General features: G+C 44.4%; 3 protein-coding genes and 1 pseudogene across 4 annotated transcripts; 1 reads left to right on the forward strand and 3 right to left on the reverse strand.

The window, feature by feature from the left end:
• Nucleotides 1-3,904: 3,904 nt before the first annotated feature.
• On the forward strand, nt 3,905-7,681 carry LOC123183430 (uncharacterized; the record flags this gene model as incomplete). Its single annotated transcript, XM_044596241.1, is given in 4 exon segments — nt 3,905-4,204; nt 5,814-6,320; nt 6,929-7,090; nt 7,216-7,681. Coding segments are annotated over 4 exon segments (1,065 nt in total). The 3' UTR covers nt 7,312-7,681.
• A 780-nt stretch (nt 7,682-8,461) lies between these two features.
• LOC123161707 (uncharacterized) lies at nt 8,462-16,921 on the reverse strand. The gene is made up of 16 exons (XM_044579517.1): nt 16,693-16,921; nt 15,854-16,006; nt 15,642-15,753; nt 15,471-15,553; nt 15,279-15,342; nt 15,058-15,175; nt 14,629-14,783; nt 14,425-14,510; nt 13,471-13,606; nt 12,481-12,697; nt 12,227-12,361; nt 12,070-12,107; nt 11,873-11,923; nt 9,358-9,525; nt 9,154-9,266; nt 8,462-8,893 (listed from the first exon to the last, which is right to left on the reverse strand). Exons 2-16 carry the CDS (start codon nt 15,970-15,972, stop codon nt 8,770-8,772), a joined length of 1,719 nt encoding a protein of 572 aa, XP_044435452.1. The 5' UTR covers nt 15,973-16,006; nt 16,693-16,921; the 3' UTR covers nt 8,462-8,769.
• Nucleotides 16,922-30,573: 13,652 nt separating this feature from the next.
• Nucleotides 30,574-32,525, reverse strand: LOC123179733 (heat shock 70 kDa protein BIP5-like; annotated as a pseudogene).
• Nucleotides 32,526-55,963: 23,438 nt separating this feature from the next.
• LOC123179734 (uncharacterized) lies at nt 55,964-60,783 on the reverse strand. Of its 2 annotated transcripts, none has more exons than XM_044591606.1 (4): nt 60,438-60,783; nt 57,190-57,675; nt 56,580-56,741; nt 55,964-56,463 (listed from the first exon to the last, which is right to left on the reverse strand). In XM_044591606.1, the coding sequence occupies exons 1-4, from the start codon at nt 60,672-60,674 to the stop codon at nt 56,368-56,370; spliced, it is 981 nt and encodes a 326-aa protein (XP_044447541.1). In that variant the 5' UTR covers nt 60,675-60,783; the 3' UTR covers nt 55,964-56,367. The 2 variants fall into 2 exon arrangements, with proteins under 2 accessions (XP_044447541.1, XP_044447540.1); XM_044591605.1 differs by lacking the exon at nt 60,438-60,783 and adding an exon at nt 58,201-58,775.
• Between the last annotated feature and the right edge of the window lie 11,306 nt (nt 60,784-72,089).

Genomic DNA, 72,089 nt, shown 5'->3' on the forward strand with positions numbered 1-72,089 from the left:
CAAATTAAACTAGTATATCTGTTATGACTTCTTTCACACACAAAAAACGCACCAACCCACAATTATTCTTAATTTAATGCATATATAGTGACAATGCCCATGTTCTCACCCTATACAGAAAACTAACTAGCTACCAAAATCGACCATACACTATAGATAGTTCGGCTCATTCCCAACTAATCATACTCTATTTAATATTAAAAAAATATCTCTGGTCACTTCTACAATCGTGACATGAATGTTATTTTGGCCAACAAGATGATGATTAGGTGCCTTGGATGGAGTAACATATACATCCTCAAACAGTGCAACTTGATGGGTGGACGCATGACTTGGCGATAGATGATGCCTGTCTGATGACGTTCAGTTACTTTTATTATTTTGAGATTAGGAAGGAATTAGCTGCTAGCTCATGGTTTACTTTTGTTTTGTTCGTTTATACTATACCGGGAGGAAGGAATAAAGGAGCCATGCATCTACATCATGCACCTTAGGTAACATATATATCTGATTAGAGATGACATATGACAGTGATATCGATTAGTAAAAACAATTTAACGTGCCCGTTGATATCAGTGGCTACAGTCGAAAGAGTCATTTACTGGTAACAAGTTGTTCATTAAAACTATAGAAGTTGGTATTAAAAAAATATCATTGACGTCTCCGTCAATATGATGACGGCTCAATCGATTCTCGTGTAGTGTCTCTATCTCTGCTGGAATTGATTTAAGTCATTTCAGCCAGGGGCAATGCATTTTCCTTTTTGTCGTGTTTTTGTTGATATTTGCTCTGGTGTTGCACCAGACTAGTATGCATGAAATAATTTATGTTTATGTAGTATAGGTCAACTGCATGGTACTCAACCATGAATAGCAAAAGGAGATACCCCAGAGTAAGCAACAAGGGCCCAATAGTGCTAATTAATTAATTAAGCTATCATATTTTTGCGAAAATAATTAGGCTATCATTAACATGGCCAATGAAACAAAGAGTGCTAATATAAAATTAGTCGGCAAGGACTTAAGCAATAAATATTTGCCTGGGTGGATGCCATTATATATATAAGAGTATATTCTTTCCTTCTTTTTGTTTGACCACGATGTTGTCTGATTGGCTACAAGGCACATGGTTGATTTCGGAAGAAAACAACCGAGCGCTTCTTTCCATCTGCCATGCTAAGACGGATAACCAAGTGTGTGATCAAAATGGAGATGTGTTACCGCTAGCTGCGGGTGGGTCTAGACGAAGGAGGGAGGGATTCCAATGAATGTTGTGGGAGGATACCACAGATCAATCCGCCGTAGCTTGCAGAGAAATATAGGAATCAAGGTGATGTCCATAACGGTAACAAATAGGATGCAACGATGTGGGAAGGCGGTTTCGCTTAGGAGATAGATAGGGTTAAGGTTGGCCTAAGTGTAGGTTGGTGCCAAGGCTGCCCCTGGATGGATGATCACCCAAGACACGCAAATAAGATGAAATGAACGACAAAAATGAATGAGTAAAGGGTTTGGTGGCATATAAACAGGCAACCAATCGACCAACTAGCTAGGTGGAAGGTAACGGGTTGTAATTTGCGTGCTCAGGTTAAAAATAGTGTGTACGAGCACGTGGCCGCCACACCTCGGCGTGCCTTGGGCTTGTATCCGCCCCTGGATGGATGGTCATCTGAGGCACACGTAAATAAGTCGAAAGTGAACGACAAAAACGGATGAGTAAAGGGCTTGGCGGCGTATAAATAGCTAGGCAATCAGCTAGTTAGCTAGATGGAAGGGGGCGGGTTGTAATTTTCTTTAAATGTTGCTTCTATGAAATATATGGACAATACAGGGAAGGTGAAGATAATTTAGTTGACGGATTAATCGAGGATGAATTCCAATTAATGTGAGTGGATGGATATCGTGGGTGTATGCCATTACATAGGAGTGTATTCTTTTATTTCCTTTTATTTGACCATAATGAGGGTGTACATTGTGTGAACCAATGTATTCCGTCGGTCCAAAAACAACCTGAGTGCTTCTTATTCTTCTAGTGTCATGGTGTAAGAGGAATTACCAAGTGGGCGATTGAAATGGCGATGCGAGATGGCTAGTTGCGGGCCAGTGTACATGAAGGAGGAAGGAACAGCGATGATATGGAAAGAAGTAAGGCGATGTCTTTACCCGTGACGCGATATGATGTGGTGGTGGAGGGGGAGAGTGATCGAATAAGATGACTTTTAACGCGAGTTACTTATTTGTAATAACATATAGACAATACATTATAACAAAACGAAGTTAATTTAATTACGCGAGGACTAATCAGGATTGAAGTGAGCGAGAGGAATGCCCATGGCCATCGTCGCGGGTACATGCAACTTGGGTGAATTAGCAAGGAGGCAGCGTGGTGAAAGAAAACAAAGGATGCCCGGAAGTCAGCATATATAGGAGCCAGCCAGCCAGCTGCAGGTCGATGCTATGAGCCAAAGAAACAAATTGAACTTTGTTGGGAGTGTGTGATGTCGTCTTGTGCCTTCACCGTCATTGGGATTAAGTAATTAGATTTTGGTTTCGACGCAAGATACTAGCTAAGCTAGTTTATTAGCTAGTATATGAGGTTGGTGATTAGGACGGGTAGATGGCGATGGATGGATCCATCGTCACAAAGAGGAGGAGGAGGAAGAGGAAGTAGTAGAAGTAGAAGTAGAAGAAGAAGAAATGGAATGATTGGTGGAGTGGAGTGGATGGAAACTGGTTAGCGGCAGTAGTAGATCCATGCATGTGCATTATTCCCTGGTACGATAATATATGACGTTTTAGCGGTTACTAGAAAGAAACATAAGAGCGTTTAGATGATTCTTATGTACTAGTGTTCATTCGTTGGTCTGTTTCACTTGTGTTGAATGCAAAAGAAAGTAAAGGTAAAACAGACAAACAAATTCACCTGCAAAAGAAACAAAGAAACAAAGAAACAAAAAACGAAGGAAGGAACATGGGTGGGTGGCAGCGTAGGAATGGAGTAGGCTTTTTTTTTTTTTGCTGGCTGGTAGTACTAGTACTCCCTCTGGTGTTTTTTACTCTGCGTATTAGATTTGTTGTCTAAAGTCAAACTTTACTTAGTTTGATCAAATTTATATTAAAAAAATGTGAACATCTATAATACGTGATAAATATCTAACATGAAAATATAATCCAAGATGGATCTAATGATATTGGTTTGTTGTTATGTGAATGTTGATAATTTTTTTGTGTAAACTTGGTTAAGCTTTGGCGAGTTTGACTTGAGACAAACCTAGTGTACAGAGTAAAAAAGACCGAAGAGAGGATTAGTAAACACTGTAGCAGGCAGTGTACGGGCAGTGGGGAGAGAGAGAGAGAGTGTCCATCCATCCATCCATCCATGTGACTGGCTGTTCTGGCCTGGCTCACTGATTGAAGAAGAAGAAGTTTACATAGATAGATAGAGAGATAAGAGTAAGTGTGAGCATCCTAGTTGTTTACCAGCGGCAAGAGCCAGCCCAAGCCCAGCACCAGCAGCACCGCGTTGGCGTTGGCGTTGTGAACTTGTGATGTGATGGATGGAGACACCACCGTGGCTTTTCTTTTCTTTGTCCCTTTCTTCTTCCTCCTCCGCCCGCCCGCCGCTCTTTCTTCTTCCCCTGCTCCTGCCTATAAATCCCGCCTGCGGAGGCCTCCATCCTTTCCAATCTCTCCCAACCCCATTCCATTCCTTCATTCACCCTCCCCTCCACAACCTACTCATCTCATACATAGAGAAGAGGCAGAGAGATATAGAGTGGGGAAGAAAGTGAGCAGCTAGGTCCAGGTCCAGGTCCAGCCACCCTCCCCTCCCCGCCGGCCTACATAGACAACAACCCACCCATCCACAGATCCATCCGTCCTTCCTTTCTTCCTACACAAACAAGATGTTCGCCGACGCCGGCTTCAGCTTCTCCGCCTACTCTTCTTCGCCGCCGGGGCCGGCCTACTCCTACTCCTACTCATACTCTTCTTCCCCCACAGTCTTGTCCCACCCACACCCCGACCACTCCTCCTTCTCCTCTCCACCATCCTCCGCTGCTCCGGCGCAACCGCCGCCGCCACCTCTGCCTCTCCCTCTCCCTCTCCTGCACCAACAACATCAACATCAGCATCAGCATCAAGCCGCCGCCGCTGTTGCTACTGCATCCAACGACGACGACGACGACGCCATGTACCACCACCTCGTGAGTACCGTTCCCCTGCCATCTTGATCTTATTTGCATACATGCCACTGCACTGCACTGCACCAATCTCCTCTCCTCTCCTCTCCTCTCCTGCATCAGATCGGTTGTTTCTAGTACGGAGTACTATTCTGTTGCATCAACAAAAGAAAAGAAAAAAGGCTTTGCTTTTAGCACAGCAGTAACTTGTATTTTTTCTGTATTCTGATTCTGCTTCTTGGCTGCAATTCAATTTTGGACATCAATTAGAAGGTGGTCTCTCAAATTGGTTGCTGCACCACTTCCACTTGTAAGGCCGCCGCCGCCAATTCTTCTCTTCTCCACTCGGTTCCTCTCCGTGGAGACAAATTATAATGTCGCTTTCTTTCCTTCCGCCTTCTTGTTTACATCGACGGCCTGTTGGAGCAAAGACTATCAACTCTCCAGTATTATATGGACGAGCAATGAAATGAAAGGGCTAGACTGGAAACAACCTCCCTCCCTTTAGATTAGATCCATCTCCCATTTTAAATAGTACCCATCCACTAATTAACAAGGGAATGATAACATCTCCAATACTTACTGCCCACCTTTAGTTAACCACTCATTGGTTCCTCCATCCTTGTTTCCTTTACTTTACTTTTCTTGTTGCAGATATAATATCTATCTATGAATGTACAAAGTGCTACTCCTACTTTACTTCCTGTCATCAACATGCATCAATCACACTGTCACACACACAAGCTGCAAGCACATTTTTAGCTACTGATAGATAAAGATTGCTTACCATGTCTTGATATAACATAGTAATTACTACTAGTACAGTATTCATACGTCAACGTCCAGCAACACTGCCATACAAAAAGTAGCCATCCATCAAACACCTAATTTTTGCCTAATTTATCAGCACCATGTCATAAATCCTCATGACCCTAGCTCAATGCTTTTATTTTATGTAAAGAAATATCCCAGATAACACTTGCTCATGTTGGCTACAGCTTTGAATCTTCTTCTTCTCACACAAAGGCTTTAGCTGCCAGGTCACAAGGAGGGGCTCAGATATTTTTTAACTCGCTCACCTTTAGGCTTTAGCTGCCCTGCCAAATTGAAGAGAGGGATGGAATTAGGTTGGCCAAATTGGAGGAGATGCCACTGTCCTGTCCTGTCCTGTCCATGGGCGGCGGCATATGCTCTTCTCTGCTCTGCCCTGCTCTCATGTGGTGTGGTGGTAGCAATAGCAAAGCATGACAGGGACTTGGCGTCAGTTCACATGTGCACCCACACTAGAATACAACAGCAAATAGTACATGCATGCGGCCATAGATGCTACTCCCCACTCATCAAAACAATTCTCTACTGCTACCACTTGCCTTTTTATTTTCACTCTTCTTCCTTTTTTATTTCATTTTATTTACTGAATGAATGAATTGCCCTGCTGTTTAGTTCTCTTCTTCCGTTCCACTCTTCTTCCTTTTTATGTTTTTTACTGAATGACTGAATTGCCACTGTTGTTCAGTTCATTGTTATTTGCAGAAATTGAGTAGCTGCTTTGATTCATTCTGGGTGCCAGAAATTAAGTGTTTCTAGTAGGACTAAATATTTTGTTTCATGTATGGAAAAAAATAATCAACAGGGAGACATGGGGCAGCCATCCCTGATATCAGAGTATGACCTGGGAGCAGAAGGCGACCTGTTCAAGGCTCCGGAGCCCATAATCGAGGAGCCGCTGCTGGCCCTCGACCCGGTCGCCGCCGCCATCTCGATGATGTCCGGCGGGGACAACGCCATGGACGACAGCATCAAGGTCTCCGACATGGGGCTGAGCGAGGTGCTGTACGAGTGCGAGAAGGAGCTCATGGAGAAGTCGGCCATCGAGGAGACCATTTCCGAGCTGCTGGACGTCAAGATCCCCATGCTGCAGGTCGAGGACGTCCCCGGGGAGCTCAGGGCCTCCTCATCATCGACAGTTGCCGCCGGCACCGGCGAGTGCTCGCTCCAGAAGAGCGTCAGCTCCGGGTGCCTCAGCTCGGGCGACTGGATGAACGGGTCGGCGGTGAGGCCCAACTTCCTCGACTTCCAAGGGCTCGACTTCGAGGCCGCCTTCGGGCTCCGGCGAGCCTACAGCGAGGGTGACATTCAGGTATGATACTAGCATGATGATCATCTCCTTTCTCTCTCTCTCCCTGTTGCACCACACAAACACAACACTAGATGGAGATGGAAATGGAATTATTGCTGTGACAAGCACCACTGATCGACCTTTCACCTTTGTGTCTCCAAGTGAGCACAGCTGTCGACAAAAGACACGATGAGTGCACAAGACAAACCTAAAAGGCGTCGCTTTCTCATGGCATTGGACAAAAACTTGTCACTGTACATGTACTAAAATCAATGGTGTGATTTGCTCGACATGAAAAGGTTATACTATAGAAGATAAAAGCTAGTATGATATGAAGGAAGGAGAGGCATGTGATCTCAGAGGTTACTAATTCTGCCCAAAGCCACCTTTCCCTTAACGGCCTCCTCAATGCTTTAGCTGACAGTAGAGCGCATATATACCTACCCTGCACACTCACCACTAGCATAGCTACTTGCTGTGTGGTGTCTTTCGAGTTTCTTAGTTTTTTCGACACGCGAGATACTAGCAATGTGTTTTCTTCCTGGTCATGTGTTTAGGTAGGAATAAGTTCAATTTTTGTATGAGGATATGCAATTTGCAAGGCTAATATTTTTACCTTTTTTTGACAGAAGCTTGGTGCCAATACCCCTCGGCCTGGGATCGCGGCAAATGTGCAGGCATCTGGTGAGAGGCTTGTGACCATCAGCGACCTGAAAAGCGAGGAGAGGAAGCAGAAGCTCAACAGGTACAGGAAGAAGAAGATCCAGAGGAACTTTGGCAGAAAGATCAAGGTACGTACACAAACTAATCTCTCTTCCTTTTCTTCTTCTACTAGCTACGTAGTACACAGGAAATTCAGCAAGAACATGGAAGAAGATGAGATAGTGATGCATGTGTTTCGCTTCTGTTTTTGCAGTATGCTTGCAGGAAGGCTCTGGCTGACAGCCAGCCGAGGGTGCGAGGGAGGTTCGCCAAGATGGACGACGGCGACATGCTCAAGCCCAGGAAGTAGACGGGGCCATGCATGGAGGCCGCCGCGAAGCCGATGAGGAGGGAAGACAAAGGTTGTTGCAAGGAGGGAATTAAGCTGCTGCCAGTGGCTTTGTTGGCGTCTAGAAGCTTCTAGGGTCATGGCTACCGTGCCGCGCTGCGCCGCCCGTCGGAATTCATTTCAGTCGCTCCATCAAATCTGTTCCGTTCCTTCGGGTGACATTTTCTATCTTTTCTGCGTTCGTTTGTACTAGTAGTAGTGATAATAATATGATGGCCCTCCTCCCTGTGGTGTGGTGCAAGAGAGTGGAGAGCCAGGCTCCTCTTCTGTGTACAAAGGCTTGAACTTGAAGTTGGTGCTAAATAAATAAAACCCAGGCCCCTCTCTTGTCTCTTGCTTGCCTGCCGCCATGTAATAATGTTGTTGTTGCTATGAATAATCCTAGTAGTAGTACTCTTGTGACGATGATGGTTGGTGAAGTGCTTGCTTTCAACAAGAAGAGAGTTTTCTCTTGTGTCTTCAGCCAAAACAAACTGGCCTATCAGTCTCAAGGCCCCAACTTTCAACCCAAAACTATGTCCTTTTATGTCGACAGACAAGCTTTCTCAACTTTCTAACATCAGTTTTATGATTGTGGGACTATCATCGTGACGCGCCTATTTTATAACATCTACAGAAAATCAGCCAAAATACATAAAAGTTGGTCCAACAAACAATTAAACAGGCAAATTTGGGTGGGACAGGGCTATCATAATCCGTCGCTAATGAACTAGGGACAATCATGCTGGGAGAGTAATTCCTTTGTTGTATTTATTAATAAGGGGTGCATTTGTAACACAAACTCTTCTTCTCTCTTTCTTAATTAATATACAGGCAAATCTTTTACCTCCGTTTTAAAAAAAACCCACCTCAACAAGCATGCCCAGAACTATCTATCTAGATTGTATCGTTGTATATCTGTTTATCAGCGATAATTTATTAGCGTTTATGCAAGTATAGACTTGATGTCACAATTTTAAGAAACAAGGGCGAAAATTGCGACTTCGAAAGGTGAAAGCAGTCGAGTAAACAACATTTGGCCCCCATCCTCTAAGCCCCCCAAAAAGCATCTCACACCAAGGAACGAAAACGAAATTAAAATGGACATCCGGCTACAGTGACAGTGCAAAAATGCAGAGAATGTAGGCCTGAATTGGAGGACACATGAAAACAAACAAACATCCATCAAAATCAAGCGCCTGAAGGCGACGGTTTGATTTGAACATCACGATTGCTCGGTGCACGCTCTATAATATTCAAAGGTACAAACAAACTCTTTAGATTTCTTCGGGCCTTATTGCATCAGAACAAGACAAGGGCAAGGGCGACACCGACTGAAAGGTCGCCCGGGTCGCGGTGTTATTGCACTCTGCCATGGTCTAGAGGCGATTACGGAAAGGGACTGGAGCTTCTTTGGCTCTTCTGAAGACGATGCAGCGCTTAGTTCACACCGTAGATCCACTTCTCCTCGTTGCTGGTGTAAGAGACCAGCTCCTTGGGCTGGAACCAGAGTGCGATCTCGTCCTTGGCCGTCTCCGGGCCATCGCTCCCGTGGATGATGTTTCTGACGTTCAGACGACGGAATGAAGAATGTGAGCACAAAGGAATTATTCTGGGAGTGCATGATGGCATTCAAGAAATGCGGAATCGAACCTACATCAGGTCTTTCTTTTTTTGTTTCAGTCTTGTCTATTCTAAAAGACTGAAACTAAGCAGTGATGAGTGCAAATGATGGATGATTAGATGCATGGACACACTTTTCTGAATGAGTGCAAATAATGGATCATAGCTAGCTGGGCCTACTGAAGAGAGAATGAAGCATACCTCCCAACAACAACAGCAAGGTCACCCCTGATGGTTCCTGGCTCAGATTTCGATGGGTCCGTGGCACCGATCAGCTTCCTCCCGTACTTGATAACGCCCTCTCCTTCCCATACCTTCAGAATATGGAACAGATTAATAAACTGAAAGTTGGCGGCAAACACAGGGTTATTTGTGTACGGACAAAAGATGGGGGGATTTGATTACCATGGCAAGCACGGGACCGGAGCTGAGGAAGTCGCACAGTCCACTGAAGAAAGGTCTTTCCTTGAGATCATGGTAGTGCTTCTCGGCAAACTGCTTGGATGGAACCACCAGCTTGATGGCAACAAGCTTGTACCCTTTTCTCTCGAATCGGGACACTATCTCAGAAATCTGTTGCCAAAGAGAAAAGATACAGAGACATCCATCATGATACAGTAGGAAATTAAAGACATGTATATGGAGAGAACACTTTTTGTATCCTGAAAATCAGGGGTATTTCCCTGGCTCTGTTCTTAGAATGAAACCAAATGTCACAGCCCTTGTTGGCTAACGGCGCTACGGCAAAGGATAAAAGAGGTTTGAAACAAACTGCGACCCTCACTGCATAACAGCAACATCTTCTACCCGAACACCTGACATGGGGGAGAACACTAAACAGTACAAAACTTGCGATGGACTGCATATTTTGGTCTTACAGGATTGTGATGGGCATGGGCTATGTATTTTGGTTTTAAGGGATTGTGATGGGCTGTGCGCAGTTTTGTTTAAAGGGATTGTGATGGGCTGTGCGCAGTTTGGTTTTAAGGGATTGTGATGGGCTGTGCGCAGTTTGGTTTTAAGGGATTGTGATGGGCTGTGCGCAGTTTGGTTTCAAGGGATTGTGATGGGCTGTGCATTTTGGTTTAAAAGGATTGTGATGGGCTGTGAATTTTGGGATTGTGATGGACTGTGCGCAGTTTGGTTTTAAGGGATTGTGATGGGCTGCACGTTTGGGAATCTGATGGGCTGTGTATTTTTGCATTTTGGATTTAAGGAATTATGATGGGCTGAATGGTGGAACTGGATTTGCACATCAGCCTGACTGTAACTAGAAGCATGCCTAGCCTTATTACCAAACCTTGTTTGTGAAGCATAATGGGCTAGTGGCCCCCTACTACCGATGCTACCGAAATAAGGAAAGGCCGCCAGGGTCCAACAAGATAGAATAGTAAGGTTTCTCTCCAAACCCCCAAGCTTGTCCTAGGCTCCTAGCTAGGTGGTGTGCCTTTATTATTATATAATATACAGATAGATCCAAAAGGATCCAAGGCTAGGTACAACATTAGTTGTTAATGGTGGTCTATAACAGATCTCAAGAAATGCTGTCGGTGCACGAAACAGAATATGTTAGCATTTCAAGTCCAGGAATGGGTCTACGATTCAATTGACCTATTCATATATGGGCTACATATATTTGGTTTTAGTGATGGGCTGCATATATTTTTTTGATTTTAGGTGGATTTGCATATCAGCCCAACTGTAACTAGAAGCAAGCCTAGCACTAATACCAGACCATGCTTTTGAAGCATAATAGGCTAATGCATCCTGCACGCCTACTTATCGATGCAACCGAAGTAATACCAAAAAAAATGCAAATGGGAACCAAGTGTATGGGATTAGTTGTTAATGGTTAGCTGAGAAGAGATCTAAAGGACAATGTCGGTGCACGGAAAAATAGAATATGTGTTGTCAATGACGGATCTGTACTAGTATATATGTATTATGTACTTCTAACGTATCAAAATATAAGATGTTTTTGACACTGTCATAGTGTCAAAAAAATGTACTTCCTCCATATCAAAATATAAGATGTTTTTGACACTGTCATAGTGTCAAAAAAAAAAGTCTTATATTTTGATACAGAGGGAGTACGAAATGGCACAAGACGTCAAGTACGACCACAGGCAGGGCCAGGGGCATACATGCTGAACTGATTGGTTGGTACTCACGGGGCCTCTACTATTATAGAAGAGTAAGGTTTGTTTCCAAACCCCCCCAAAAAAAAATCCTAGTTAGGTGGAGTGCCACTATTATTATACTCCATCCATTCCAATATATAAGGTGTATTAGTTTTTTCAGAAGTCAAACATGTCCAGGTTTCACCGAGTTATTAGAAAAAGTATGAATATCTACAATAATACCAAATTTGTATCATGATATCCATCATGAAAAGCATTTTCATATCTTATTTATTTTCTATTGTAGATGTGTTGATATTTTATTCTATATAATCTTGGTCAAACATTCATATGTTTGACTTTCACGAAAACCGATGCACCGTGTATTCTTAAACGGAGGGAGCATAATATAGAACCAAATGGGATCCAAGAGCAGGAGATTAGATTGTTAATGGTTAGCCTAGAACAGATGTGAACGACAATGTATGTCGTGTGTGGGCGGGAATAGAATAGGCGAGCGTGTCTAGTCGACGAAATGGAATCGCGATTCGACTGATGTATAGCTGTATGCGTGTATCTACGGACATGGCATAACCGCACAAGGCGTCGACTGAGGCCTCAACTGCAACTGTAGGAGCATAAAAACATAACCAGGGAGCGGCGATGCACAAACAGTCAGAGTCTACATAGTATGAAAATTGCGGTGCCAATATGGTTGATAACAGAGCAGATGAGATGAGATGAGAGGGATGTGTGTAGAATAGATAGAGAGAGGTGATGGGTACAGGTTGGGTACTCACGAGGCCTCTCTGGACGCCGTCAGGCTTGATGGCGATGAAGGTGCGTTCCATCTGCAGGCATAGCATACAGATACGTGGATGGATATTGTGAGGATTAAATTCGCGTTGCATTTAAATCGATTCAAGGGGAATACAGTAGAATACAATACAATACAATACATAGAGGAGGAGGAGAAGAAAGGGCGGGGGGTGGGTACCTCGGCGGCATGCACCTCCTGATCCTGGAGCATGTACACTGTTTGTATGTAACCAAGGGAAGGTTAGGATTGGAATGCAGGGTTAGTAGGCCTTATCGATCTATGAATCTATCTGTAATTGTAATTGTTAGAGAGAAGAGAGAGAGGATGGACTGACCGGCGGCGGGGATGGCGGCGATCCATGCGTAGCCGTGGGAGGAGGCGGCGGCGTTGGTGTGGTGGGCGTATGCGGCGGGGAGGGTGGAGTTCCGGCCGAGGTTGGCGAGGGTGGCGAGCGCGGCGTTCCTCCCGTCTGCACAAGAGAAATCGAAATGGATATTAGAATCTGATCTGATCTGATATGGATCGTATGGAATGGCGGTCGATTGGATTCAACAATTCGATCGGATCTGGTGGAGCGGAGTGACAGACCTGCGAGGACGGAGGAGGCGGCGCGCGGGGCGGAGGCGGAGGCGGGGGAGGAGGCGAGGAAGGACCTGGCGGCCTTGCAGGCGGAGTGGAAGAGCTTGGAGGAGGAGGAGGACTGGAGGAGCTCATCCTGGCGGCCTGAGGAGAACCTTTCTTCCTTGCTTGCTTGTGAGTTGTGAGAGAGAGTGGGAGGGAGAAATTTGTTGCTAGTGATGGGTGGTTATGTAGTCCCCCTACAGTAGGCAGGCAGACGAGCAAGGAAGGAATTGGTTGGTTTTGCTTTGCTTTGCCTCAGATCAGATCTGAATCTGATGCCCTCCCTTCCCTCCCATCCCTTCCCTTCCCTTCCTTGAAGTGAGTGGCGCACGACACGTAGGTAGGGCTGTCTTGTTATTCTTGGTTAGTTACTCTTTTGCCCCTCCCTCCCTCCGGTGGCCATAGTTTAGCATGGTTTGTTTTGATCTTATGTTGATTGTGCACATTTTCGAGCTTTCGTTGAATTTACAAAACTCCTTGCTCTTGTATGCCCGGTTAAAGTTTGCAACAAAATGCCTCATGCACCATCGGTGGTGAAGTTTTGGGAGGCCCGGAATAACAACTTCTATGGCCTTGAGAATGCCATGGTGCCAGTTCGATATGATGCATACCTCCATATTCCCAATCACCTTGGTCCTCACATGCCCCATGAACCACTCTCAATTGTCGTCGTACTCGGAAGGCACTAAAGCAAAGGCCACCGACAACACGTTATCATTGGACGAGTGAGTCATCATCATCTTCTTCCACATAAGCATCCTCGTCATCATCATCAACATGAGCAATAGCATGAATCTCTTGGTCTTGAATTACTATGGCTATATCATTCATCTCCGCTTCATTTGATTGGCTACTTGGTGGTTGGCTATAAGAATTGGGGACATACACCTTGACCCTACCATTATCATGTATTGGGGAGAAGGCATGCCGGTCCAAGTCAATTTATAATAGAGGAACCTCAACCTTGGTGGCAAATAATTCAAGCGAGTTGTCTTGCGATTGCTCTACTTTATCCTTGTACACTTTCCAATGCAATTCCAAGGTGATAGGCGTACTCTTCAATGAAGACGTCACCCCCACTCCAACATCATACCTTCCAGTAAGTTTAACCTCATCATTTAGGTCAATCCAATGTAACACACTTCTCACTTTCACAACTACCTCCTCATAGGTTGGGCTGGAGTCAAGAACCAAAGCCCGCCGACGAAGCAATCGCGGCTGCCACCCATGAGAGATGCTGCTAGGAGCCGCCATGCCGGAGAAGAGCCGCGGAGATGAGCCCCAGAGGCCTACCGGCGCTGCTGCCGAGAGCCGCCAAGCCGTGCAGCCGGAAGGGGATCAAACCTCCCCAACTTCAAGCGCCCATTAATTAAATAGAAAAAAAAAGAGAAACCCCCATCATCTAAAATAAATACATCATCAGCATGGCTTCCTGGATTCAGTTTCACTTCACACATAATTTCACCCCCCAAAACGCATATGCTTGCAAAAGAGAAACTCCTTCCACCCTTTTTTTTGTTACTCTTCCAACTCAAATCTAGTGCTCACTACTAAGCAGCTATGCTCAGTGAGTACACTGCTTACTGCATTGGCTATAGTTGCTTGCAATCTTCGCTCGCAACACCTCACCCACTAAATTAAATGCAGCAACAACAGGCAAAACATCAATAGAAACTTATTCATTCTGCCCAGCACCCACTAAATTAACAGATCTGTTAATCATCCTGCGAAAACAAACCCGTCACCTACAGCTGCTTACACGCTTCTGAAATTTATATACATACATCTGCACTCTCCAGCAACAGCTAGCTGCATATACTCCTACAGCCTCTACAGTACAGACTCAAGCAAGGCCCTTCTGTTTAGCTTACAGCTACTACATGTTTCCTGCACACACTTACATTGGATCACCATCCACCGCTCGTCTTGCTCTTCGCCTCGGCACCTGCCTCTGCCAGTTTGCAGTCGCTTCTTACGGCCCTTACCCACGAATCCACCTGCCACGCCACAAAACCACACAACAACAAAAACTTGGTATATCACTTCGTGCATGGGGTAGATAAATTCCCTTCTTAAGATCCAAGTTTCGGTTAGGGGAACCCGCGTCTCGCTCACCTGTATCTCACAGCTGCTCGAGCACTCGAACCTCAGGCCCTGCCGGGTCAGTATGAAGAAGGCGTATCTCGTTTTCCCGTCCTCCGGCACAAAGTTGGGGAGCTGACCTACCTCCACCACGTCGCGCAGCAGCGTCGATTCCTGCGGGCTCAGGTCTGAAAATGCATCGCAGAGTTCACCATCCTCAGACTCAAGTTCAGGTTCAGCACGACAAAGAACACGACGCCAAGAGAAATGTGATTCAGGTTCAGTATGACAAAGAACACGTCACCAAGAGAAATGAGGTTTTTAATGTCTAGTGAGCAAGTATGATGTGTATTCATCTGTAATTGGATTACTCGAATTCAGGTTCAGCATGGCAAGAAAGAGCAGCAGTTCTGCGTGTTCATCTGTGATTGGATGACCAGCATGTCAAAAGCTTTATCTTACCTGTAGACTTCAGATAGTAGTATAAACACTGTCCTTGTAGGACAACAAAGCGGGGAAGCCAGTCATCCACATCGGCATCGTCTATGATAGGCGGCTCCCCAGGAAGTTGAGTCCATCTCTGCATGCGGCAAGAGATCATTTAGAGTCATCAGTCTATTGAACAGTTGTCAGACCAATGAAGCTATTTGGGGCAAACAAAAGTGCACTGGTTTCTTACTTACACTTCTAATATGGAGGTACCCAGAAAGGCGCGCATATCTCAAGACTTCGTCGATATTCTCTAACCTGCAATGCTAAACTGTATGAATCACATCTGATGGAGAAAAGAACACTTAATATAGACAGACACTTTGGTTCAGGTGAAAATCCACACAAACGTCGAGGCTAAATATTGAAGGGGCATTTCACCATACCGGGCTTTTAACTGGGACTCTCTATCATCGGCATCGGCGATTTCACTTCGTAATGATTCTACTTCAGCTCTGGTCAACTCGATCTGATAAGTCATAGCAACGGAAAGTATTAGCATTATCAGAAACAGAGGCCATATATTATATAATTCCTGTACTGGTAAACATCATAACCTTGTCGTCATCCTCGTTGCTGGAAGACCACCTAATGCGAGGAATAGACAAGAGTTGCAGAAGCGACGCAGGTCCCTTGACTCGTTTCGGGGTCCAAGAACGCCTACGCGGACTGCTCATATTGGCAAAAACAGCAAGCGTGTCAGTACACCCAGCATTAAAGAAGGAGGCTGAGAATTTCAAAAGTCTTTGACAGCCATCAGTATCATCACCTTGGTGAAGGATCCATGTTGCTCTTACTTGTGGACAGACCTTCGGCAGCGTCCATGGGGTCTTTGTTGGGCGTGAAGTGCTGCGGGAAGACCTCTATTCTACCGTAAACATCATCCATCCAACGACGCAGGTGCTAGAAGAAATCGCATAGTCTGTTTAATGGTACAATGTAGCGTAGAATTAAGAATCATAAGACGATTTAGACAGCGAAGTGGTTTGCTAAATACTACTACCTTTAGAGTATGTATCCAGTACAAGCATCTGTTAGATGCATAGTTTGTTTATCTCATATAGCAGTGCAACGAGTGGTAAGACAAGTTGGTACTGAACTGAAAGCAATCAGGCAGTTGAGTAGAGGTATTCCACTATCTTTTGTGTGCAAAAAGGAAGCGTGGTAATATAGTAGAGGCATCCATTGAAAGCCTCAGATTACTAACGTGCTTGTGTTTGGGTGCTGTTCATTTTTAGAATCGCTGGTGCTGGTGCTGGTGCTGGGCCTAGAGTAGAGCAGTGATCTGAACAAAGGAAAGTAGCAGGTATTTGTCATGTGAAGTGAACAAAGAGTAGGCCAGTTGATTTGATAATAAGAAAGCAAGACAAACCTGGCTAGTTGTGCAGTGGCTGAATTAAGACGGTCGGCTGACAGATTGATTTTTGAAAAAAGAGACAAGGCCTAAATCATGGCTGAAATCTACTATCAGTCTAATAATGGATACTAATTCCTAGTGGGGCTGCGGCCTATAGAGCAGCAGCGTCTCATGTGGATGATACATGTCGATAACGAGTGCTAGGTCGAGGTCCGTGGAGATCGAGCGAGGAAGGAAGGGACCGAACGAACCTGAGCTGAGGTGGGGAGAAGGGAACAGAGGAGCCTGGCCCTTCACTTGAGCGGCGCGGCGGGCGGCGATCTGGATTGCGTGGCCGCCGGGGAAACCGAGGCTGGGGGGCGGCGAATCGATCGGCCGACAGATGGATTGGTGCGCAAGGAAGGAAGGGGAAAGCTGGGCTGGTGGGAGAGACAGAGGAAGAAGACGATGGATGATGCCAGGTCAGGTCGGACTCCAGCGCGACCACGTTCCGTTCCGGACCGGAACCGTGTACCTTTTGTATTGGGCTCACGCTCGCCTGGCCTGGCCCAAGCAAACCACTTGCTAATAATAATACTTTAGGTTACGTTTCTCCCTCGCGCCAAGGGAAGGGATCCATTCCTTCTCCAAAACAAACACCCACTACAACACACATTACATTACATAAACATGTAGCATGTAGACACACCATAAGGTTTAATCATGGGGCTTCTCAGCTACAAAAAAAAAAGGATTTCTTCAAGAAGGCTTAGACTATCTTTTCGACCCGATTGTAGTCAGGTCAATACAAAAATTCAACATTCCCATTACAACTAATAGAGCTGGCCGTGCCCCGCGCCTCTCCAAAACGGACCACATGTTTTTCTTTTTCTCTTTGTGCTGGAGTAGACACGCCCGTGGAATCTATGAGTCACCGAAGGTGAAGAGCGGCCAATCCACCACATACTTCTCCATCTCAACATTGTGTGTGTATTACAAAATGAAAGGATAAATAGCATCATCCCCTTTAGGGCTTCTGTCCACTACGGCGACTGCCCTAGCGAGAACAAAACTCCATCGAGATAGGATCGGAATCCACCCCTAACGACAGCTTGGAGCGATCAATATGTGTCTAAGGGGAGGGCGACCGGGAACATGATAGTGCGCATAATTCTTGCGGTATGGCCAACGAGGGTTAGACGACATCTAGGGTCCATGGCCCTAGCCCATGTCGTCTATATAAGGTAGGGCTAGGATAGGAGTTAGCCATCCCATCTACTCTCCTCGAAACATGCTCCCGGTAGCCATACATCGTCTTCATCGTAATCTCTTGCATGAGGTACTCCACCATGAATACAGATTAGAAACTATTGTCATCCATTGCACGAGGTAGCCATACATCGTCTCCATTGTCATCCCATCTACTCTTTTTTGTGTTTTTTCACTATTTTTAGAAAAAAGTTGATAGTCAAATAAATGTTGACCATTTAAATAATTGTTCATGAAATTTAAGGAAAATATTTGTAGCGTAAATATGGTTCACTAAATATTCACCGTTTTAAAAGTTGCTCATCACATTCGAAGAAAGTTTTTCTTACCATTAAAAAGTGTTCACACATTTACAAAATTGTTCATGAAAATATTCAAGAATGCTTACACGTTAAAAAAATTGTTGATGACAATATTTAAAAATGATCATGAAATGTGAAAAAATTGTGCATTCAATTTTTAACAACATGTTTCCTCACTAATGAGCGACGGCCCATATGGCATCGCCATAGGCGAGAGCTCCTTCACGTCACAATAGGGGATATATAACAATTGTGTGCGGATGATGGGGTGTGGACTATACCATGGCCCGTTACTTACAATTAGTAGTACATGGCCCCGTTCTGGAGACGTTTTCTGTTTTTTTTTTTTTTTGAGACAAGGAGACGTTTTCTGTTAAAGCCTCATACCCGCACCTGGAGCAATGCCACCATCAGTCCAAGCCCAACAGACTTGAAAAATTGATGTTTTTTTTTGATAATTCACGTCTGAGCCCGGGCTCATCTACCTATGATGAAGAGTAAATTCAAGAAAAGTAGTAGAATAATTTAAAAATATCTGAATTTTTCTGGCATCAAAGCTGTTCAGGTGTACAAGGAGAGTGCAAATTTCTGCAGTGTTGGGATATTCCAGGACCTCTAGGAAAATCAATCAGGTCAAAATAGTTTTCTTTATCAAAGTTTCTTTCACAACCATTTTTTATCTTTTTTGCCACGAACTCCTCGAATGTTTAAACACCACACATTTTGGCACGTACAACGCACATTCGAGCGTCTTGGATTGCAAAAGTTTCAATTCTTTTGATGTTTTTGGTACTTTATTAAAATTTACTGTTTACACTTAGGCGGAGATGCACCTTGGCACCGAATCGCAGCATTTTTTTTTCTTGTTTTCTATTTTTGAATGAGATAAATACAACATAGGAAAGCCAACGTCACACTCAATCGACATTGATTTAACAAAACAAAAAATCATGGTGGACTGAGCGATACCGAAGAGACATAGCAGCAACCCCAAAAATTAGAGTTTTGGGTGGAGAGATGCAACTAGTACTTTGGCTAAAAAAAAGAACAGATGGAGGCGTACCTTAGAGAACGATATCAGATGTCTTATCCGTGGCAATGGAGACTCCTATCTATGGCAGTGGAGACAAGAATGAATTCCATGCATTGGAGTTAATTGCAAGGAACTACCACACTTCGGCACGTCGTAACGAGTCAGTATCACTAGTCATTTTTTTTTGCCATCCAGTACCAATTCTAAGCCTAAGTGTTGCAAGACGGTATGACGGCCGTATAAGCGCGTATTGACCACGTATCTGACCGACCGGGCCCATGTGGCAGGTGCCACGGTGGCCTACCCGCTCGATCACTCGTTCCAGCACGGCTTGGTCGCACCATGTAGCTGGGTCGGGTCGAACCAGGACGGGATGAACCCTAGTTTCCTCTCCCCTCTCCCTCGTCTCCCTCTCCCCTCTCAGGCGATGGCGGCGGCGACTCCCGGCGGCGACGACGGTGCGGGCGGGTACGGAGACCTTCCCGACCTCGGGAGCGATGACCACTTAGGGCTGGACGACGTCGACGGCTCCAGTTCGTACTACTCCAGCGCAGACGACGAGGATTTGGAGGAGGAGGCGGCGATGTCCATGGAGGATAGGGTGAGGCTGGCAGAGATATGGGTGGCCAACCCTAGCAGTAGCCATCAGTGGACCAGTGGAGCAGCTGGCGGCGTGCTGTAAGTCCCTCCCTTCTCTCCTTCTTTCTGTATATTTCAAAACAGGGGGCTAGGGTTAGTTGCTCATGATAGTGTGAATTTGTGCTGTCACTTGTAGTTTGGATGATGCTGTTTGGGATGTTCGGATTCATTTTGATGCACAACATAATCTGGATAGGAAGATATGCAGCTCAGATGTGACATTTCTGAACTTATATGCACTGATGCACACACAAGGTTATTCCTTCTCTGATGAACTGTACCACATGAAGAATTTAGGCAGTGGAGAGGAAAGAGAGCATGGGTTAGAACTGATTGACGCAAACGTCAAACTGCAGCAACTTAAGAAGGAATATGAGCATAGTTTAGTTCTGAATTTGCTAGTGAGGGCAACAACACCTTTTGTATGTCAAATAGAAGAAGATTTAGTGAGATCAAAGTACAACAATGTCTGTCAGAGGAGAGAAGAAGATTTAGCAACTATATTGTATGAACCACCTTTAGTGTATGATCTCAGTGAGCCTGCAGTTCTTGTTGTTGATAAAGAAGGTGCTGTTTTTCATAGTCAGTGCACACAAGAGAGCAGAAATTTCAGTAAGGGGAAGCTCAAAGCTGTAATGGAGGAAGAGGCACTGCTAGAGGAGGAACATAATAACAGTGATGACCGTGAGGATGCATATGACAGTGATAACAATCCTTTCTGCATGGACAAGTACAGGATATGTGAAGACACAGAGATAATTGAGGGGAATAAACTAGCAGAGCAAGAAGTTGAAGATCAATATTCAGATGAAGATTCAGATGAGGATTCAGAAGAGGAACAAGTACATTATGAGGGTGACACTGAGGTTGGGGATTTTTTTGAGATGGAGGAGGAGGAGGAGGAGCAGGAGAAGGAGGATCAGGCCAATGTTGTTGCAACAGAAGAAGCAGCAATGCAAAAACCTGCAAAAGGAGGAAGAAGCTGGTAGTTAGGAGAGGCCCTACTACTAGGTCACATTCAAGTGTGTTGGAGGAGGTGAGACCTGATTTCATTCCTTCATCAGATGAAGAAGATGAAGGGTTGCTTTTTGAGGATGAAGATGATGGAAATGAGCCACTGCCATTTGTTCTACCTAAAGGGAGGAAGAGTATGGCCAAGAAAAGGAAACCAAGGATCTGGTACAATGACAAACTTGAGCAACCACATCAGCAGTTATGTCTGTACATGTGCTTTAAGGATCAGCAACAATTCAGAGATGCTTTGTTGAGCTTGCACATCACACAGGCCAGAAACTTCAGGTATCACAGAAATTCAGACCAAAGGATCATTGCCTGTTGTAAGCAAGAGCACTGCCAGTTTTGCATACTTGCTGCAGTTATCAAAGGGGAGAAGACTTTTGCTATTAAGAAAATAAGGCTGGAGCACACTTGCCCTAGTAGCACTGAGACATCAAGGATTAGTGCCAAGTGGCTTGCAAAGACCTATGAGTCATTGTTCAGGTCTGATCCAACCACTAGCATACACACTCTGATTGACAACTGGAATGAGAAGTATGGTGTTGATGTGCCAAGGCACATGGCTTATAGGGCCAAAAACCTTGTTGTAGAAGCTGTGCTAGGAGAGCACAAGAAGCAGTATCCCAGGCTTAGGGATTATGCTCAGACCATCATGGATACAAACCCTGGTAGTAGAGTTGTAGTTACAACAGTTACTCCAAAACCAACTACAAAAATACCACATCCAGGACCAAGGTTTCATGCTATGTTCTTCTGCATAAATGGAGCAAGGGAGGGATTTCTCAATGGATGCAGACCATTCATTGGTTAGTTATCCCATTAACACTGCTGATGAAATCATTGTTATTTGTACATCACAAGCTTTTTAGTTCATTGTTAACTATGCCAATACAGTTTAGTAATGCTTTATAGTTCTTTTTAGTGACTTAAATATATAGTTTAGTAGTGCTTTATAGAAGTTCAAATTGTTCTTTGGTTGCAACAACAGGTGTTGATGGATGCTTTATTAAGCTCACCACTGGTGCTCAAATCCTAGCTGCCACTGGAAGAGATGAGAATAAGAGCATCTCCAGCCGTTCGGCCCCCCAAGGCGCCGAAAAACTGCGCCCTGGGGGCGAGCCGGCGCTAGTTCGGCCCCTGGGGGCAGCCTATGGTTCATACCCCCCGATACTAGCCAACAACACGCGAAAAACAGAATCAGTCAAAAACAGAACAGTCTGTAGTAATCTGTATGAAACGCAAACTTCTGGAACTACAAAAATTCTACCAAAATAGGAAGGCCTATATAATTTGATTATTAATCTACTGCAATTGGAATCAGTATTTTATCACTTTCTGGTGATTTTTAACAATTGTTTTCGTGAGCAGAAAGTTTCTGTCTTTTTCAGCAACATCAAATAATTATCACCCAAGAAGATCCTATAGGTTTTACTTGGCACAAACACTAACTAAAACATAAAACCACATCTAACCAGAGGCTAGATGAATTATTTATTACTAAACAGGAACAAAAAGCAAGGAACAAAAATAAAATTGTGTTGGCTCCCAACAAGCGCTATTGTTTAACGCCCCTAGCTAGGCATAAAAATAAGAATAGATCTAGGTATTGCCATCTTTGGTATGCAATCCATAAGTGGCTCTCATAATGGATTCATAAGGTAATTTAATTTTTTTCCTAGGAAAGTGTTCCATGCCCTTCCTTAACGGAAATCAGGTCCCCGTTTGAGCTTGTGGGTCTCACAGGTCCCCATTTGCCCTACATCCAAGTCCATAAGTACCATCGTCCCGAGAAAAAAATCAGAGAGAAGGAATTATCATGTTTTACGATACGGAGCTGCCGGCACGTCCTGTTCTTCATCGGGAGGGCTGATCTGGAATCCGTTCAGGGCTCCGGAGAGGGGGATTCATCGCTGTCATCATCAAAAAACCCTCTTCATCGACAACCTCATGATGCTCACCACCGGGGGTGAGTAATTTCATTGTAGACATACTATAGGTTAATGGGGATGGATGAAATTTGTCGTGCAATCGAGTCAATTTGTTAGGGCTTTATCTCTGTATAATTGCATGTTCTTCATGTGCATCTATCTTGCATGCATGTTTTATTTCTCGATGATGATTTAGTTTTGCCCCTATTTCTAATTCTTCACTCTAATCTTCGTCAAATTCATCAGAGTTTGACGAATTTCAAAAAATCTCCCATTCACCCCTCCTCTAGGAGTAAACCTGCGCTTTCAATTATTATAAGCGATGGTACTTTAGTATCAAGTATCAAGTAAAGACCACACACATATTGTCAATTTATTACTGAGCTTAATTTCCAAGATTCAGCTGCCAACTACTCAATTATACTCTATAATTTTCTTCAAATATACTTTAGGAAGCTTCAAATATAATACACTAGAAAGCACTTTAAGATTTTTCTAGACAATATGCTTTAGGAAGCTCTGTCATGATATTTAAAGATATTAAAATAAAGACAGGTTCACACACCGGTGCAATTTGTATACACTATATAATTTATGCAATCATCAAAAAGCACTTTTGTTAAAAGACCCAATTCTTTACAACCGTATGACATGGAATACAATAATTAACAATTAGCAGTATTGTGGTGTGATTAAGGCCCAATTCTTTTGGCAGCTTAAATAATAAGCCGCCTTCTCTCCAGCTTTTCTCTTAAGCCATTTCTCTTATGCATTGGGGCTTCTAAATTAGTTATGACATAACTAATTTAGAAGTCTCAACATAGGTGGATTATTTTTTAAGATGGGAAGAGGCAGCTTATTTTTTAAGCCGCACAGAAGAACTAGCCTTAAATATGCCAACTAAGGGCATACCATCATGCTCTTATAGGTTCTAGTCTAACGAAATAATATGTATAGAAGAATATAAAAGTTTAGTACAAAAATATATGTAGTTGTATTTCGCACCGGGGTCCATAATATGTTTGGACCAGCTCTAGACGTGACAAGCCCGGCGTCCGCCCCAGTCTAGTCATGAGTGGGTGGGTTCCACCGGCTTGCGTGTGCCTACACTTTCTTTGATTTTGGTGCAAATCGCAAGCTCGCACGGGCTGGCGTATGCCAATGACATGAACAATAGCAATCGATCGACGGACCTGTTTGTGTTCGACTCACTCGGTTCGCGAGGAGCAATCTGTGCAAGCACTTTGTTCAAGGAAACGATCTCACCATCGAGGTGGCTGCGCTGTTCATTGACTTCTTTTCAACTTAGTCACAGTAATGACATGAACAAGAGCAACATGACGCGCGCTACAGATGTTTGAAACTCCTATGTGGTGGCTGCCTTCAGGTGCGCAAGCGTGATGTTGTGCTCAAGTTCAACCGGCGACGCTAGTCATCCATTAGCAAGTAGTCCATCTAGAACCCGGCGTCCTTGGACTTCTTCACCAAGCACTTCGACTTGGTAAGTGCTGGGGAACGAGCTCAAGTGGTATTACATGGAGCCGGTGCAGGGGCAGGTGAGCTACACCGCCGCCGACGCTAACGAGCTCTTCGACTTTTGCGACCGGCACAAGCCCGTGTGCGGCCGCTGCATCTTCTGTGCCATGGAGAACTCGGTGCAGCCGTGGATCCGCGCACTCAACAACGAGCAGCTCAAGGCCTCCGTGGTGTCCCTACGAGGTGAACAACAGGATGCTCCATGGCGTGGCGCCTTCTTCCGGCAGCGGCTGGGCGACACCATCGACGAGCACTTGTTCCAGGAGACGGCAGCGCCCGCACTGTTCATGAACGACTACAACGTGGAGCACGACAACGCCCCGAAAGCGACACAGGCGAAGTACACGGTGTTGGTCACGGGCGCGCAGAAGCGCGGCGTGGCTGTGGGCAGGACCGGGGTGCTGGGCCATGTGACGTACCTGGTGGGTGATGTCATCCGCGACACGCTCGACAAGCTGGCGGCGATGGAGCTCCAGCTCCCCGTGTGGATCATGGAGCTGGACGCGTCGGCGGCGGACGAGGCGGTGCACCCGATGACCAGGTGGTGCCGCAGGAGGCATTCGTGCACCCGGACGTGGAGGTGACCATGCTGTGGGGGTTCATACAGGAGGGCCACATGTGGCGCTCCCACGGGCATCTCGTCAACGCTGACGGTGCTCTCAGCGAGGCGGCCGGGAACAGGTTCGTGGTGCGCGGGATGGTGGACGCCAACGGGCACTTCAAGTTGAGGGGGTTGGACGGCAAGTACTTGGTGGAGCTAGCGGCCCGTGCCGGCGGGAAGGCCAGGCGCGCGTTCGGCATGTACAAAGGGGGCGCGCCGACGAAGCTCTAGTATGGACGCTGGGGTCAGTTGACCCCAATGCCTTTGAGTATTTGAAGCTAACTACGTCCATCAAAACTGCATTTGACCCCAGCCCAAAAAATTAGTTAACCCCAACCCAGCAGCTAATGTCCAATGATTCATAGTCTCAGCTTATAACATCGGTAAATTCTAGTCAATCGACATAATACACGAAAAAGAACCAATATAACAAACCTGCATAATTATCAAATAGAGTGTCTTAACACTGTTATTGATTGGCAACTTAGAGAGTTTGATGACAGATTCAATGAAGTAAATTTTGCATTGCTTATTCACATGGCTTCTTTCAATCCAAAAAACTCTTTCGCTGCTTTTTAACTTGGAGAGTTTGTTGAAACTAGCGGAGTTTTATCCCGAGGATTTCTATTCATCAAAATTGATGGATCTTGCACACGAACTTCAGATTTACATTAACAATGTCTGAGAGGACCAAAGATTTGCCAATTTGGATGGCATTGTGGATCTTGCTAAACAGTTGATGGACACTAAGAAGTATCTTGCTTTTCCTTTGGTGTATCAACTTCTAAAGCTGGTGCTAATTTTGTTGGTTGCCACGGCGTCAGTGGAGAGATGCTTTTCAGTAATGAATATTGTGAAGAGTGTTTTCTGCAACAAAATGGGTGACCAGTTCATGAGTGATTGCTTGATTTGCTATGTGGAGAAAGATATATTTACTACCATTACAAATGACACCGTAATTAATCTATTTAAGAAGATGGGAGATCGAGAAGGCAAGTTATAAAATGAGAGTCTCACATCACTGTAACTTTTTGTTAATGCTATTTATTCTCTATATTATTTCTTACACACCATTGTTGTGAATGTGATATATTACTTTTGTTCATCCTTTTGAGGAAGTTACAAATGGAAATGTTAGAAGTCATCTTTTTTGCTCATTTTTCCTGAATATGTAAAACAAACAATTTTATGACTTTGCGGAACCAGTACTTGGTATGACAATCCTATTATTATGATACCAGTTATATAATTGGCTCGTTGCATATCTTCGCTCTTCATGTTACCCTTGTATGTTATTTCTATTGTGTTATACTGGGCATAATTTTGGGTTTTCCTCTTTATATTGCTCTCGGCGTGAGTCACACCATAGCATGTGCTATAGTAGGCATTGGTTGACCCCAGTGACCATTTTTTCTAGCTTCGTCCCTGCCGCTCGTGGTGGACATGAACCTGTGACCAACTCCACTTGACTCAACCTCGAAGCCGTCTTGTGTTGCACGGTGGCACCCAAATGACTGGTGTGTCTCGGTAGGTTTTTGTACTCTAAAACTCTGAACCTTTCTGACTTGCACGGTCGCACCCAAGTGACAGCACATTGTTTGGGAACATTGCACCTTCTGCATATCATCTCCGTGTTGATCCTTGGATTAAAGGAAAAGAAGATCATGATCAGATACTGAGGATTCTGGGACTGTTGTTGATGATGGGGGTGCTAGCAGCAGTGGTGATGAATCTCATGGTCCACAAGAGAGTTATCCTGAGCATGAAAGTATAATTGTCAGGTGGAGACAGAAAAACATACTGTCACAGCTCCTGCCAGTGACAACCAGCCTAACGACGAGGAGGGAGCAGCAAGGCTAACTGACGAAGGAGAACAGAGTAATTCGATGCCTAGTGAGGATTAGGTCCCGTGTTTCTACGGGTGGACTATGTAAGTCGTCTGTCCTGTGGGACCCGCAGACAGGGCGTTGTTATAAGCCCCAGCGAGCAACTTGTTCGATACGAAAGAAATGAGAAAACAATTCTAGTCTTTTTTATATCAACAATTCTAGTCTTCTTCCTCCTCCCTACCTGCTCCCTTTTCCCCATTCCTCATGCTCAAATCCCTAATTCTACCTGTTGTGGCATTTTGAACACAGGGTGTGCACACTGCTTGGTTAAATTAGTATGAAGCTTACTGTTTGCTATTGAGAATTTTGTTACTTGTCTTAAAATATGTTTTTATAGGCCTGCGTGTTGGTGAGATGGAGCGTGCTTGTTTAATTGCGCGCATTGTGCCAGCATTCTACTCCCTTCGTTCTAGCATTTTGCTCTGTATGTATTTTATAGTGGAATCTCTACAAAGACTTATATTTAGGAACGGAGGGAGTAATGTTTGAGCGTTGCCTTTTTCCATGGATCATCAACTTTGTGTATGGATTGCATTGCTTCATCACCATCGCCAATCCATTCATTATTGATTACTATATGTAATCAGTGTAGTTGGAACCCCATTTTTCTTTCTTTTTTTCTTTTCATTTTGGGCTGTCCATAAAAGCAAACATTGCAGGCCATGACTCACTGATAATAAAGCAATAATAACAACAAGATGAATTCACTGATCATTGTAGGCCAAGTTCGCTCATGCACTCCTCAAGATTCTGGTGGCTATCAGTCCTTGACTTCAGAAAACTCTGCTCAACAATTTGTTCATGACGGAAACGCAGGAACAAACCGTGGCTGATCTAATCATGGCGTGCCAAGGGTCGTGCTGATGGAACAATCAGTGAGATCATTGTGCCCAAGAGTTAAAAGGATGGCATAGCAGGACATAAGAGGGAAGCAACTCGGTCTGATCGTGCTACTTTGTCAACGGAACATTATTCAGTTCCTATAAATGCTCTTGCTCTAGTCATTGCTTCTGGACTGAATGTTTGTTGGCCCAGTCTACGCCACCGAATACTTTTCGGCGATAGACAATGACCGAAAATGAACGATGATGCAACTCTAGAAACATCTCAAATCCTCTCAAAATTGACCAAGGCCACCAAATCGACCGCACTTCTCCCGCTTCTGTCCTTTATTTCCCACATCCAATTTGTCACCCTCCTTCACCCTTGCGCTCGTATGTGTTGCCCCCTTCGTCCATCATCCACAGTCGTAGATGCCGTTGTCGAGTACCCCGCCCCCCGCCTTCGGCATGGATGATGCATCAGCGGAGTCCGTGGGGGTCAGTTGCAAGGTGGCAGGTTGCCCAGAGGGAGCGGCGTAGGAAGCATCGCGAGCGGGAAGCGAGAGAAGACAGCTGAGGAGAGGGCCAGTGCAGAGATGGCCGATAATGAGGAAATGGACTTGGGCGTGTATGTTCTGGCTACTGCCACTATTCTGTTCGTTGTCGACGTTGGAAGGAAGAACCTGTCGACCCAACCCGAGTAAATTTCGGCCTCCCAGTAGTTAGGCATCCTGGATGTCTTTTCCAACATCAAGGAGATAGTGTACAAGTCACTGCAACTCCAAAGGCAGCCAGCAACATTGGGCAACGCCGGCGATGGGCATGCCCACTGTTGTTCGACAATATGTCCGACCAAGACCGGTACATTCTTTGCCGCATATGAAATTTGCATTGTATGCTTCATTTGTTGCACATACCATTGGACTAATCTAGGGATGGTAGTTTAATTGCGATGCATATGCATATTGTAGGATTAATTCATGCTAAACATGATTAATCATGGTCAATAGCCTATGCATTTTTTACTTGGGGGATACCAATTCCCCTATCTTTCAAGTTGGGAAAACATCACACTAAAAATAAGAAGGTAGTCAAGCCAAGAGGTCCAACATTCACAACCTTTGAAGATATATTGTTGATTGAATCTTGGTTGCGAGAAGCATGGGCCCAATATGTGGAGCCGAGCAAAAAGGCGCAAATATTGGCGAAAAATCCACAAACTCTACCATGAGCAAAACCACTATGAGGAGTCGCACCGTATCCATACCACCAACAATGAGGGCTCAACGCAACATAGATGGTCCACCATCCAAGGGAGCGCCAACAAACTTTGGCAGCCAGTTTTTACCAACAAATGAGAAGAAGCCATTCAATCTATTGGATTGCTGGTTGAAATTGAATGGGAAACCAAAGTGGCAAACCGTTATTGAGGAGCTCAAGAACGGACCCTAGAAGATGAAGAAAAATGATGGCTCTAGCTCCAATCAATCTATTGGATTGGATGGTGAAGAAGAGCAAAGTGGAGGGGTAGACGTACAAGCTACCATGCCAAAGAGGAATAGGTAGGTGATGGAAAACAAGTGGGAGAAGGAAAGGGCCGCTCGTGATGGCGCAGCAAGCAAAATGTCCGCCACATGGACAGACATTTTTCCGTCAAGGAAGCACTTCATAGATATGCAAAGGGAGAGGATGGGGTTCGACCGAGAGAGGGTGAAAGAGAAGTTGAACATTAGGAGGGAGAAGATAGACTTGAAAACCAAGAGAAATATGCAAAATGGGAGCTTGAATAGGCGGCGACATTGCAAGGAATTGTTCTTGCAAGAGATAAACTGAGGCTTGCGGGACAAACAGAGGAGTCGAGGATCATATTGCATGACATTAGAATTTTGGAAGATGAAGGCAAGACTAATTGATTAACATGAAGAAGAGGATCAATGAACGCAGCGACAGAGGCATTTGATTGATTCGTGTATCGCTTATCTATGTATGAATTATTTAATTTAATTTCACCATGTGTTGAATTGTTGAATTGTGGTTTATTTTGTCTTGTCGAATTAGTGAATTGATGATGATTTTACGTTATATGATAGACGTGCATGGATTTGCATGAATATGTGGGTTTGCATATGGGGAGTATGATTGCCCGGGAGGACAAATGAGGAGCCGGCCGACGTTGTCCGTGGGCGCATCTGCCGGACGTTTAGGGGGAGGATTTGCATAGTCGAGTTGTAGATGCTCTTCTTCGGATTGTATTCGGCATAATGTAATCTCGTCCGTAGTCCGTTTGAAAGCCTCAGTTACTCTACGTATCTTTGTTGCTTATAATTAAGAGTCAAGTTCTAAAAAAAATTGTGTACTAGTAACTACTAAGTAAGCATAGAGATCTACATCTAGAGAGGATTTCTAACGGACTACGGGCGAGATGACATGTCGAGATTTGGTTGGATAAGAAAAGGGGAAGGGGGCCGCCCAGTGAAATTGTGGGAACGGGGAGGGGGTTAATGAGAAAACCAGACCGGTAATCAAACCAGTGAGGCTATCAGTTTAGGTTTTTACTGATTGGCCCGCCAATTCAATTGGTCAATAGCGACAAAAAACGAGCATATTTAAGTCATTTTTGTAAAACAAAATTACATCGAATGAATACACATATTATTGATCGGAGCCCATTATTAAATGAAATGTTGTAGCTAGCCCAGTGGTAGTGAATTTTTAAACATGCGGTGGCTCAGGGTCAAATGTTTGATTCCTAGTTTTCACACAATTCTCTTGATATTTGCTGGTTTTTTAAAAACCAGACTAGACCTCGAATCTGATTATTATTATTTCTGGTCGCGGCGGTTTTAAAAACTATGGTTTTGGAAGGCTACTAAACTCTCTGTAAACCATCCGTGGATGTTGCAGTTTTTAAGCATAAAATTGGATGATTTATATCTACTGGAAAATCGAACTTCTTCCTGTAAAATTCATATCTATCTAGGCAAACAATTCATGATGCATTAATAATATCAACAAGCCAAACAACGCACAAGATTTATGACCTTGGTCGTTCGTCAGTCAGTAAGTGCGTAGTTCAAGTCTAAATCGTGCATATACTAAGCTAAGACAAAAAAAAATTCTAAAGCTCGTCGTGATCGTTGTCCTCCTCGCCGGCGTCGTCATGACCACCGTCTGTGCTCCTGTAGGCGTCGGCGAAGGCGGGGCTGCAGACATCCTCCAGCTCCTTAGCTTCTCCGCGTAGTCGTCCTTGTCGGCGTCCGGGTTGGCCTCTAGCCACTCGCTGGCCTCCCTCGCAGCCTCCCTCACCTTCTCCCTGTCGCCGCCGTCCATCTTGGCCCCCAGCTCGCCGTCGGCCGTCGTCCGGGCGCTGTAAACGTAGGACTCCAGCTGGTTCCGTGCGTCCACCTTGTCCCTCACCTTCCTGTCCTCCTCAGCGAAGTCCTCCGCCTCTTGCACCATGCGCTCGATCTCCTCCTGGCTGATGCTACGGCCGGCGCTGCTGATCCCGATCTTCTTCGACCTGCCGGTGCCCTTGTCCGCTGCCCCCACGTGCAGGATGCCGTTCACGTCCACCTCCAGGGTCACCTCGATCTGCGGCGTGCCCCTTGGCGCCGGCGCGATCCCGGTCAGGTCGAACTTGCCCAGCAGCCTGTTGTCCTTGGTCATGCTCCGCTCGCCCTCGAACACCGTGATGGTCACCGTCGTCTGCCTGTCCTCGTAGGTGGTGAACATCTTGGTTCTCTTGGTCGGGATTGGCATGTTCCGGGGGATCACGCTCGCCATCACTCCACCGGCCGTCTCGATGCCGAGCGTCAGCGGCGTCACGTCCAGCACCACAACCTCCCTGGCGTCGCCGCGCACGATGCCGCCCTGCACGGCCGCGCCGTAGGCCACGGCCTCGTCGGGGTTGACGCCCTTGTGGGGCTCCTTGCCGCCGAAGTAGTCACGGAGGAGCTGCTGCACCTTGGGGATCCTGGTGCTGCCGCCGACCAGCACCACCTCGTCGACGTCGCCCTTGGCCAGCCCGGCGTCCGCCATGGCCTTCTTGACGTGCGCCATGACCTTGCGGAAGAGGTCGGCGTTGAGCTCCTCGAAGCGGGCCCGGGTGAGCGGCTCCGACAGGTCGAAGCCGTCGGCCAGCGACTCGACCTCCACGCGGACCTGGAGCTGGGTGCTGAGCGCCCGCTTGGCGCGCTCACACTCGCGGCGGAGCTTGCCGAGCGCGCGCGCGTCGCCTGAGATGTCGACGCCGTGCTTCCGCTTGACGAGCCGGATGAAGTGGTCCATGACGCGCTGGTCGAAGTCCTCGCCTCCGAGATGGGTGTCGCCGTTAGTAGCGAGGACCTCGAAGACGCCGCCGTCGAGCGCGAGCACGCTCACGTCGAAGGTGCCGCCGCCGAGGTCGAACACGAGCACGTTCCGCTCCTTCCCGTCGGCCACCTTGTCGAGGCCGTAGGCGATGGCGGCGGCAGTGGGCTCGTTGATGAGGCGGACGACGTTGAGGCCGGCGTCCTTGGTGGCCTGGCGCTGCGCATCGTTGAAGTAGGCCGGGATGGTGATCACGGCGTCCCGGACCTTGTCGCCGAGATACGCCTCGGCTGTCTCCTTCATCCTGGCTGAGCGCTGGCACGTCGCCGGCCTTCACCTCCACCTCGACGTGCGGCTTGCCGTTCTTGTCCATCACCTTGAACGGCAGCAGCTTCATGTCCCGCTGCACCTCGGCGTCGCCGAACTGCCTGCAGATGAGGCGCTTGGCATCGTAGACGGTGCGGAGAGGGTTGGCGGCGGCCTGGTTCTTGGCGGCCTAGCCGATGAGGCGCTCGCCAGACAGGAGTCGGTGAAGGCGACCCAGGAGGGGGTGATGCGGTTGCCCTGGTCGTTGGCGATGATCTCCACGCGGCCACACACGACACGAGTAGGTTGTGGCCAGGTCGATGCCGATCACCGGCCCGCCGTTGCCGGACCCCTTCTCCTTGGCAGCCGAGGGAGTTGGCGCGGCGGCGAGGAGCAGCAGCCCGAGCAGCAACTTGGTCGCGCGAGCCATGGCGCCGGCGATCGATCGATCTCTTGTCGAAGCTAGCTCCAAGTACAATACGTTGCAGGACGAGGTACTATTTATGGCGCGAAGGGAGGCCTACAGCAAGGGCGTGACGTGGACGAATCGGAGGCGGCCTCCGACGCGGTGTGTTCCTCGGGAGCGCGTGCGAGCCGATCTGAGCCGTTGGATCTTACGATCGGACGGCTGCGAGGGCTCCTCTCCAGACACCAAAGAATTGGGCTGCGCAAAGTAGCAGAACCGTTAATGCCATTCGCGCAGCACATGAGCGTTATCATCTTTCTTTTTTTTTTCTTTTGCAGGCGATGAGCGTTATCATCTTTCAGCGAGCCGAGGGAACAAGAGTGTTGCTACACGTACGATGAAATTCATCCAAAGTTGTGTATGATAAGACTGATCTGGGCTTGTGGGCCACATCAGATTGAATCAAGCATGTCTCTTGTCGTACAGAATCGGATGAGAAAAGATTCGTATGCAAGGGAACAATGTGCTTCCGCCTGTCAAGATGATGCTGAAAACAGCCTAATGCAGTCACGCGATCAAAGGTCAAGATAGCGTCACTGCGTCAGGCATTTCACCGTTTAACTACAAAACTTACCTCTGATAAAGCACAGGTTGAATACATGGATGACAGGCTTGTGCAGCCCTAACAATACACTCAGCAAGGCCCGCTTGATTCATGCGTACAAAACTTTGTTATCAGTATATTCCCTTGCAGAAGGGAAACAAATGAGCTTCTGCTGCAGTAGGTGGATCGCTGCTGCTAAGTTGCACAAATTAACTTTATCCTGACAGTCATTCAGCCTATATATGTTAAGGTGCTTCCTTTTCTTATGGCAATCGACCACGAGGACGAGATTTTTGCAAGGGGGTAGGTTTGTGACATCTCAGTTTTTGACCCTTTTCTTTTCTTTTCTTTTCTTTTTCTTTAGATTTTTGATCCGGACTTGTTTTTGTGTGGCTCTGTGGTCTTGAAACTTGAGAAGATCATCTCTCTATGTATCCTCTTCCAAGTGATTCATCACCCTTAAATTTTTCCCAAGGTCATGTCATTTCCATCCTAACCCAACCCTAATCTTTATTTCTTGGGAATATTCTTTTTTTATTAAAGGAATAACCCTGTTTGCCCTAGGTTGTGAGGCAACCTATATTTGTGTCACTCCCAAAATTCCCACAAAATTCTCATAATTCCTTTGGACCATATGGACCTTGGATATGTAAAAAATATTCAAGATTTCATGCTCATGGTGAGCACACCGTCCAATCTTTGCTTCTGGTCATAATTTCAGTTTGTAAAACAACTATATTTTATATTCCTCCATAATTTCTGAAATTTTACCAGGACATTCTCCTACCAATATAACCTCCCTCCACATAATTTGGGATTATTTAATTTACCCAACTTCTCTCAAACATTTTCCGTTACGGTCCAGTGGGAAGCATTGTGAAGGAAGTATCTTTTTTATTTATCCATATGGTATGAACTTTTCTTACAGTGCCTTCCTACGCCCAAATCATCACCCTCCACCAAATTTGAGCTGAATCCAACACTCCATGTGAGTGCAACTTCCATTTCATTTTCTGGCCAGTTTGGCACTTTGGAAAGGAAGTGCTAGCTATCTTCATCCAATTGAGCTGAAGCTTTGCTACGGTGATCACCATAGGGGATGATCACTCTCAGCCAAAGATCAGGCCCAATGGACTTGTGCGTTGCTCTCACCATTAATCAAACACCTTGCTGTTGATTAGTGTTTGTGTATAGTCCAGTCACCTCTTGGGCCACTCCTGTTGTCTCCTTGTACCTAGTAGCTCTTGGGCCATTCTTGAATGCATGTCAGTGAGTGTCACTTTGTATTAGGCTAGCCATAGTGGGGGTAACTTAGGTAGTAACTTAACACATCCCAAGACAATTTTGCTTATGTGGCAAGTATTTAATGAGGAAAGAGGTGCTTGTGGTAACATAATATGTTACTGTAACATAGCGTTTCCCGAGGCAAAATGAGTCTATGAGCTAATAAATGAAGCACCATATGACACTACTATTATGTTACTTTGCACTATGAAGGTAGTAACTTAGACTAGTGTCATATGCATGACACTAGTATAAATTACTCCCCACTATGACCAGCCTTATAAGTAGAATATGAGAACTTAATTTGTTTCATTTAGCTTGAGTTAATGAAAATTCTCTATGTACCACATTTGCATATGCATTGATGATAGTATTGACCATGTAAACTTAGACCGCAAAACGGAGCTGCCAACGGTTAGGCAATTTCTGTCCAGAAGTTTTGCCGGTTTTTGGTCAAATTGGTGAGGTGGTCGTTAGCTTTTGGCCTTGAATGCTATATGCCACGTACCCAGGATGGATGTAATTCTGTTTTGATACTTCTTAGATGTATCTCAAGCTTCAAACTTTGAAAGGTTGAGCTTAGGAATTTCACGAGATAAAAACTGGTTGAAAACTGTCTGGTTTTGTCTTGTTATGGAAAATCAGCATTGAGCTTTTTGTGCTGAAAACAGATTTTGAAACTCTACCTGTTGTGGCATTTTGACCACAGGGTGTGCACACTGCCTGGTTAAATCAGTATGAAGCTTACCGTACCTGACGCCGGTGCAGTTCACAAACAGTATCGGAGGCAGGTCTCTTGCCCCCCGATGCAGCTTCCGGGAGGAGACCAAGCCATTCATCAACGGCCCGGTAATCGTGCAGCTGGCAGCAACGTCGGCGAGCTCCGGCAGCGGCGACAGCTAGCAGAGGGTGACTTTTTATATAACTTGTCCTAGTACAATATTATATTTCACCTCTTGCATCTCCCCTGCTTTCCTCGGCTCTGCTTCCCCTGCTTTCCTCTGGTCCCGGTACGTGGTCACTCGTTAGTGGTTCGCTTGCGGCTGCGGCGCAAATAATCCAACCACCACGCCACATGATTATTATTTTTCTATTTTTTTGGGTTGGGTTTCCATCCCTCTCTCTCCGCCGATGCTCTATTTTAGAGGAGGATCCGGCCAAGTAAAGCTCCCCGGCCTATCAATTTTTGGTACATATTAGCACACATAGCTTGGTCGGACCTAACCGATTCCCTAAATATAACGGAGTATAATTTTTTTTCTAACATATTATGCAACTCTAGTTTACATTGCAACTACATATAAGCACATACTATATAAAAACTAAAAATAAAATATGAATGTTCAAGCAAATCACGAATATAGTTTATAAGCCAAATTATTCAAATTTAAACACACGGAATGGTTTTAATGTAGCAAATAACATGTAAAAGCACAACTGCGAAGTGCTATGAATATGCCAGTGATGCTCAATAAGATCTTTTTGGAGCTGAATATGAACTTGTTGGTTCTCAATCCTGCGATGCCCGTCAAGGAATGCCTGCATTCTATTTGGAACATAGTCTGGCTCAACAAGAGTCCCGTTGGTGATGTAGGCATAGCTCTCTCATCTTCAATGATCATGTTATACAATATGATGCAACACGTCATGATCTTCCATAAAACCTTGAAGACCTAGTGCTCGGCACGGCCACGAACAATTGCAAAGTGCTTTTGAAGCACATCAAAAGGTCTCTCTACATCTTTCCTAGCCGCTTCTTGACATTGGGCAAATTGAATATTTTTGCTACCATTTGGACGCGGAATTGTTTTGACTAATGTGGCCCATGGAGGATAGTGCCATCCGCTAGGTAGTAACCCATCGAGTAGTTGTCCCCATTGACGAAATAGTTGCAAGCATGAGCATCCCTGTAATAAGCCTAGAAAACAGTGGTGATCCCGACAGCACATTCAAGTCATTGCGAGAGCCAGGAAATCCAAATAATCAATGTCATATCCAAAGATCCTTCATTGCAACTGTGTCAAGAATGATCGTTGGATTGTTGCAGTGGCCTTTGTACTGACAATTCTTCCCTGTCTAGTGCATACAGTCAAGTGATCCAATCACCCTTGGCCATCCTCTTGTTTTACTCTCTGTCATCAGCCTCTGGGTGTCTTCCTCGTTGGGTGCTCTCAAGTACTCCAGTCCAAAAACATCGATCACTGCTTTAGTGAACCTTTGAACGGCCTCCAAGATTGTGTCTTCACCAATGCGGACGTAGTCATCAATTGCATCGGCCGAACACCCATATGCCAAGACTCAAACAACTGCAATGCACTTCATCAGAGGGCTTGCACTTATCTCTCTACATGCATTTCTTCAAAGCTTGAACCAATCATCATACTTCTCAACGGCTTTTGCAATGGTCGGAAAAAACTTGTGTGCATCTGAAAGCGCCGGCGAAAGTACTTCTCCGGATAGGTTGGATTTGGATCAAAGTAGTCTCTCATGATCTTGGTATAGCCCTTGCCACTATTACAGTTGATTTTTATGCGGCCAAACTGTGATCCTCTCCTAGGCCGCCGAATACCATCATTGAAAATCATGCCAAGAACGGTTTCAAAGTCTTCGTCGTCTTCTTGCTCTTCGATGACGATGAGTCCTTGAAGACCATCTCCCTCAATGTATCTACTTTTCGAAACACTTTTGCTCTTATTTTGGACTCTAAATTGCATGATTTGAATGAAACTAACCCGGGCTGACGTTGTTTTTAGCAGATCTACTTTGGTGTTATTTTTATGGAGAATTAAAAGTTCTTGGAATTGGGCGAAACTTTACAGAGAATTATTTTGGAATTAATAAAAATACTGGCGCAAGAACTTACCCGGGGGAAGCACATGTGAGCCACAAGCTCAGGGGGCGCCCACCCTCGGGTGCATCGTCTAAGCTTGTGGGTCCCACAGGTCCCCGTTTGCCCTACTTCTAAGTCCATAAGTACCGTCTTCCCAAGAAAAAAATTGGAGAGAAGGAATTATCGCATTTTACGATACGAAGCCGCCACCACTTCATGTTCTTCATTGGGAGGGTTGATCTGAAGTCCGTTCGGGGGCACTGGAGAGGGGGATTCCTCGCCGTTGTCATCAACAACCCCTCTTCATCGACAACCTCATGATGCTCACCACCGAGAGTGATTAATTCCATTGTAGGCATACTGGAGGTAGATGGGGATGGATGAAATTTGTCATGTAATCGAGTCAATTTGTTAGGGCTTGGTCCCTATATGATTGCATGTTCTTCACCTGCATCTATCTTGTATGCATGTTTTATTTCTCGGTGATGATTTAGTTTCGCCACTATTTCTAATTCTTCTCTGATCTTTGTCAAATTCATCAGAGTTTGACGAATTTCTAAATATCCCATTCACCCCCCTCCAGGAGTAAACCCGCGCTTTCAATTATTATAAGCGGTGCTACTTTAGTATCAAGTATCAAGTAATGAGAACACACATATTGTCAATTTATTACCGAGCTTAATTTCCAAGATTCAGTTGCCAACTACTCAATTTATACTCCATAATTTTCTTCAAATATACTTGACTAATAATACACTAGAAAGCACTTTTAAGATTTTTTTATAGAAAATATACTTTAGGAAGCTCTATCATTATATTTAAAGATATTAAAATAAAGATAGATTCACACACCCGTGCAATTTGTATACACTATATAATTTATGCAATCATCAAAAATAACTTTTGCTAAGAGACATAACTTAGTTTAGCATATTTTTTACTGATGTATGTTACAACCATATGACAAGGAATACAATAATTAACAATTAGAATATTGTTGTGTGATTAATTATGCTAACTAAGGGCATAACATCATACTCTTTTAGGTTGTAGTCTAGCAAAATAATATGTATAGAAGAGTATAAAAAATTAGTACAAAAATATATGTAATTGTATTTTGCCGGGGTCCATAATATGTTTGGACCAGCCCGGCGCCCGCCTAAGTCTGGTCGTGAACAGGGATGCAGCGTTGTTTCTATGGCAGGCGGGCCTGACGTGTGCATGACGTAGGTCAGGTGTACTTGTTCGCAGCCATGTAGGACAAAGAGCTTGTAGTGACCGTGGGCGGCCCAGGTGCTATGCTTGCTTCTTTTCTTAGAACCATCCATGTTGTGTTTGTCCGTTCATACATGATCTGCTTCCTCGGAGTGTGTTCTTAGAACCATCTGACCTGAGTACTATATATCGTATATCGTAGTAATACAAACTAACTAAATTGGACTAGTCCTTACTACTAGCAGTAGTTCTAGTACGGTTTGTTGCAATAAATTTCAAGAACAAAAAGTTCTAGTATGATTTGGCCCCTACCAAGTGAATCATCAACAAAGCTCTGTTATTCTAGGTTGTTGAATAGTAAATTTGTTACATTTCAGCCTTTGATTTGGCCGCTGCCAAGTGAATCATCAACAAAGCTCTGTTATTCTAGGTTGTTGAATAGTTTAAATTTGTTACAATTATTCCTTTGATTTGTCCCATGCCAAGTGAATCATCAACAAAGCTCTGTTATTCTAGGTTGGTGAATAGTTTAAATTTGTTACATTTCAGCCTTTGATTTGGCCCCTGCCAAGTGAATCATCAACAAAGCTCTGTTATTCTAGGTTGTTGAATTGCTTAAATTTGTTACATTTCAGCCTTTGATTTGGCCCATGCCAAGTGAATCATCAACAAAGCTCTATTATTCTAGGTTGTTCAATAGCTTAAATTTGTTACATTTCAGTGGACCGCGCAATTAAAAATCTAAATGGTTTACCACTCGAAATGTTCCAAGTAGTGCCTGAGTTTTGCAAGCTTTACTTAAATATAAGATCATTGATTTATGTAGCTGAGTAGTTGTCCTTAAATTTTTGACCTCAGTATTTCAACTTGCTGTTGTGATTGTTTGTCTGGTGGTTTACATAGTCCTACACTAATCTGTCTACTTGTCAATATCCAATATTATTCAGACTGATTCACATTCCTGCCCCTCTGAATTTACAAGGTTGTTGTCTAAATGTGAATATCCTTCTTTCAATTTTTTAGCCTGCTGCTTCCTATCATTCTTTACTAAGATGTAGGATTTGTTAGCTGTCTTGTGGCCTTTGATGGTGAAACGGCATTAATAGTTAGGACATGCATATGGTTTCCATTAGCAAACACAGGATTCAGCATTGTTTGTAGCATCCTAAATAGTCGGGCACCTGATGTATACCTTGTTATACTCTGTTTGCAGTTGCATATCTCCTATGATTCTGTGCAAGCTTTCCTGGAGTCTCAACTGTCTTGATAACATACTTTAACTTGTATGTGTAACAGTTCTCCAGCCCCACTCTGTGGTCTCCCAGTGCCCGAGGCGTGCAAACCCTCGTTGTGGTAATGAACTTAATGTGAAGAATTTGGACCCAAATCTTTCTGCAGTTTATGGGGAGAGGTCTGTACAGTCTGGAATCGGAATCATTACAATCCAGTGATTTCTGTTGTTTTCTAATACAACTGGCTTTTAATTGTGTGATGTTCTGTGCAGGCTGTCCAAGGCTGTGTACGATGAAGTCAGTCGCTTACATCAGGAGTTTCCCCACCTTGATGTCAATCAGAGTGATGGAGCCGAACTGGTTCCCCATCAATACAGTGTGAATGATGAGGTCAGTTCTTTTATCCAGTACTAATAGTTTAATTTTTTCTCAAAGCCTGTATTATTGCTAATTGCTTTATGGATTTATTGGTTGAGTTTAATCACCTGTGCATTTCATGCAAAATCAGAGGCATATAAGTGTCTTGAATCTGATAGTACCAAGTATTCCTGTAGCTTGTATTTATTGTTACTGTGACCTTATTTTTGTTTCCTTGTTAAATGGTATCTGCTATGCATTGGCACAATATGTTTCATTTAGTTATTGTTCTTTGTTTATGTCTGTACGTTGCTGGTTACTTGGCATGATCTATCAGTGTTACAGTTTTGAAAGCTCTCCTTGTTTGTTGCCTTTGTTTTGAGTATGGGATTGTTAATAGTGATGCTTTTGATTCAGCAGAGCGTTAGATTTGGTCCCTTAATCCTGTTTTGATTGCTATATAGTTACTGAAATCAATAAATCTTATGCACTGCAATTTGTATACTTGTAGATGTAAAACCTGATCGTGGGTTGTAATCTCTTTGTTATGTTAATAATGAGGTGCAGATCAGTAATGCATGCTAGCATTTTTGTAGTTCTGTCCGAGATAGTTTGTTTTGTTACTGGCTTTGGTTGCTGGACCTGTTTTAAACTATGGTAGTAACCTAGCTATAAGTTTGTTTGTAGATGATTTATGGTAGTTTGTAGATGTTGTATGGTAGTTGCTCGTGTATGTTCCCTAATTTGGAGATGTAAGGAAACTTGGGTGCCTGTCTTGTATTGTTTTGTTCCTTGCTAGTTTGTTTTGACTTACTGATTAATTTATTGATCATACTTCTAAGTTGTCTCAATGTTGTTTGTGTACCTTGTAGAAGTCTGAAACAACTCCTGGTTCCGATGTTATTTCGTTGTCGTTCGAATTCCCACGGTAGCGTGGTGGCTATGTTCAGGATTTTCGCCGCAAAGCCGTCCTGGTTGAAGAGCAAGACTTGCAATACCTCAAGTTGTTCCGTGATGACAAGATTAATAGATCACTCGCGAATCTGTCCCAAGGTGTGGAGACCGTTGGTGACAAGTTTGACGAGGGTGTCTCTGAGATCAAGAGAACTGTCGACACGAAGGTGTCCGAAGCTTTTGACGAGACCTCTGATGACATGCTGGGAGTGGTCAATTTTCTATGCCATCTATCTTTGGAGGTTGAGGTCCTGAGGGCATCGTCTGTGAAGCAGAATCAGTGCTTGGTTGAGTATGCGTTGAAGTTAAACAACTTTGCTCCATCCCTTATCTTCTGGTAGCCATCTTCCATTGCTTTGGGCGTGCTCTTGACCGATGGGTTCACACCTCTCGAAGTGGTGAAGATCATTACAGAGAAGCACCACGAGTACATTGTTGATATGACGATGAGGACTAGGGTGACAGACGACTATGCTGCTTGGTATTTGGCTGTGTCCTTGGTGGTTTTGTGAGGCTTTTATTTGATGAAGTTCCATCTCTTTTTGGACATGGGCCTTGTGATTTGCTAAGCATGATGCTGTGTAATTTCTCTCGAGCTTGTTTTGGTGGGATGGATGTTACCGTGACATTGAGGCTTAAAGCTTATATGTTTTTCCAGTTCTACTGCATCTGTTTGTCAGTTGTCTGGGGTTGGTGGTTTTCTTGACTAAATGAACGTCGTTCTCTAAGTAGTAGTAGTTGTAACTTGAAAAACCTCCCCATCCATTTTCGGCTTTGTTCTTTCCTACTTGGGCAAAGTTCCTTGCACGTGTCTTTGAGAAAGTTGTTTATCTTTTTATTTCTCTTATTGTAATTTTATGGTCTCGTCAGGCTGAAAACCAAGGCCACTACCAAATCTTGCCCTTGACCGATGTCGTTTCATCCCCTCACTTGCCCTGATTTTCTTTCCATGGTTTACCCCTGAAAACCGGTGCCCTCTCCCCACATTGTCCAACCTCCTGCATCCCCCTCTCCACAACACCTGCAACACCCCGCCCATAGACCAGCCGCTCCCTCCTTGCCAGCCCTCCAGAATGGGACAACTTCTTGCCAGCCACTGGTAAAAGCAAGAGGCAAGAGCACTAGAGACCCAGAAACTTGCATTGGATGTGATGGTTTAGTCCATAAACTTGCAAAAGGTGATCAACTCATCCACAAACTTGCAAACAATGTGATGGTTTAGTCCACAGCCAATCAGAGCCGGACAATTGGCACCCAGCTGGCTGCTGCGTGGCACACCTGGTCGGCCTGGCTGTTTTGTGGAAAACCCTCAACATTTGTGAAAATGATACCCGCGGTCCCTGTTTCCCTTGTCACTTTATCCCTGTCCAAATCCCTAGCTCTCTCCTATTTTCCCCTTTCCCCTGTCCAAATCCTGACGGCGAGAGAATGAGAGCGTCCAATCCTGGCGGTGGCGGCGAGAAGCAGAGCGGTGGCTTACAATCCCATGGAGTAGGCGTCGACGCCGACGGGTTCCTGGGCGGCGGCGGGCCTGGAGAACCTAGCGCCAGAGTCACTGCAGTTCTTGACTTCGGTGGCAAGAAGGTAAGTACAGAAATCCTAGGAATAATGAACTGCAGTTCTTGACTTAGTACAAGGCCTTGACTTGAATTGCTCATCATTTTTTCAGGAGTGGGCTGGGGAAAGGGATGGCAGAGCCAAGTCAGTGATTAAGGATCTAGCCATGAAGAATCTGGAGTTGGAGGCCAGGATTAAAGTACTTGAAGTTGAAAAGAGAGCAATTGTGAAGATGCAGAAGGAAAGAGAGCAATTTTGTGATAAGATTTTTTGTTTTGGAGCTCTTGTGTATGTTGGCCTATTTGCCATTCTGATAGCTATCATTGTTAGGGTGTTCAAGTAGGGTGTTTTTAGTGTGCTGAGAAATGTTGATGTAGTAGTGACAAATGAAGAAATGATGAACTGAAATTGTTTTTCAGAGAATTGAATTTGTGATGATGATGAAATAGATTTTTAGAGAACTGAAATTGTGCATTGTACCAGAATTCAGATAGTTAACTGAATAATGCAAGAAAATTTCAGTTAACTTAACTGTAAGCAAAATTCAGATCAAGCAAATTCCAGTTAACTGAATAATGCATGCAAATTTCAGTTAAGTTAAATTCAGTTCAGACTACTTTATTTGGAAGGGGCCCAGGGATCTTCAGGTAGTACAGGAGCTGGTACATTCTATTTTTGGATGTGTGCACATGGGCACAACATGGGCAGAAAAGAGGCAAGACACAACTGATAGCAACACTGCAACATAGGCCATAAACTACTTCAGTTCAACACAGCAACATGACTTAGGCCAACATCTTCAGTTCAACATAGCAACATAGGCCATAACTTAGATAACATCAGTTCAACATAGCTAACTTCAGTTCAACATAGGCCATAACTTATAACAGCAGCATCTCAAAATAGTTGTTAACTTATATGCCAATATATAGATTAGCATACCTAACTACATCTTCTTCACTTCTCCCTTCTTCAGCTGCAGACATCTTCATCTCCTTCTTCACTTCTTCAGCTGTTGGAGGCGGATGGAGCGGCGCACTGGCTCTTTCTTCATCTCCTTCTTCACTTCTTCAGCTGTTGGAGGCGGATGAAGCTGAGGCTGCAATACAACCGGTTTCAAAAATGAGGATTGTAAAATTAAATCGAGTGGTTAATCCATGATTGAAATGTGGATTTTTCTCATTTCGTAATGTTCTTATAACTGCGTTATCAGATGGGCAAGGATGTAGTACTGGCGAAGGAGCTCATAGAGATGTTTACTACTCCCTTTGTTCCATAATATAAGACTTTTTTTAACTTTAGTGTAATGTCAAAAAATGTCTTACATTATGAAACGGAGGGAGTACTGAAGAAGTGCCCTTGTTTCGGTCAAATTCAGCCCTCGACTGGGCCACTTTCATGCGTAGGCATTTTTCGATCAACCTCTGTTTTGATCTTCACACTAGTATAATAACCACAGCAAAACATGGTTATGCTTGACTTTTTTTTGCATTGGATTCGGATCAGAGTAGCAGACTCTGTTTCTTTGATCAGAGCATCTCTAACAGACGCAGTGTGCGCTAAATAATTTTTTTTGCAGCGCCGAATTAGCGTTTTTGCGTGCTTGGTAGGTGTTTTGGTTTAGCAGAAGCGCTATATATTGCGCGCCGCAGAAGTGTCCAGCAAGCGCGCTAAATTACATCGCGGAAACAACATTTTTATTCAACATAGAACTAACAAGATCAAACACACATAAAATAAATTAACAATGTTTTTCCATTATTATTACAGGTCAAACAAATAGTTTACTTTCCAATACAACAAATATTTCACGAACAATGCAACAAATAGTGTACGACAAACATACACCATCAAACCAGTTTTGTCGTCCATTCCATGACCACCACTCCTCGATTAGATCCTTTTTAAGGTCATCATGCGTTTCGGCATGTCGAATGGCATGATAGAAGGCAATAAAGTGGGCCACCCTTGCAGCCCTCCTCCACACTCGCACAGGTTGTCCCATCAACTCATACTGAGAACAGTCTAAATCTTGCCCACGATCATTCTCGGTGATCATGTTATGCATGATCACACAAACGTTCATGATGTACCAAAGGATCTTTTAATCCCAAAACCAAGCCGATCCTCTTACAATAGCAAATTGGGTTTACAAAATCTCAAAAGCTCTCTCCACATCTTTCCTAGCCGACGCCTGAGCATTGTGAAAATCAAGATATTTGTTACCTTGTGGTTTGGACAATGGCTTCACAAATGTTTGCCACCTTTGGTAGATGCCGTTCGCGAGATAGTAGTCATAGTTGTATGTATGACCATTTGCTACAAACTCCACCAGTGGAGTTTCACCATTTGCAATCTTATTTATGAGTGGTGATCATTGAAGAACATTATTTTCATTCAAAGATTCAGGCATTCCGAAAAAAGCATGCCAAATCCAAGTCTCTTTATCGGCCACCGCTTGAAGGATTATAGTGGAACCTTTTTTCTGACCGTGGAATTGTCCATGCCATGCCTTAGGACAGTTCTTCCAACTCCAATGCATGCAATCTATTGAGCCAAGAATACCTGGGAACCCGCGGGATTTGTTCATCTCCAAAAGCCTTGCAGTGTCTTCAGCATTGGGAGCTCTCAAATATTCCGGACCAAACACTTGTACAATCCCGACTGCAAAGCGCTTGACACACATGATGGCTTGACTCTCACCCATGGCCAAGTGGTCATCAACTAGATTCGCTGAAATACCGTATGCCGACATACCCAAAGCGGATGTCACCTTTTGAAAGGTGCTATGCCCGAGTTCTTCGGCGGCATTCCTCCTTCGCTGAAAAAATCGATCATGCATGGCTCGCCATTTTCTCCGCAATGTGTTTGAACAACTCGATGCTCATTCTAAAACGGCGCCGAAAGTAGGACTCGGGGTATGTGGGACTCTCCACAAAATAGTGCCTCGTCAATCTGTTATGGGTATCGATCCTATCCCTCCATAATTTTTGACGACCGATAATCGATCCACCGTGTTTCGGGTTTTATTGACGTGCATAGCTAGGATCATTGTGACATCCTCCTCCTCATGAAGATCAAATTCTTCATCGGAAGAATCATGGGATGAACTCATCTACAAAGTTAAACTTAAACTAATTTCAAACTACAAAGAACATGCACCAATCTACAAATATATAAAATGTTAGCAATATATACCTTGCAAGCGTTTTGTCAAACACCTTGTGGACGGCGAGCTGCAAACGGTCGCGGGCCGCAGTTCGTCAATGGCAGCGGCGGCGCTCGAGGGGCGGCGGCGAGGAGAGAAGGTGGAGAAAGCGGCGGCGGCACGCTGGGTATAGGCGAGGGAAGCACCGACGGGTCGCCGGAGTGAATGGGAAGGTGCGTGCGGAGGCGCCAGCGCGTGGAGGATGAGATTCCAGTGCGCGCGAGCGGATACAGCAAATACATCACACGCGCCGATTCGCTCAGCGCGCTGAACCAACTTTACCACGCCCGTGATTTTTGCGCGGCCGCTGGAGCGCCGGTTAGGGTCCCGCGTGTGCTATAAAATGTTTTTTTTCCAGCGCGCGGCTTAATTGACGCGCTTGTTGGAGATGCTCTCAGGCGTTGCATGTAGCTGGCCAGGTTGCAGGGCAGGGGCATATATACCGGTTTACCACGAGCCTTTGTTTTCACTGACATAATTTGTCTAGGAAAATTCCCGTGGTTTTGAGATGAACCGGAGCGGTGCTCCATGCATGCCGGTGAAGCTTCCACGGGCTAACGCACTTGCTCAAGGGAAGACAGCTTATCGGACCCAGCAGGAGATTTGATTATCCTCGGCGAATGAAATGGTATATACTCTGCTCTGCTCTGAAATGGTACATGCTCCGCTTTTTCTTTTCTTTTCTTTTTGAGAACCGGTATCTGCTCTGCTCTGCTCTGAAGTGGTGGTAGCACGAGCACGAGAGGGACTTGCCGTCCGTCGAAAAGTCAGTTGACATGGGAGCGGCTACAGGTCAATTGACTGATTGTAGAATGTGGTCAGTCGATTACTACAACAAAGGAAAAGAAAAGAGGACAGAAGAAAACGGACTGACCCAAAGTTAGGGTCAGTCGATCAGCCCAACAGCCAAACTGGCTGAAAAAATTCTCTTGCCCTCTTCTGCCTTCTGTCCAGCCCAAAAAAAGGGCCTGACAATATGTGACAACCTAACAATTCGGTGTTTTGATTTTGATGTTGATATCTTGAAAATTCTCTTGCCATCTTCTGCCTTCTGTGTTTTGATTTTGCTGCTGCATCTTATGTGACGACCTGACATATTCAGAATTTAAAAACAGAACACCTCCCTAAAGGCAGAATTTAAAAATTCCAAGAAGGAATTGAATTTGCATATTCAGAGAACTAAACTTGCAGTTGTTGACCAAAAGCAACATACAAAGAAGTATAGTGCTAGCATGCATACATATGTACAAAAAGATAACCACAAGATCTTCACCTAGTTGTACTACAAATTGTTTAACTACAGTTAAAGCAGAACACCATCCTGAAATCAGAATCTAAAATTTCCATGCATATACTGAATTTGCATATTCAGATAACTAAATTTGCAGTTTTTGACCAAAAGTAACATACAATAAAGTATAGTGCTAGCACACATACATATGTACAAAAAGATAACCACAACATTTTGACCATTTTCACCTATTTGTACTACAAAATGTTTAACTATAGTCAAGGCAGAACACCTACCTGCAGGCATAATCTAAAAATTGCATGCACATACTGAATTTGCACAATCAGAAAACTAAACTTGCAGTTGTTTTTTTTGCGGGGAAACTTGCAGTTGTTGATCAAAAGCAACATACAAAGAAGTGTAGTGTGAGCATGCATAGATATGTATAAAAATCACCTAGTTATACTAGAAAAATTGTTAAACTACAGTTAAGGCTGAACACCTCCCTGAAGCCAGAATCTAAAATATCCATGAACTGACTAAATTTACATATTCAGAAAACTAAGCTTGCAGTTGTTATTGAGTAGCAATATAGAAGAACTATACTATGAGCATGCATACTACAACATCTTGACCTGCTTGTGCTAGAAATTATTTAACTACAAGTAAAATCAGAACAACACCCTCATGGCAGAATTTTAAATTTGCATATTCAGAGAACTAAACTTCCACTTGTTCTTCAACAGCAACACGCAAGAACTATAAATACAAGCATGCATACATACATACATAAATATAACTATCACATCTAGGGCTAAAGAAGTTGTCACAGCAGTACAGCTCCCTAAAGAAGTTGTCTATGTTGGAATTAAATTTGCATATTCAGAGAGATAACCATAACAAGAACAAGTCAACGCAAAAAAAAAACCCAAGAAATATAGAAAACAACTTCAAAAGAGAAAGGATCGATGTACTTGCAAAAATCTACCTAAACCTAATTATTGCATTCTCATTACTGCAAGTAATAAAATGCATGAGCATGACTATGAGTACAACTATAATTACAGCAAAAGCCTAATTCATAAATTCAAAGACTACAATTAAAAATTGCATGTTCATCATACTAAACTTGCACACATTTTACAACAGCAAGATTCATATTAGCCTTGTTGATATGCTGATTTAGGTTTTATTGGAAGTAGATACATTGATATGTACAAAAGAATTCAAGCTATATGTAATACAGAGTACCTCACTGTATTCACGATTATAATTATACTTGCATAATTGATCAATATCAACTGGATTTAGATCATGGAAAGACAAATTGTAGTTCCATCTATATAACTAATTACAAAGACAATCGAGACATAGGATGGGGAACAACACCTAAAATACACAGGTTTCATATTAGCCATGAAAAAATGTAGTGGCTAAGTAAACACATACACATAGATTAATATCTACAAAATAAGTCAAACTATAAAAGAAATGATTAATACAACTCACCATCCTCCTGAAGCATTCCTCATCAAGGACAACATAACAGGTACTTCATCAAAGTCGGAACCTACTACGTAGTTTGAAGAAACTAAGCATAAACAAAACATAAACTAAAATCAATAGATAAAGATAAAATGCAAAAGCAAATGACATAATAGAATTAAGTTTTTATAGAGGAATTAATTTTGGGAAGCATGTTACCCTTCCCAATGCAAAAGATAGAATAGAATGAAGTTTTTCTATAGTTGAATGAATTTTGGGAAGCCTATTACCCTTCCAAATGCAAAAGAAAGAATAGAATGAAGTTTTTCTATAGATGAATGAATTTTGGGAAGCCTATTACCCTTCCTGAAGATAAAAATCGAAATCATAAACATAAGTGTAGACACAAATTTTGTTGCCGTAGCAACCATTCCTATTACAGTATCCAGCTATTATAACTATGGAAAAACATATTGCTAATGAATCTGGTTATCTTAATTGCTGATGCACGATAAAGAAGTTGCACAGAATAAGTATCAGCAACAACACCAACATGCAGTAGCAAAACATATTATCAACAAGGAGATGAACAGGGTATAAAATCTTGCTGACAGACACCACTGTTGCGTCAGCAGACAATTGCAATAGCCACTGTTTTGGTTGTCATGGCTGCCAGCCATTAGCATTACGATTAACTTCCACATGATGACACTAATTATATCGAAATTGCATTTGCAGGATACAGAGATTCAAAATCAGAAGGAACAGCGCCGCCGCGACACCATGGAAGTCATTATGCTATCATTGCATCAATTAGTACTATGCTTTCATGTCTATCAAGATATTAAAAAGATAATTGCATATGCAACCTACAGAAGTTGCACAACTTCATTATGAGCAACAACAACTTCATGGTGGAGCAGACCATACTGTCAACAAGGTGAGGAACACTGAATAAAAATGGATGCAGAGGCAGAAGTTTGAAAACTCTAGTTTAAATTACCCAAAAATTAACTAATAATCTGAAATTGCTTATGTAGGTGCCAAAAATTACACAACAGGAATATCAGCAAGTTCATTCTCATGATACAACCAACAAAAACACAAGGTAAGCATCAACAATGACTATAATGTAAGGAATTAGATTTGCATGCTAAAGTTGCTATCAACATGAAAAACCATTGCTATGGTTGGAATATAATAATTTTGAAAAACAAAATTATAAAACTAAGAAGTCTGAATATTGCATTTGCAGGTCCAAAGAGTTGTACAAATAGATAACTAGCGAAAAGGATTAGTGGAGAAAGTTGTCGCCAAGGGAAAATCACTTGCTCAGGTTGTGGCACTATCATAACATTACATGTTGCACAGATGTCAGAAAAGAGACATGGGAGAAAACAAAGAAGGAACGTTAACATTACTATGGGAAGTAACTATGAAGACAATCAGTAATGAGCATTGCAAAAAATATGAATTTTAAGAAACTATAAACGACCAAAATACCTATAGGAAGTGGCATTCCACAAAATATTTTCTACCTTGAATTCCAACTTATCTTCAAAGATTGGAAGAAGGCACTGTGAGCTGCAACAAAACAATATCAGCAAGCTCAAAATCACAGTTGTAGAAGTTTGAAATAAACACAAGGAAATATCACAAGTTCAAATTGACAAAGATAGGGACAGAGTACCCCAACTTTTCAAATTAAAAACAAAGAAGATGACCACTACATAGCCTACAAAAAAAAATTTATAATAGCCAAATAATAAAATGACAGACCAAAGTTTGGCACTAATTTCAATGATATTCAGTAGTGGTCGCAAACATTACACAACTAGATTGCAAAAGCAAATTCAACCTAGGTAACTAAGAGGTGACAGTTCAACTTGACAACATGGGACAAACTACTACAAAATCTAAAGACGACATCGTACTAGCTGCCTATAAGGCATACAGTTCCAAAAGCAGACCCAATATGTCTTAAGACCGAGCTTGAACCATACGCTTCAAACAGAGCAGGAAGCCGCAGCAGCACCAGCATCACCAAATCCACCAGCATCACCAGCAGATCCACTAGCATCACCACCAGGAGTGTAGTGGGGACTACATAGAACACCACGATGTCCGATGAACAAAAGGAACTCGAAGCTGGGCTCTTGTCACTGTTGATATCTTCAAGACCTTGGGACATAAACCCTTGGGAAAACTAAACATAAAACTAATCAAATGACATGAAAATTGCACACCAACACAACTAACAAAAAAAAGACGCCACACCAAGTTTATATCATTTTGAGATGAATAATGGTATTTATCCTCAAATAGAAGAGTTGAGATACCACACCAAGTGACCAAATGGCACTTTCAGAGTCAAACAAAACCCACCTAAATTCAGGCTTAACTATGAATCTAGTTGTACAACCATTTGGTTGAAATCTGTCAAGTGCAAACAGTTTAACATTGACGAGGCTGACAATTGTACATGTCAGTATCCTAGTTGCAGCCAATGCTAGCTTCAGACAATCGGTTACAAAGTTGCAGAATATGTCAATTCAAAAGCTAAACGCCTTAAGTCAGATAGAAATTGACAAAAGAGAACTGAACCATGCATCAGAACACACTTGATTAAGAGAAGGGACTGCAGTTTTATTCCTTAAACAAAATCAATGTTGGTTCAGTCTTCAGGCTAGTGATTTCAACGACTGTTCTCAAAGCTTCTTGTATACCTAACCAAGATCTATAAATCATAGGGAGAAATCAAAAGCAAAAAAGAAATGGAAGAACACATACCTAAAGCCTCCCCTAGCACACCTCACAGCAAGCATAGAAAACCCTAACCAGTGACACCTCGAAATCCCTGCAAAATAGATATCAACAGAAACAACAAATGAATGACTTAAAATAGCAACTGAAACATACAGAAAAAAGAAATGAATTGGGGGGGGGGGGGGCAATGAAGCACAAAGCCTCCACGGTCAAAGGGGGGGGGCAATGGGGGCAAAGAGCAGCGAAGAGAGTGGATAAGAGAGGAGAAGAGGAGTGAAGCAGAAGAAGAGACGACAGAGAGAGTGACTTTTCTCTACGGACTGGGCTGCAGCTAAACAAGCGAAGGAATAGGATATCGGGGTCGAGGCCTCGGCCCAATAACGATACGACTGACCAACTTCAAGGTTCGGTCAATTTTTACACAACCGAAACAACTCATGGTACAGAACGAATCACATAACAAAATCAACGGGCGAAAAATCGACTGACCCAAAAATGAAAAATCAGCTGACTGAAAAGTAGCTAAATTGGTTGACATCGGGTGGTAGAATAGAAGAATAAATTGGACATGGATGCAGCGATAGTCGATAAGATATATACGTGCCACCTCTTATTTACACGTCTGCCCACTCATCAAAACATATCAGAGTATGACCTGACCTGACCTGATGAACTCGCGGGAGCTATGAACTTCATGCCCACCGATGCCGGCGGCATGGTTGCATCATCTTGCGGTCCTATTCAGGAATAAATTCTGGCAGGGGCGGTAGCTGTGGTGAAGGCTACAGGAATAGAGGAGATTGGTTTCTTAAAAGGAGGATCAGATCTATCTGTTACCTCTTCCATCAGTTTTCGGTGGATAAGATGAAGACGAAGAGGAATAGAGGATCTGTTGTCTACGATTAAGAGAGGCACGAAATTAGTTGGTGGGCCATGCAGGGAATTGAGGAGACGGGGCTGCAGTAGTGGGGAGCTACAACGTTTCTTCTTCTTTTCATAAGGTAAGCTACTGAAAGGTTGTTTTGAAGAAAAAAAAGGCAGTGACGTGGTAACTTTGCTGAGGTGGACGCGCAAAATAGGAAACTGAACGCTGACGTGCCATGAAGCTGATGTGGACAGTGTGCACGTTAAGAGAATTGGTAGTAGTGGGGATCAACTTCTTAAGAATGTAAGATACGACAGTGTTTACTGAATGTGCAACAGCTTATGCCTGACACTTGTGCTATGTGTGTAGATATGTTCACCTGTTCTATTGTGCACACACGACATACATTGTCCGTTGAGATGTGTTCTAGCCTTCTAGGCTGGCCATTAATATAACAAGTAGTCCCTCTGTAAACTAATATAAGAGTGTTTAGATAACTAAAAATAGTAATCTAAACGGGACGCTCTTATATTAGTCAGTTTACTGAGGGAGTAATCTCCTATTCCCGGATCCCATTTTAGTCAGTGCAGCTCTTGGCCAGCAGGGTCTTGCTGCAGCCCCGCGACGGCTCCATGCCCAAGATCTCCGTCCCAAGTACGTATTTGAACCAACTGCAAGCATATAAATCAATCATTCATGCATGATTGAACGCATGCATTCACTTTGGAAACCTGAACCAAGCAGAAGCTGTAAGTTGAATTAACAGCGTGCCTGGGTGTTAACAGCACGTACTCACGTCAGTAGGCCCGGAGCCGGAGTATGCGCCTGCTGACGGCCGGCCAAGAAGGACATCACCGGACACCGGCGAGTTGACAGGAACCAACCTTGTCTAGTTAATTCAGCTGCTTGCCTCAATCCTAATTGAACCAACCTACCTACCTACAGTCTGCAGTTTCAGGTTTCAGCTAATGCGCTCCACCTCCTGGTGGACGTCGTTTGAGAGGGCATGTCATGTCCTTGGAGGATCTCGACGCGGCCTGCCGATGTCGTTCGTTGATCTCCTACCGACCGAAACTCACTGGCGAGCTTCCTCTACCCTCTGCCGCTCACCACCGTTAAACTGCAGAGCAAAATCAGCCAGGTAGCCGGCTTTTGCTCTAGGTTGTACACGTAAGCCAAGAATTGGTGCCGCCCTGATCCGGAAACTGGCACAAAAATCAAACAAGGAAGGAAGACAGAGCCGCGGGCCATGCCATCGTCGGAGACAGATTCCGCTACCTTGCACGCTTTCAGGTCGACTGTCACCACCACCAAGCACCGTCCCCTCGCGCCCGTGTCTGGGCAGGACCGGACGGTGCTCGTGCCTAGTTGTGTGGTTGTGGGAGCTACGTCGGGCGTACGTGGTGTCAAGGCGCCGGATATGTGCTCCGGTGTGTGCTGCGTGCTTCGTGGTGTGTGGTCCGGGTCCGCCAAGTTGAAGCACCCGGAGCCGAGCTGACGCTCTTCTGCAGCGAGCATTCGCCGGCACCGGCAGCACCTGCCGGAGACGCCCTGACCTCTCCGGGGACGTCCAGGTCCATGACCTCCTTCCCCCTCGCACTCGTACAGCACCTCGCCCAGGCCCTTACATGCATGTCATGTATCCCTCCGTGACCCACTTCGTCAACATTTTGGAGGCCAAAAACGGCTTGCAAAATTGAGTTTCGGATGATTTAAGCGTTGGCGTGTACTCTACTAGCGTCTTCCACCCTTCCGTGAGCTCACCCACGGATACATATTTGGAAAATAACATACAGAACAATGCTACATGATCGCATTTGCGCGCCAAAAGGCCTACATGTCAGTCTGGATAGAAAGAGGAGGCTCTTCGGCACACCAAAACCCCCAAAAATGAAGTTTTACATGCACCATCACCGATCCCGCTTCCACCCGCATGTTTGGGCAAGAAGATGCCTCGTTCTTGGACGAAAATGTGCACAGCAGCTCTTCCGCGCTATATTCGTATACACGGAAAATAATAGGCCATTCCGAGTGGGTAAAGATGGCTGTCCCGCGCGATCAACTTACCTTGGAAGCTGGACTCACGGTGTTCCCCCGGTGCTGAAATCCAGTTGAGTTTTATCAGTAAAACGGCCACAATCTGGTCATACGAACTCCGTTTGAGGTCCACAACCTGCCAAAACAACCGTAATGAAAATTCGTATCCCTTTGTGACCCACTTCGTCTGTTTCGGCAACATTTTGGAGGCCAAAAATGGCTTGCAAAATTGAGTTTCGGATGATTTAAGCGTTGGCGTGTACTCTCCTAGCGTCTTCCACCCTTCCGTGAGCTCACCCACGGCTACATAATTCTGGGAGGATACATGGCTAGGGGAGACGCCCCTTGCACTCCAATATCCTTCTCTCTATAATATTGTTCAGCGAAGAGACGCTTACGTTGCAACAGTATTACAGTCCAATCCTCTTAATATTCAATTCAGGAGGACGCTAGCGGGAAACCGTTGGGAAGCATGGCTGCATCTTGTGAGAAGATCGATGGATGTCCACCTTTCTCAACAGCCTGATCAGTTGCGCTGGAAACTAGCTAAGAATGGTGAGTTTTCGGTTAAATCCATGTATTTGGATATTATCAACACTAGCGCTATTCCTCATTCGAAACATGTTTGGAAAGTCAAAGTGCCTTTCAAAATCAAAGTGTTGATGTGGTTTGTCCACAAAGAAGTCATTCTAACTAAGGACAATTTGGCGAAACACAACTGGACTGGATCTAAAAGATGTAGTTTCTGTGATAGTGATGAATCAATCAAACACCTCTTTCTTGACTATCCATTGGCAAAAAAATTGTGAAGGTCGGTCCACATAGCTTTTAATATTACTCCTCCGAATTCTATCAACATGTTATTTGAGACGTGGCTAGATGGGATTGATGCAGAAACAGCGAGACATATCCGTGTAGGAGTATGTGCTTTATTATGGGCAGTTTGGAACTACAGAAACGACTTGGTTTTTAACAGAACAACAAATATTCATTTCTTGCAGGTTATTTTCCGGGCCACTACACTCATCCGTATGTGGTCGCTACTCACTCCGACGGAGGCCAGGGAGCATATGGTTACTGGATCTATCCGATGGGAGACGGTAGCACGGGCTATCTTCAACCGGTTTGGATGGCGGTCATGTAATAGGATAGGTGTTTAGTTTCCTATCTTATGTTTTGCCTGCCGGTTGTGAAAATCCTGTTTTTGCATTCATGCTCTTTGTGAGCATTTTTTCCTTTTGTTTGAGACCTCAAGACTTATGTTGGCCCTTTTGATTATCAATAATATGGCTGTATGCATCGTTCTGATGTAGAGGCCGGGGCAAACCCCCTTTTTGAAAGAAAAAAACAGTCTTGTAGACACATACTAGTGAGGAATTGGGACTCCCGAGGAACGCTTTAGTCCTATCGATTTCAACAACCTTCACTCATGTCCTGCGTTACTTCGCTTTAGTTTTGCAAGTTTACTTTGATGTTCACTACAATCAACGAATACTTCTATCTGTTTCCACTTTACTTTGGATTGCTTTTAACTTGCAGGTATTGCTATTTAAACCCTCTAAGAGACAAAGACTGATTCATGTGCTCTCTATGGGATCAATACTCTTAATTAGAAAAAGCTACAACTAAACTCTATGCACTTGTAGGGCATCAAGCCGACGCCTCCCTACTTTGGAGAGGTATTGAATTTGGGCTCCAACTTTTAAAGAGAGGCCTCAATTGGAGAATTGGTAACAAAAAAAAGAAAGATCGAAATCCAAAGAGATGAATGGATCCCTAGGAAAGAAGGCTTACTAGAGATATTTAGTAAGATGGCAATGGAGACTCCTATATATGGCAACGGAGATGAGGATAAATTTCATGTATTAAGTAAAGCTCTGTTCCAAAGAGGCTAGAGAACGACAGTTTCGGGATACGGAAAAAGTAAAGTACTTTGGCTCGCCTTTCTCAGTGCAAACTCTTTTACGAGACACTCCTATCCTCAACACTAGGAAACTCTATACTCTCAGAGTCTAAGTACTAGTCTTGTTCATGTTGAAGACAAGATCTTGGCCATCAGAGAGACGCCTCTTAGTACTTGCAGAGCTCTCGAGTATAACAGCGAAGGCGACCTTGCAACTGAATGGTTCGCTGCCGCTGTTGGGGGAGAAGGAACACCAAACATAACATGCTTGAAGCCTACGCCCTGCACCTCAACGCGCTCATCAGCTTCCTGCAACAACCTTGTCTAACTTCCTCATCAGCTTCGCAACAACCTCGGTGGCTGTCTACTTCCTTGGCTTGAGCATGTAGCCATCGTCCATCTTGGCGAACCTCCCTCGCACCCTCGGCTGGCTGTCTGCCAGAGCCTTCCTGCAAGCATACTGCAACACACAGAATCGAAAACATGTATCACTCTCTGATCTACCACCCTTCTTGTTTATTTTACTTGTGTATTAGTACAGGAAGAAAAGGAAGAGAGATTAGTTTGTGTACGTACCTTGATCTTTCTGCCAAAGTTCCTCTGGATCTTCTTCTCCCTGTACCTGTTGAGCTTCTGTCTCCTTTGCTCCCTTTTCAGGTCACTGATGGTCACAAGCCTCTCACCAGATGCCTGCACATTTGCCGCGATCCCAGCTCCAGGGGTATTGGCACCAAGCCTCTGTCAAAAAAAGAGGTAAAAAGATCCTAATAAGTAATCTTAGGCTTGCAGTCCCCCTATTAAAAAGTTGATCTAGTTACATGATGATCCTACCTATATATTATATCGGGATAACATGGCAAGCTGGGATCTAGTTACATGATGATCCTACCTGATAAAAGTTGATCTAGTTACATGATGATCTAGTTAAGGGAAAGGTGGCTTTGAGCAGAATTAGCAACCTCTGGGATCACATCACTAGCTAGCTGTTATTTATAGCTTTCATAGCTTTTATTTATATAATGGAACGGAACGGCCTTTTCATGTTGAGCAAAGCACTACACTACTATATCAGTGAGGTTTTTGTCCAATGCCGTCTCTTTTTATGACAGCTGTGCTCACTTAGGTGATGTGTTGTGTTGTGTTGTGTTGTGCAGTGCAACAGGGAGAGAAAGGAAATTATCATCACCATGTCACAAAGGTGAATGTCACCCTCGCTGTAGACTCGCCGGAGCCCGAACGCCGCTTCGAAGTCAAGCCCTTGGAAGTCGAAGAAGTTGGGCGTCACCGCCGACCCGTTCATCCAGTCGGCCGAGTTAAGGCTGACGCTCTTCTGGAGCAAGCATCCATCGGCAGAGGCCCTGAGCTCCCCGAGGACGTCCTCGACCTGCAGCATGGGGATCTTGACGTCCAGCAGTTCGGATATCGTCTCCTCGATGGCCGACTCCTCCATGAGCTCCTTCTCGCACTTGTACAGCGCCTCACTCAGGCTCATGTCCGAGGCCTTGACGGTGTTGTTCATGGCGTTGTCGCTGCCGGACATGATCGAGATGGCGGCGGCGACCGGGTCGAGGGCGAGCAGCGGTTCCTCGAGTATGGGCTCCGGAGCCTTGAACAGGTCGCCTTCTGCTCCCAGGTCATACTCTGATATCAGGGATGGCTGCCCCATGTCTCCCTGTTGATTATTTTTTGTCCATACATGAAACAAAATATTAGAGCAGAGAAGTCAACTTAATTATTTAATCCTACTACAAACACTTAATTATTAGGGAAACTGAACTGGGTAACTAGTTATTTCTGAATTCTGATTCATCCATTCATTCAGTAGAAAGGAAGAAGTGACTGCTACCAAATTGGCAGCTAAAGAAAGCAGTGACCTGGCTGGCCTTTGTGTGAGAAGAAGAAGATTCAAAGTTGGGAGGCAACATGACCAACTGCTATCTGGGAAAGCAGTGACCCCCGACAGCAGAGCCGAGGCCGTCGATCGATATCGGAGGAGGGGCTCGGAAACAAGAAGGGGGAAAGAAAGCGAGCACCTTTTATTTGATCTCGAAAACTGAATTGCAGCAACAAGAAGCAAGACCCAGCTGCAGTGGGTTGGTGTGATCTGATTCTGATGCAGGAGATTGCTTAGAGGAGCTAGCTAGCTTAATTAGCTTATTGGTGCAAAGATAGCAGGCGAAAAGGTAGTGGTACTCACGATCACGAGGTGGTGGCAGATGTTGGCGGCGTCGTCGGGTGCAGCAACAGCAGCGGCGGCTTGATGTTGTTGATGCAGCAGGAGCGGCAGTGCTGGCGGCGGTTGCGCCGGAGCAGCGGAGACAGAGGTGGAGGAGTGGTCTGGGTGGGGGTGGGAGAAGAGTGTGGGGGAGTATGAGTAGCCCGGCCCCGGCAGCGGAGAAGAGTAGGCGGAGAAGCTCAAGCCCGCGCCCGCGTGGGCAAGCATCTTCTTCTTCTTCTTCTTCTCTGCTGGATCTCTGCTTCTTGGCTTGTTGGAGGAGGAACAAGGGATGGAAGGATCTCTTCTTCTGCTTCTTGGCTTGTTGGAGGAGGGAGAGATTGGAAAGGCCGCCGCAGGAAGGATTTCTTGCTATATACGAGGAGGAGAAGAAGAAAGAGCGGCGGGGGGAGGGAGGAGGAAGAAAGAGACAAAAAGGAAAGAAAAGCCACGCTGGTGTCTCTATCTTGGTGCTGGGCTGGGCTGGGCTGGGCTGGTAGACAACAAGCAAGAGGAAGCAACCATATGGGCCCCTCCGGTTCTACATTTCACATTCACTCACTCTTCTGCCACTCAAAAAAAAAAACTTACCGTCAGCAGCTAGCAATATCGCATCCCATTACGATCATGCCCTTGGTAATTCCTCTTATAGCATGATACTAGAAGGACAAGAAGCACTCGATTGTTTCTGAGTGCATTTCAGCCAACCAGGCATACACTCTCATTATGGTCAAATAAAAAGAAATAAGAGAACACACTCTTATATATAATACTGGCATACACCCATGATGTTTATCTATCTATTCCATCCACTAATATCAATTGTAATTCATCCTCGATTAATCTCGAGTAAATTACCTTAGCCCTCTCTTATTTTCCATATATATATTATATATAAGCAATGTTTAAAGAAAATCACAACCCCGCTGCCTTCCACCTAACTAGTTGGCTGTTTATACGCCGCTAAACTCTTTACTCATCCCTTTTTGCCGTTCATTTTCATCTTATTTGCGTGCCTCAAATGACCATCCATCCAGAGGACGGAGACAAGCCCCGGGCACATCGGGGCGTGACGGCCACGTGATCGTCCACACGTACTATTTTTGATCTGAGTATGTAAATTACAACCCGCTACATTCCACCTAGCTGGCTGATTGGTTGCATGTTTATCTATCTACCATCAAACCCTTTACTCAATCGTTTTTGTCATTCATTTTCATCTTATTTGCGTGCCTCGAATGACCATCCATACAGAGGACGGAGACAAGCCCCGTGCACGCCGGGGCGTGACGGCCACGTGCTCGTCCACACTATTTTTGACCTGAGCACGTAAATTACAACCCACTACCTTCCACCTAGCTAGCTGGCCTATTGGTTGCCTGTTTATCTATCTACCATCAAACCCTTTACTCAACTGTTTTTGTCACTCATTTTCATCTTATTTGCGGCCTCAAATGACCATCCGTCCAGGGCGGAGACAAGCCCCGAACACGTCGGGGCGTGATGGCCATGTGCTCGTCCACACTATTTTCGACCCGAGCACGCAAATTACAACCCGCTACCTTCTATCTAACTAGCTGGCCGATTGGTTGTCTGTTTATCTGTCTACCACCAAACCCTTTACTCAACCATTTTTGTCGCTCATTTTTATCTAATTTGCGTGCCTCAAATGACCATCCATCCAGGAAAGGTAAGCCTTGGGCACGCCAGGGCATGACACACACGCGGTGCTAGGTTGTTGCTGCTGGCAAACAACAAGCAAGCTGGCAAGAAAGCAACCATATATTAGCTCATCTGCTTCTGCATCTCTCTCTCATTCACTTACTCACTCTTCTTCTTACTGCCAGCAGCTAGCAATATCGCATCACCATTATGATCACACCCTTGGTAGTTCCTCTTATAGCAAGATACAAGGAGAAGAAGCACTCAATTCTTTTTGGACCGACTGCCAGAGTGCATTTAGCCAACCAGACAACATACACCCTCATTATGGTCAAATAAAAGGAAATAAGAGAGTACACTCTTATAATAATGGAACACACCCACGATGTTCATCCATTCCATGCACTATTATTAATTGCAATTCATCCTCGATTAATCGTCAAGTAAATTACCTTTAGATCCCTCTTACTTCCAATATATTACATATAAGCAACATCTAAAGAAAATTACAACCCGCTGTATGCAAAGATTATGATAGCAGGGGAAAAGGTACTCACGAGGTGGTGGTACATGGCGGCGGCGGCGTTGGGCGTAGCAACAACATCGTCTTGATGTTGTTGGTGCAGGAAAGACAGAGGTGGTGGTGGCAGTTGCGCCAGAGCAGTCAAGGATGATGGAGAGGAGAAGGAAGAGTAGTCTGGGTGGGGGTGGGAGAAGACGGTGGAGTATGTGTAGGAGTAGCTAGACGGGGAAGAAGGGTAGGCGGAGAAGCTGAAGCCCGCGTTGGCGAACATCTTCTTCTTCTTCTCTGTTGACTGTTGGATCTCTGCTTCTTGGCTTGTAAGAGGAGGAAGAAGGGATGGATGGATTGTTGGTGTATGAAGGAATGGGTTGGGACAGTTTGGAAAGGCCGCTGTAGTAAGGATTTATAGGAGGAGAAGAAGAAGGGGGACAACAAAGAGGGTGGGGGGAGGGGAGGAGGAAGAAAGAGACAAAAAAGACAGAAAATCCATGCTGGTGTCTCCATCTTGGTGGTGGGCTGGGCTGGTAAACAACTAACAAGGAAGCAACCATATGGGCCCGTCCGATTCTACATTTTCCTCTCATTCACCCACTTTTCTTGTCGCCTCAAAAACAAAACAAAAAAACTCACTCTTCTGGTTACTTCCAGGAGCTAGCAATATCGCACCGCCCTTACGATCGCACCCTTGGTCATTCCTCTTATAGCATGATACTAGAAGGAGAAGAAGCACTCGGTTGTTTTTGGACCGGCTACAAGAGTGCATTGCAGCCCGCCAGACAACATACACCCTCATCATGGTCAAATAAAAGGAAATAAAAGGACACACTCTTACAAATAATAGTGGCATACGCCCACGATGGTCATCCATTCCATCCACTCACATTAATTCGAGTTCATCCTCGATTAATCGTCAAGTAATTTACCTTCAGCTACCTCTTATTGTCTATATATTACATATAAGCAATGTTTAAAGAAAATTATGACTCGCTACCTTCCACTTAGCTAGTTGGCTGATTGCTTGGTTGTTTAAACACCGCCAAACTCTTTACTCATCCGTTTTTGTCGTCCATTTTCATCTTATTTATGTGCCTCAGATGACCATCCATCCAGGGGCGGAGAAAAGCCCTAGGCACGTCGGGGCGTGGCAGCCATGTGCTCGTACACACTATATTTTTCGACCAGAGCACGTAAATTACAACCCGCTGCCTTCCACCTAGCTAGCTTGTTGATTGCTTGTTTGTTTATACGTCACCAAACCCTTTTACTCATTGATTTCTATCGTTCATTTTCATCTGCGTGCTTCAGATGACCATCAATCCAGGGGGCGGACACAAGCCCCGGGCACGTCGGGGCGGGGCATGACTAGAGGTGCTCGTACACACTATTTTGATCTGAGCACGTAAATTACAACCCACTACCTTCCACCTAGCTAGTTGGCGGATTGGTTGCCTGTTTATCTGCCACCAAACCCTTTACTCATCCGTTTTTGTCGTTCATTTCATCTTTTTTGCATGCCTTAGATGACCATCCATCCAGGGTTGGAGACAAGCCCCATGCACGTCGGGGAATGACGGGCACATACTCGTACACACTATTTTTGATCTAAGCACGCAAATTACAACATGCTAGCTAGGCACCTAGCTAGCAGGCGGATTTGTTGCATTTTTATCTGCCACCAAACCCTTTACTCATCCGTTTTTGTCGTTCATTTCATCTTTTTTGCATGCCTTAGATGACCATCCATCCAGGGGTGGAGAGAAGCCCCAGGCACGTCGGGGCATGACAGCCACATGCTCGTACACACTATTTTCGATCTAAGCATGCAAATTACAACCTGCTACCTTCCACCTAGCTAGCTGACCGATTGGTTATCTGTTTATCTGCCGCCAAACCCTTCATTCATCCATTTTTGTCGTTCATTTTCATCTTATTTGCGTGCCTCAAATGACCATCCATCCAGGGCAGAGACAAGCCTCGGGTATGCCAGGGCGTGACGACCGTGTGCATGTTCACACTATTCATCTCCCTGTAGCTATAGTGTAGTGAAGCCGACCCGGGGCCGGGCCCAATCCTTCCACGGCCCTTGCATCCATCATCATGTTACCCCGCCCATTGGACACTCTTTTTGCATATCAACTGATGGGCTTCCTTGACACAAACCTACACCTTGGGCCAACTTTAACCATATCTATCTCCTAATACCAACATTCATTTTAGTCCCTTCCACCTAATTAAATCTCCTTCGCCTTTCTGGTTATATGCTGCCAAACCCTTTAACTCGCCCGTTTTTGTCGACCTTTTCATCTTATTCCTGTGTCTCAGATCACCATCTGTTAGCCCATATGTTCCACCACGCCGATGGTGTTCGGAAACGTAGTAAAAAATAAAAAAAAATCGCACTACGATCCACAAGGAACACTATGAAGATGCGATAAACGGTTTGGATCAGATCGTACCGACTCCGAGTTGCAGTGGAAAAAGACGAGCGGTGTAGATCGTACATGGAGTCCCTCGAACCGTAGATGAATGACCCCGCGAACCGCCCACAAACAATCCTTGAACGGAAGACTAAAAGCACGACTTCTCTACTAGTTGCAAGCGTACGATCTCCATGATCCGGAAGTGCTTGATGACCCACAAGTATAGGGCATCAATCCTAGTGCTTTCGATAAGTAAGAGTATCGAACACAAGAGATGAACTAGGGTTTGAGATGAGATGGTGTTGTTGAAGATGTTGATGAAGATTGGCCTCCCAAAGATGAGAGGGTTGTTGGTGATGACGATGTCTTCGATTTCCCCCTCCCGGAGGGAATTAACCCCGACGGAATCGCTCCGCCGGAGGGCAAAAGTGCTCCTGCCCAAGTTCCGCCTCGAGACGGCGGCGCTCCGTCCCAAAAGTCCTCTCCTTATTTTTTCTAGGTCAAAAGACCTTATGTACCAGAAGATGGGCACTGGAGGTGGGCCAGGGCCCCCACTACCCACCAGGGTGCGCCGGGGGGGGGGGGGGCAGGCGCGCCCTGGTGCCTAGTGGGCACCTGGGTGGCGCCCTCTAGTAGTTCTTTTCTCCAATATTTATTATATATTCCAAAATAATTCTCCGTAAAATTTCAGCTCATTTGGAGATGTGCAGAATAGGTATCTCTGACATAGCTTTTTCAGGTCTAGAATTCCAGCTGCCGGTATTCTCCCTCTTTGTGTAAACCTTACATATTATGAGAGAAAAGGTGGTAGAATTACTCCACAAAGTATTATATTGCATAAAAACACTATAAATAACAGTAGGAAAAGATGATGCAAAATGGACGTATCAGTGCTTCACCATCGAGAGCTATTCGTAGCCAGAGAATTAGAGAGAGGAGATTAGAACCATATTTGGCTTCAAATTATGAGGATTAGAGGATCAACTAGGACAAAATAGAACTAGAACTAGAGAACTGGAGGAGGCTCCAAAACTTGTCTATCCAAAGGGCCAAAACCCTCAAGTATATATAGGTTTGAGGGAGGAGAGAGGGGGCGCCACAAGGGGAAGGAATCCTCCCCCTTTGGCCGGCCAAGGAAGGGGGTCCACTTCCATTTCGCCCCCCCCCTTCCTTCTACAAGGAGGGAGGGGGCGCCTCCAACTATTGGGCCCAAGTGGCCCAATATGCTTTCGACCACTTGGCCTTTTAAGGACCATTGATATTAAAGTAAATATAAAAGCCTCCTAACTATTATTAGAGCCTTTTATTATTAATTTAACATCTTCGGAAATAATTCCACCTATATATTATTTTTCGGAAATACCAAGTATTGACCGATAAACTCTGAAACCCTTCCGGTGACCCAGAAACGCTTCTGGTTCCTCTTAAAACTATTCGAATATTAGTGAAACTATTTCACGAATATATTCTCATTATTCCCATCCTAGTAACACTCAACAGACTGTGATTACCTTAAGCTTATGACCCTGTAGGTTCGGTAAAACATAGACATGAACAAGACTCCTTTCGTTCATTGACCGATAGCGGAACCATGGACATCCATATCAATCCCCATGAATACACGAATAACATTATAGTGAACCTTTGGTTGTCATGTGCTATTCCTTTTGCTTTGCGATACTATACAAAACCCGAGGTGAGATGTATCGTTATCCTTTTGAGTCATTATCATGGTCACTATATCGGTCTCCTCATTACCGATTATGTTCTTCTTTTTTGTTGACGTTCTGGCATCCATGTGACTTAGTCAAATATGTCTGGCCAGACGATGATGAATGTCGTCACACCAAGAGGGACCTAAGAATATCTTTCCATCGTCCGAGGAGTAAATCCCACTCTTGAGCTATCTAGTCCCTTGTCAAACTTTCCGATGAACCTATAAGTTGTCGTTATGATCACCATGTTACAAATGACGTATGAGCAACCCCCAAGTCCATCGTATGGTAGGAAGTGACTTCGATACTCTCATGGTCTAAGAAATGAAGTCACATGTTAACTCTTGTGTTATAACAATTGACTTGTGTCGATTGCATCTCAAAGTATAACAAACAAGCAGTTTTGTATGATCATTCTTCCAACGTAATATTCTTAATGTTGTTTTAGGACTACTGTTACACTTAACGATATCCTAAGATCCGGAAAACATTATCACCAACAACGCTTGAGCTAGTCTTGCATGTGAGACTAGGAATCTAGATTTACCGTTTATCATTCCACACGTGCATATGAGTTTTCCACTGAATCGTATATTCCAAGATCATAGCAGTTATAACATAGACTCCTAAGAATACAAACTCTTAATTATGAACATAGAAACATAATAATACAATATTATTGTCTCTATGGCATATTTCCAACAGATGGGCCATCGCAGAACCAACCTATGGCATGGGACAACCTTAACCCCGTCTATCTCCTCACCTGCACTGCCTCATCCTCCTCCCCTCCACTTCTATATCATATCACATCGCTTCTACTGAAATCACCCTACTTCTTTTTATATCATCGTCGCATCACCATTTCGACCGCACCCTTGGTGACCCCTCTTGTAGTGACAAAAAGAGAAGAAGCACTCGATTTTTTTTTGGACTAACGAAATGTGTTGTAGCCAACCCAACGACATACACCCTATCATGGTCAAATAAAAAGAAATAAAAGAATATACTCTTATGTAATGGCATACACACATTACGTCCAACCACTAACTCACATTAGTTAGAATTCATCCTCGGTTAATCGCCATGTAAATTACATTGGCCTTCCTCTTATTGTCTATATAGTACATATAAGCAACTTTCAAAGAAAATAACAATGCGCTGTCTTCCACCTATCTACTTGTCCGATTGGTCGACACTTTATATGCTGCCAAGCCATTTATTCACCCGTTTTTGTCGTTCATTTTCATCTTGTTTGCGTGCCTCGGATGAAAATCCATCTAGGGGCGAAGACACACCCCAGGCACGCGGGGCATGACGGTCACGTGCCCATACACAGTATTCATCTCCCTATAACTATAGTGTAGTGTGACCGACTCATGGCTTGGCCCAATCCTACATCTGCCCCTACATCTATCGTCATGTTACCCCACCCATCGGCCGCTCTTTTTGATATATCAGCCGATGGGCTGCCTTGGCACCAACCTACACCTTGGGCCAACCTTAACCTGATCTATCTCCTAACACCAACATTCGTTGGAGTTCTGTCCATCTAATTAAATTACCTTCCATCTCATATCTAATAAAAATATCACCTTCACTTTTCTTCGTATATGCCGGCAAACCCTTTTACTCACCTGTTTTTATTGTCATTTTCATCTTATTTGCATGTCTCGGATCACCATCCATTCACTAACATGTTACGCAGCACCCATCGGCCCAGTCGATGGGCCACCACATAACCAACCTATACCATGGGCCAACCTTAACCCCATCTATCTCCTTAGTGGGACTGCCTCATCCCACTCCCCTCCACCGCTATATCATATCATGTCACCTCTACGGACATCACCTTACTTCTTTCTATATCATTTCCGCATCGCCATTTTGACCGCACCCTTGGCGATCCATGTTGTCATGACATAAGGAGAAGACGAACTCGATTATTTTTGGGCCAACAGTTAGAGTGCATTGTAGTCAAACAAACAACATACACCCTCATCATATCAAATAAAAGAAAGAAAAGCATATACTCTTATGTACTGGCTTACATCGACGATGTCCAGCCAGTCCATTCACTCACATTATTTTGAATTCATCCTTGATTAATCGTCACATAAATTACCTTCACCCTTCCTCTTATTGTCTATATATTACACACAAGTAATGTTTACAAAAAATTACAACCCACTGTCTTCCACCTAGCTAGTTGGCTGATTGGTTGCTGTTTATATATACCACCAAACCCTCTGCTCATTCATTTTTGTTGTTCATTTTCATCTTATTTGCATGCCTCAGATGACCATTCATCCAGGGGTGTAGACAAGCCCCAAGCACACCGGCCCGTGGCCGGGGCGTGATGGCCACGTGCCCGTACATACTATTCATCTCCCTGTAGCTACATTGTAGTGAAGCCGGCCCGGGGCCCTGGCTCAGTCCTGCCCCCGCCCTGCATCCATCGTCATGTTACCCCGCCCATTGACCGTTGTTTTTGATATATCAGCTGATGGACTGCCTTGGCACCAACCTACACATTAGCCCTATCTTTCTCCTAACTGAAACCGCCTTCCCACATTGTTGCATCCTATCTGTCACCTTTATGGACATCACCTTGATTCCTATGGGTGTGTTTGGTTTCCTGGGCCGCACCTGGCTCGCACTTGCCATGAATAATCCAATGGTTTGGTGCCCTGTGTGACGTGCTCGGCCTAGGCCACGGATGCAAAAGGAGCCCTCTCAGCCATGCTAAGGGAAACGCAGGAATCGTCCGTATCTCCAAGCATGGATCGCGCCCGCGTCCTTTTTTTCATGTCTTCTTTTCCTCCTCTCTCTCACGCGTCAGTTCGAGCACCCAACCCACCGCCCCCACCATTATTTGAGCTTCGTCTACCACCAATTCGTGCTCACTCATTCGCCACCGGTCAAGGCTCCGTCGCTAGTGCTCCTCCACACCCGCGTTGGTGGCCACGCCACCTCGTCCACCACCGGTCTGAGCTTCCTCGCCAGCCCTGCCTTGACATCGTTGGGTTGCACATCCACCTTGTCCACCACCTGTACGAGCTCCCTCACCAGTGCTCCTCCATACCCATGCGGGGGCCACGACGCCCGCCACCAATCGAGAGGAAGAAAGGAGAGGGGCACCTGCGCGCTATGAGCCACAACGGGAGATGCGTTTCTCCCGCACCGCTCCCAGTCCTTCCGGCGAGCACGATCGAGTCTTGTCGTCGGCATCTCCTATCGGTTGCCCATCTACGCCCAAGCCAACTCGTCACCCTCCACCTCGTCATATGATTAATCTTCGCTGCTGCCTTCTACCATCTATTGAATGATCCAGATTGGTCAAGATGTTTTCATTGGTTTGAGAACTTTTTGATAAATAAATTGAAACTTGGGTTTGGTTCAAGTTCCAGTTTAGAATTTGTTTTACATGTTCTCTTTGTCCATGAATGCTCCAGATTCATTTGAAATGATTGAAACTGAAAGAGAAAAGTTCACAGAATTAAGCTCAAATGCAGCCTATCAAACAACATCTGTTGTATATAGTATCCCTTGTGCACCAATATCAGGCAGCACACCAAACACACATCTTAGCTCATCTTTGCATCGGCTCAACCAAGCCATGCTCACCCAGGATCCCCCATGCGATGCAGGCTAGAGCCACCCAGGCAACCAAGCACGCCCTATATTTCTGTGCAAGCTGTGGCAGATAGATCTGTCGTAGCCTCCCATAACATTCATTGGAGTCCCTTTCTCCTTTGTCTAGGCACACCTACAGCTAGCGGTAACGCATCGCCACTTCAATCACACCCTTGCTTATCCATCTTAGCAGGGTAGATGGAGAAGAAGCACCAGATTGTTTTCATCTGAAAACAACCGTGTGCACTGTAGCCAACCAGACAACATATAACCTTATCATAGTCAAATAAAAAGAAGAGAGAATATACTCTTAGTAATGGCATCCACCCATGCAAATATTTATTTACTGCTTAAATCGTTGCCGACTAATTCTATATTAGCACTCTTTCTTTCATGGGGTAATTGGTTTTATGCCCCTAGTTGGGTCACACTCGGCTGATTTACCCCTAGTTTCTGAAAACACGTGTTCCTTCCCAAATGGTAAAATTGTGCTATTTTTACTAATGGTAAAATTGTAATTGTTCAGATTGGCAATTTGAAAATCATATGTATATACTTTTCTCAAAAATCTATTTCTAGAATCTTATAACATTTCTTGTTTTCATAATTTCTTGTTATTTATACATGTACAGTACTACAGTAGAAGTTATTGGTAAAAGTTACATCAGGAACATTATGTTAGTATCCAAAACATCATTTATTTGTGATACTAAGGAAGTGAATCTTATAGTTAACGTTTCAAAACTTCTAATACTAGTACTCGCCAAAATTTACGAATTAATGAAACATGCCAGAAAAGTATTATTAGAATTTTATTTCAAAGGCATTTTTACAGTATATATATTGGCACCCTGTTAAGACGTTCGATATCTCTCCTTACAATTACTTTTAGATGGGCTATAAAGAAAAAAAATCATAGTCAAAGCGCGTGACCAAAGGCCATGAAAAATTGAACACTTGTTATATTAGTAAAAGAAGAAACAATGTCGTATGTATCACTTATAGTAGATCAAGATTAATAAGGAGACATGATACATGCGCGCATGCTTAATTAATAACAAGCAATTATGGCTTGGAGTGCAAATCAAACATACACTTTTGAATTTTTTACTTTGATGGTCTTTGTCCTCTTCGCGTGGTTCCCAAATATAAGACCCGCGTCTTTTTTTAATGAGGCAAAAGACTGATCATTTTCATTCATTAAGAAGAGAGTAAGAACTGCCCGGTTAGTTGATGGAAAACTAGACTAAAACTGGTCCAGCCCGACCAACATAACATGGGCACCACCGGCTAACCTGGCCACCGACATGGAACATAGAGATGCAAAGAAGAAAGTACATCCGTCCAGGAGTCGCAGGTGTCATCGTCATCATCGGTTATTGCTCCATCATCAAAACCAACCCGTAAACAGCCGCACAGAAGCCATGACGGCACATGCCAACAGATGGCCACACGCGCAAATAATAGACAACTCTGACTTTGACGACGAGCTTCGCTATCCCGCTGCATGTTTCTTATGGTGCTTTGTCCGTGAGACTCTGGGAACTGGCAGAGTTCCCAGAGGCTCAAACCTGCAGTAGCGGAAGGAAGAGATGCCTCTTCTGGTTGGTGTTCGCGTCAATGATATGGACCCTATGGACTACACGTAATAAGATGATTATCGAGCGGGTCTTCTTGCGGTGTACTTCTGACACTGTGTTTAAATTTGGTATTTTTATAGCAGTGTTACCCGTTATCTAGGTGGCAGGACATGGACCGGCTAGGCGGCATGACCGCATGATGGATGATCTTATGGTAGCAGGCCGCCAGCTCGTTTTGCCCCCTAGCTGTTGATCTCTTGGCTCTGAGAAGTCATGTATGCCTTTTTCATGCTTGGGCATGTTTGTGATTTTGCCCTAGCAAATCTATTATTTACTTTCTCTCACTTGAACTACTTATATGGACTTGATATTGCTTTATTTATAAAGCAGGGCGAAAACCTATTTAAAGCTTACTTCAGTGAATTATATGGACTTGATCATCGTATACAGTAGTGGCTGGCTTTGTTGGACGGAGATCCAATGGTCTGGAGTAATTAGTGTTGAAATATATTATGACTCCCTCGGATACTAAATCAGCGACAATTAGTATGGATCATAGGAGGTATCTATCTCTTTTGGTGGTTCAAACTCTTGGATGAACTGGTTGAAGCATGAATTCAGGAATTAGAAATCTGTGTTTTGGATGTTAATTAGGGTTTAACTGGATTGCAGTGCAGCTAAGCAACAGATGTCCATTTAACTCTCTTGAGATATGAAATACTTGATGAGGCTGGAGTTCCTTTGTGGCAAGAATATAATCTGCAAGTTCCTTCCTAATTTCCCAGCCAGCTTTACATCAAGAGAAGCTAATGGCGTAGTTGTTGCTTTGTTCAACGTGTTGTACTATATGTCTTCCGATTCCTGTAGCCGATGCACCTATATTTTCTGGAACTTTTGTATTCTTCCAGGAGGCGTCACACTACTAGAATCTGATTTTGTCACGAGTTTCAGAACTTCGCCGGGTTCATTCTATCAGGAACTCGGCAAACTTCTGTCTGTCGAGTTTGATTCAAAATTAGGCTCGACAGTGATAAGTAACTTGGCAGAGCCATGACTTTGCCTGGTTCCAACGAGAAATGACTCGGCAAACAAAACAATCCGGCAGAATCTCAAATTCGCCGAGTTCCCGGTGGAAAAAACAACTCGGAACTCTGCGAAGATTTGGCCGAGTTTAATACGGGCTCTGTCGAGTTTCTTTGAAACTCGGCAAAAAGGGTGATTCTAGTACATAGTGATAAGAGAAAATCATGGTACCTGTGAGAAGCAAATTTGACTTCATGGTTTCTCCTTGTTTAATGATCAAGTTGGAGCAACTAGAGTTTGACATAGTGATGATGTATTGTCCTTGTTCTGCATACTTTACCAAGCCTTGGCTTGAAGTGATTGCCTTTCCTGCCTGGAAAATCTGCTTAGGTTTGCCTGGTTTTCTGTCAAACAAATTATCGTTTCTGGATTTCCATAAACATCACAAAAAAATTAAAAACATTTTCGAGAGAGGCATAGGAATGGTAGCACGAGATACTTATAACCGGTTTCGATGGCGGTCCAACAATAGGATATGTGTATAGTCCTCTTGTCCTATTTTTGCTGGTTGTGGCAATTTTTATTTTATTTCAGCTCGATTTGCAAACTTGAATCGAACGACATACTTGATGGCTACTTTGATTAATAATATGGTTGTATGCATCATTTCTATGCAGAGGAGAGGCCGGAGGGTAATCCTCCCTTAAAAAAAAAGGATGTTGCATCGAAAGTATGGCTTGTGTAGCTCCAGTTATGTTCTGCAATCTTGGATAACAATATCAATTCGAATTATCAATGGCTCAGAGAACCACGCAGCTCTAGCAAAGTTGCAGACGAAGGATAAGTGAATATCATCCTTCTCAGAGCCGCATCTTATGCCGTCAGCTTCATGCGTGCGTGCTTTGTGTAATTAATTTGTCGATGGGGAGAGAAGAACATCCAACAACAACCAGTGTGACAACAAAACCAGGAGATGGAGACCGGCGATAATGATCGGCGCGCAATTGATTGATCGATTGGTCCACTGGCACTGATCGCCAAGCTCAGCCCAGCTGCAAGTGTTGGACGTGACGGTACAATGGCGCACGTACATGGGCACAGGACGGCAACCCACAACCCAACCGCCTCCCGCTCAACACGTCGCACCGCCCGTTTTAGGAACCCTCCCTCGTGCTTGCCAGTTGCTACGTACTCCTCTACCATCGTACACAACAACAACGACACTTGAGAGGCTCGCATGCATGGCATGTAGCCACGTGGTTCCCTTCCTGGGTGGTTCGATCGCATGCAGTCCGTATCGGTTCCCATTTCT

The sequence above is a fragment of the Triticum aestivum genome, chromosome 1D, assembly GCF_018294505.1.
Source record: "Triticum aestivum cultivar Chinese Spring chromosome 1D, IWGSC CS RefSeq v2.1, whole genome shotgun sequence".
In the NCBI taxonomy this organism is placed as follows: domain Eukaryota; kingdom Viridiplantae; phylum Streptophyta; class Magnoliopsida; order Poales; family Poaceae; genus Triticum; species Triticum aestivum.

Bases quoted from the DNA above. Each gene is read 5' to 3' on its own strand.
- LOC123161707 (XM_044579517.1), bottom strand. From the start codon at position 15,972: ATGGATGATGTTTACGGTAGAATAGAGGTCTTCCCGCAGCACTTCACG. The intron at 9,526-11,872 runs GTGAGTACCCAA...CTTTGGCAACAG, and splicing joins ACGGCGTCCAGAGAGGCCTC to ATTTCTGAGATAGTGTCCCG. The intron at 8,894-9,153 runs GTATGCTTCATT...TCTGAACGTCAG, and splicing joins CTTGCTGTTGTTGTTGGGAG to AAACATCATCCACGGGAGCG.
- LOC123179734 (XM_044591605.1), bottom strand. From the start codon at position 58,446: ATGCTTGCCCACGCGGGCGCGGGCTTGAGCTTCTCCGCCTACTCTTCT. The intron at 57,676-58,200 runs GTGAGTACCACT...AATAATCAACAG, and splicing joins TCTGCCACCACCTCGTGATC to GGAGACATGGGGCAGCCATC. The intron at 56,742-57,189 runs GTGATGATAATT...TTTTTTTGACAG, and splicing joins ACATTCACCTTTGTGACATG to AGGCTTGGTGCCAATACCCC.